Raw genomic sequence first — 72,089 nt, forward strand, 5'->3', positions numbered from 1 at the left:
ACATTTGGTTTACAGTATTTACAGCATAATAATAGCATGAATTTTAAAAGGACTATTTTTTTATTTTAAAGAATCATGTCAAATGGTCAAATAGGGATTTGGAAAACGTGTTTTGCAAATCTTAGCTGCTTTCCTATCATTTTGCGAATATAAAGAATCATCAAGCTTGTGAGACAAGGCTCAGTTGAATAGGGTAGAATAATCCAACCCAAATGACTTCGAGTCTGAAAACATGTTTATGTCAAGGAATACATTTCATCATTAAACATAACAAGTGACAAATATTAAAACACATGTGTAAGAAAAGACACTTTTACAGTACTAGAGGAAGTAGCTAACAACCAGAGCTTAACAATTCAAAAATAAATTAAATATATTTGCAAATTCTGGTTAAAGGCAAAAACAAACAGACATGCACAAAATACTTCAAAGTAGTAAAACAACAAACATATATAATCAAAGTACCCATAGATGATGTTAACTGCAACACAAATACATACAGTAGTAATATGAAGTAAGGCAAACATGACTCAGTGGGGCAGATGTATGAAACTGCTGATAAAGTTTAGCACATAACAGGTCCCGCTTCTAAAATCATAACATCGAGAAGCGGGCACCCATTATATGCAGATATATTAACCCCAGCCGATAAGGAAAACCCGCTAGATCTCCAGCGCAGCCCAAGCCAAAAGCAGGGCTAGCGTTGTCCCCACAGTCGGGGATAGGGGATAGCCCTGAGCTGGTGAAGCGACCGGGGCGAATTAACGCCTGAGCGGCTGTTAATACATCGCCCCGGCCGCTAAACACTGGGGGGGGGGGGGATTGCAGGGGACAGCCCCGCCGAGCCTACTTCAGCGAGCTGTCACTAGCACATGTTAGGTGCGCTAGTAATACATTGGGGAAAATGTAATTCCCCCCCAGTTAACCAGTGTTAAGTGCATTTCTGCACTTAACGCTGGTTCATACATCTGCCCCATTATTTTAAGGTCCAATGTGGAGCAAGTTATGACATAATCCAAAACTAATGGCCTCTGATCTCTCTGCAAAGTCATTGAAACTTATATTCACATGAAATCATTCAAAAGTTATAGTTGTTTAGGAGGTCCAATGTTAAAATGTCATTAGCACATCTCGCTCTTGTACACTGGTGTGAAAAGGTTTGCCAAAAATAAAAGAGTGAAGTCCTGGTTTGATCTTTTCAGCCAAAGACATAATTATGTTGAGATCGCCCTCTGCTGTCAGATCCAGATCTGTTTTCAGACTACGCAGAGATTTAAACATTTTCTTGCCCTTTTGTCTGAAAAGCAAAATTGAGAATGTTATGTATTGAACACAACATTGCAAGAACAAACAATGCTCCTGTCCACAGGTATTTTTGTCTTACATATGAGGTAATGGAATGGTACTTGTGTATTATCATGGTGCCCAATTTGACTATGTACGCCGGCGTAGAGATCGCATCGCATGCAATCACATGCAATGGTACTTGTTGAATTTCACAGCACCCCTGGCCGTGGATCGCATCGCATGCATTTTTATCGCATGCAATGCCATGCAATTTAACACCCCCTCCAATATCCACGTCACCCCGAAGAATGGTGAGCGCAGCGAGGCCCGCGAGGGGATGCGTCCTCCCAACCTTTTCATACTCCACTATCCACGTCGGCGTGGAGTTGATTTTATAAAGTGTGGGGAGCGCAGCGAGCCTGAAGCGTGCTGAGCGCAGCGAGCCCTGCGAGGTGCCATGGAAAACGAGCCCAAAGCGTGGGGAGCCCCGCGAGGGGACACAGAATACAGGTAAAGTAATCAGCGTCTGCTTGCCAAGCTTCGGGCTCGTTTTTCGCTGCCGCTCGACATACTTTATAAAATCAACTCTACGCCGACGTGGATAGTGGGGGTATGAAAAGGTCAGGAGGACGCGTTCCGCTGCGCTCGCCATGCTTCGGGGTGACTTAGATAGTGGGGGTGTGCTAAAATCGCATCGATGTGGATAGTGGGGGTGTGCTAAATCGCATCGCATGCGATATGCATGTGATGTGATCTGTGGCCAGGGGTGCAGTGAAAATGAACTAGTAGCATCACATCACATGCAAACTGCATGCAATGTGATCTCACTACGCTGAATAGGGCACTAAGCTTTTTTCTTAGTGGGCACCCTGATTATGCACAAGTACCAATGGAATAAATGCCAGCTTGTGGTCACAGCCCTTCTATGTAGCAGATAAGTACAGATTGTAAACAATTTACAATTCCTTTTAAAATATCCTATAAATAAAAATGTTTAAGTTTAATACAAACGACCAACATTTATAAAGTATCTATTTTGGAGATACGAGATATAATTTTGTTTCTCATGGTCTGAGGGTTCTTCAGGTGCATTTTGGCAAACTCCAGGCCTGCTGCCATGTGCTTTGTCTAAGAAGTGGCTTCCATCTGGGCACTTTCCCATACAGGCCTGATTGGTGGATTGCTGCAGAGACGATTGTCCTTATGGAAGGTTCTCTTCTCTGTAAAAAAGAATGCTGTAGCTCTGACAGAATGATCATCAGGTTCTTGGTCCCCTCCTTGACTAGGGCGCTTTTCCCCAGATTGCTCAGTTTAGACGGCAGACCAACTCTAGGTAGAAACCTGATCCAAACTTCTTCAGTTTAAAGATGATGGAGGCCACTGTGCTCAATGGGATCTTCAAAGCAGCAGATATTTTTTTGTACCTCGAGAGAATCCTGTCTTGACAGTCTACAGACAATTCTTTTGACTTCATACTTGGTTTGTGCTCTGACATGCATTGTCAAGTAGGGGCCCTTATATAACGGTGTGTGCTTTTCCAAATCATGTGCAATCAACTGAATTTACCGGTACCACAGATGGACTCCAATTAAACTGTAGGAACATCTCAATGATAATCAGTGGAAACAGAATGCATTGGAGCTCAATTTTGAGCTTCATGGCAAAGGCTTTGAATACTTATGTACTATAAGGATACAAATATAATAAAATGTAAAGTATGTCATTTCTTCGTTTTTTTTTTTATAAAATTTGCAAACATCTCGCAAAAAATGGTTTTCACGTTATCATTTTGGGATATTGTGTGTAGAATTTTAAAGGGAAATAATACATTTATTCAATTTTGAAATAAGGCTGTAACATAACAAAATTTGGAAAAAGTGGATCGCTGTGAAATATATATATAGGTTATCAGAGCTCTCTTAGCCAGCGGAAGTTCTAGGATATCACATCACACAGTGGTGCACCATCCATTTGGGTGACTGTTTTGTGAACAGAGAATGGTTTTACCCCATAGAAATTTCAGAAGTGGGTGGAGCCTACTGATATTATAAATACGGCCAGTCAAGGACTCCATTCTTATCAGGATTTATCAAATAAAGATCCATTTTTTTCAAATGACCAGTGATTGATTTTTATATAAACATTTTAAGAACACTCTTCGCTTTACAGACCTTGTTGTGGGGTCTAATCTCACCACGCCCCTGATGAAGTCATTCTGACGAAATGCATTGGGTTGGTTTTAAATAAAGAATTACTGGTCTGAACGAAGCCTACGTCTCATTTCATAAACGGACAAAATAACTTTTATACAAAATCAGATAGTTATATCATGTTGATGGACTAACTGTATTGGTCAGGCATGTTCAAACTGTGGCCCTCCAGCTGTTGTGAAACTACACATCCCAGCATGCTTTGCCATAATTTAAGTATTCTTTAATAGCAAAACTGTGGCAAGGCATGATGGACTTGTAGTTTCACAACAGCTGTAGGGCCATAGTTTGGACATACCTGGTCTAGGTGGTACTAGTTATAGCGCACTCCGATAACCCCATCTTTTTTCTTGTGTACCTAGGCTCTCACTAACAGGAGAGTCTTATCGGAGGGGCAGCTGAACTCTAAATCAGGATTAGCGCAACAGAGGCTACCCCACTTGTTCTATATCTATCTTTCTATCTCCAAACGGTCCGGCACTTCCACTGTATTGATTGAGGTCACACACACACACACACACACACACACACACACACACACACACACACACACACACACACTATAAAGGAAAAAAACTATTCAGGTGACTGACCATTATAGATAACAAACATTGTGATCAATACAGAGTTAGTCCTGCTTCTGCAGCTATGAAAGCTTCCACTCGTATTGAAACGCTCAAAGAAAAGCAGCACATCACTGCATCACTGACAGAAAATTTTCCCAAAATCTTAAATATCACATCACTCACAACACGGATCATGTTATTTAAGATACATATACCACTCTGGTGTTCGTTACACTCGGATATATATGATGTGTCCATATACATCTAGCCTCCTTTCGCATTAAACAGCCTTCTAGTTGCGGCACGCAGTGGCAAGTCTTGGTAGTGCATAGTCTTTTTGTGAAACCTTTTCCTGGAAAATGGGTCATATTCCTAAAGTGATGCACAAGCAGCTTCCAATTAATATTCTGTGTGCAACTGTGGCTATATCAGCATATAAAATGCTAATGTAATGGTGCCCAAACACGGTGCGATAGCACCGTGCGATGCGCACTCCCACGGCATCGCACAGTACCAAAAGTAGGTGCTGCACATACTTTTTGTACTGCCCTCGGATAGCATTGCATCACACACAGCCCATAACGGGTGCAATCATCGCACCGTGTATGGGCACCTTAAGTTAAGAGTGCTTTTCAGTAAAACACTTATACAGAAAAAAGGACTTCTTGTGTGCACAATAAATCCTGGGTTCAGCTAAACAATCAATGTCAGAAAATGTTTTATAGCATACTGTATATAGAGGAACACAGGTGTTCAGCGCTTCCAGGGTTCACAAAATCAAAGTTATTTACAACCATGTGTGTGGAACAAATAAAAGTTTTCCCATGCATATGTAGGAATGATGAGAACAGTCGTTTTTTGTTAAAATAGGTGCAAGGGATAACTAATATCAAACGATTTGTAGATCACTCTCCTCCTCCAATATCAGATTTACATGTACAGGGAAAAATACAGGGAGGACATAACGTTTAAAACATACATTTTAATAAAGGTTTGCACTTTACATGCTTTTAAACTACATAAAATTGTAAGTAAGAGCTCCTTTTGCATAAAATGCCAGCCAAGCCTGTCCGGCTCAAAAGCAATAGAAGAGATTGCTTCTGCAGCAGGGGTGACTCGGAGGGTCCGGTGTGATACGCACGGGACCCGCTGTCAGTCACCTGCAATTTGGGCTCTTTCCCTCTGAATGATTGCTGCAACCACAGGGAAAAAAAACCCAAATTGCATGTACATCGTCTAGTGTATGGGGGGGCCTTAACAATGCATAAAGCTACTTGCATATTTTGGGTCTGGATTTACAGAAAACACAACCGACCCACAAAGAAAGCTGAACAGAAATCTACAGCTATAAAATGGTATAGTCCAGGCCAGGTATCAGAGGTAGCCCTACAAGGCAGCAATGTTTTAAGCCGGAAGGACCCAAATCATTTTTCAGCACTGCATGCATTACTTCTCATGAGAAACCATGAATGTGAATGGCGTTGACATGATTACATTTGCACACTTCTAAAAAAAAATTATATACTAACAATTATTATTAAAACAGTAATCTGAGGACTAAATACTAAGTAGCAGAGCCACAGTAGTCAATGTAAACATGCATATAACCAAGAACTTACGTGTCATCTTCAATATATTTTATTAGGGTCAGGGCCTTTCTATGAAGTATCAGCAAAAACTGTGCCAGAAATGTGCTCCTTAGGGACAGGTTTGGCTTCAACTGGAATACCTAAAAAACAATGAAACTACTATGTAGAACATATCATGGCACGTACCCTGCTACAGCATGTACTGCAAGTGCCAGTTTCTCAGTGACACACATTACTGGATGTTTGGCTGCATACCAGTAAGCTCAGAATACAACATGCATCGAGCAAGCTAAGCAGCTGTATAGACAGATTTTTCCTTTGGCAAAACAAAACCAAAACTATTGCTAGCAGTGTAGTAGTTAGGATGCCAATCCAATTTGGATGCAGAAAGTAAATTAAGCCTAAAAATTCTCCCTAGGAGAAACAAGTAAATGCAATAACATACTGTACATAGATTTTATTTACAGAGGTCTTCAAACAAGACTCATGCCAATTTTACAATGCAATATGGCTTAAAAAAATAAATAAAAAAAATGGTAGGAACATTTTATTTTTTAAAGATGGGGGTTAGGGAGGTATCCTATTGCCTATTTCGACATTTTAACTGAATGGTTTTATCTAGCTATCCTTCTTTTTTGCCATGCGGTAAACTACCTGCTATAAGACAATAACACATGGGATCTAGGATAAGTTACAGGACCCATAGATTATTGCCGCATAGATTAAAGCCAGTTTCCTGGGGCTGCTTATTACGGATTCTGTTTCACATGCCAATACGTGACAGCTATGGGGTCAATAGGATGTCCATTAGCTGCGGTAATTCACTGCATCAAATAGGATATCTCCTTTAAGGGGCGCACATGGGGTAATACGACAGCTATTTCGGTACTTGTGTACTTTCACGGCTCCCATCGCATGCCATATGTTGTGGCATGCGATGGGATGCGATTTTTGCAGTTTTAAGCATTTTTAAAATTCGCATGCGATCTTTAACAGAAATGCATCCAAATGCATTGAAATTAGTATCAAACATGTTCAATGGCCCCCAAATGTTATTTTTCAGGCTTTACCACCCCCACTATCAACGCGAACCCGAAGCATGGCGAGCGGAGCGAGCCCGCGAGGGGCGGCGGTATGCGTCCTACGACCTTTTCATACCCCCACTATACACGTCGGCGTGGAGTTGAGAATAGAAAGTGAGCCCCGCGGACACCGGTGAAGCCCGCGAGGGGACGCGTATACCTGTGAAGGTATCCGTGTTCCCTCGCCACGCTTCGGGCGCCGTGGCTCACTGCGCTCGCCACACTTTCTATTCTCAACTCCACGCCGACGTGGATAGTGGGGGTATGAAAAGGTCGTAGGACGCGTACCGCCGCCGCTCGCCACGCTTCGGGTTCGCGTTGATAGCGGGGGTGGTACAGCCTCAAAAATGACATTTGGGGGCCATTGAACATGTTTGATACTAATTTCAATGCATTTGGATGCATTTCTGTTAAAAATCGCATGTGATCGAATCGCTATGGATGGACATCGTGGGAGCCGTGATTGTACACAAGTACCGCTATTTCTAAGCAAATCGGACTAGATCCCTTAGAAAATAAGCACGGATCGCTCCCACAGCGATGTAAGGCCCTTGCATCAGTACCGCCTGACTGGATATATATACTGCATGCAGTCAACATCTAGTCATCTCCAGTGTTCTCTCACCAGAGAACAACTGGCCCGCATGGATCGTTCAGCGCACACTGCAGGTGTGCTGAGCATTCCGTGCTTAAGCATCGCTTAGCTCAGGCTCTCCCATCCATCTCTGTGTACAGGGTTTTAGATATCCTATCTTGGCCAAAAAACTCTCATGAGCGGTATGCCAAACTGTATATAAGACAAAGGATTAATAATTGTAATAGTTTTATAAAATTATTTTACCAGTTTTAAATTCCTTGTTTGAGTCTAATAATGTGCATACCCCTGTATGATGTAGAACAATGGAAAATGTTTCTAGAGAAGTACATTAACTACATTAAAATGGTATTTAAAAAAAAAAAATAACGCTTTCTTTAACACCTCCACCCCCCAACCGGGAAGCAGTCATCTATTAGAATGAACTTAGGTCTACAGTCATTAGGTCGACCCCACTAGGTCGACTGGCAGGAAGGTCGACCTGACTTAAGGTCGACTTGGGCCAAGGTCGACATGACTTAAGGTCGAATTTGCATAAAGGTCGACATGAGGAAGGTCGACTGGTCATAAGGTCGACATGGGGTTTTTCACTGTTTTTTGAGCCGACATGTGCCGACAGGCGGTATTTCATGCCCTACCATCCACTAGGGCGTGGTGGGAGAATAAAATAGTGTGCCGAGCGCAGCGAGGCACCGTGCCCGAAGCATCGCAAGCGAAGCGAGGGTCCGATTCTCATTGCCAACTGTGTCCATGTCGACATTCGGATAAAAAAAACAGTGAAAAACCCATGTCGACCTTATGACCAGTTGACCTTCCTCATGTCGACCTTTATGCAAATTCGACCTTAAGTCATGTCGACCTTAAATCAGGTCGACCTTCCAGCCAGTCGACCTAATGACTGTAGACCTAAGTTCATTCTGACAGATGTACCGATTCCCCCCAACCACATCATTGTCAGCGTTAAATTATATACAATACCTGTTCTAAAAAGTTTTGGACAAATGTGTCTCTGTGAAGGATATCTTGAAAAATATTCCTAGAACAAAAAATGTGTGTGTCATTAAAACATGAAAGACGATAACACAATATAATAAAACAGCATTTTGATTATGTCATACTTTAAGTCCTATAGAAGCCACGCTGCCTACAGGAAAGCACTTGGCGGTTATATACCGTACGTCATTTTATTTGTTAAACACAAAATCCCTGAACAGTTATTTTACATTTACCTAGTGAGAAATAAAAATGTGTTTAACTCATCCAAGCCTATCGTTGTGTCTAGCCAAGTTAGTGGAGGTGGCTCCTTTAGTGCAAAAGAATTGGAGGTTCTAAGGCGATAATGAAATTACCATTTCACTGGGCCTTTGCTTACTGCCAGCAACTCTGCTGCACTCATCTCTTCATCTGCTCTACTAAGCAGCTAACTGCAGTTTTCAGCTATCTATTAATACTATTTTCCAGAACTGTCTGTGAAGACGTTCAAATTAGCTTTCATACACTTAAGATGTCACTCAGTGTGTGTATTTTAGACAAGCAGAAAAATGTGGTTTGACAAGTATTCACAGCAGGAGCTCGATTTATTAAAGAAAATGCTAGAAGAAGAAACTTCTTAATAAGACAATTGACATGTAACACAGGCTTTGCTTACAAGTTAGGGGTGAAACTTTCATCTGTGTGTATGACTGAATCTCCTGCCATTTCTTCGTCTGAAGTGGCCTTCCACAAAGCTGCCAGCTCTGCCCGCATGTACCGTCGCTGATTGTATGCGTGTTCATGGCATGGGGGCATCTGCTTAACAGTGTTTACGTCCACATCAATATGAGTGGCAGGGTAGGGAGCGTACATAACCTGACGAAACGGCAGCACAAAGCTCCCAGTAGCATCCTGAAAGGGACAACAGACTCCGTTGAAGTTTTTTCACGATTATTTAATAATACATTGACTTCTGCTTATATTAAATCCTTTTATTCTTTGACATAATCTATTTACGCTTAAGCCCCCATTTTACATTGAAAATATATTGCAAGTTTGATGGAAACACACTGGTTGTATGAGGTCATTTTATGATCTGTAACTACCCAATTTGCTTAATACCCATTTCCAATTGTGCGGTGCAACGGAACTTGCTGCACTATATAAAAAATGGTTAATAATAAAAGAATACATGATTTTGAAATGTTGCAAAACACAATATTTGGTAGAGAAAGTAAGAATAAGTGGGTGGCCAGTAAAAGGACCTGAGACTTTAATTCTACAGACAAAACTCAGCAGGTAATGGGCAAGCAGATAAAAGTGACTACTGACTTAAATGGGTGCCGGACGGGGTCCCGACAGTCATTTACCTGACGTCGGGATCCCGACAGTCAAAACTCTGACGGCCACTGGCTATTCTCCCTCGTGGGGGTCCACGACCCCCATAGAGGGAGAATAGAATAGGTGGCACGCGTAGCCCACAAGGGGCTTTGTTGCGCTCACCATGCTGTCTGGGTCGGGCCAATGGGATCCCAACGTCGGGATAATGACTTGCGGGATCCCGACTGTCGGAACCCTATACCACACCCGACTTAAATGATCCTCGCTCAGTTTTGGAGCTTATCAACCTTTGATTATTTAAGCTCTCTGTCCATACACTGACCTTCAGCAGGCCTTGCACAAAGAGTCCAGATTCGTACTTGAATGAGGTCTCAGATCTACACATCCTGGAGCACTTCCGCTCTGCAGGAGAAAGGAACAAGCACAGGGTCCTCACCATCTTTACCATAGGAAAAAAAAAAAAAAGACAACAGTTTGGATTAATTCCGTTTTAATAGCATATTTTACTTTACATATTTAAAATTATAAAATAGGATTACAAAAATAAATATTTAAAAAGCTATGAAAACGCAATGATAACGCCGTGGTTTGTTTTTTTCAATCTAATGGTTTCAGAATGGATATAGCTTTCTGGGAGTGTAGTGGAATACACAATTTTAAAATGCAATATACAACCAAATATGGACCTTCTTGAATCATGGTTTCCAAGAGTATCAAACTACATTTTTTTTTTGATAAATAAAAACAAAAAAACAGTTACATTGGGAATATTGTACTTATTAATCATACTTAGGGACAGGGAAGCTTCATTCAGGTTAGCAGGTGCCATCTTTAGGGGCTTTTATAGACAGCCATTAGGACGTATGGGCTCCCTTGTTTGTAAACGGCAATAGAGTATGAATGGCGAATGCAGGTGGTGAATATATTTAATACAGCTCTATTCTGCCCTTTGTACATGTTGTACTATGTATAGCACCTTAGTAGAGGTTAGTTAGTATAATATTTCACAAGCATAAATACAGATTCATGCGTTGAGACATAGGGGTGTATTCAATGCGGCCGGCAAGGGGGTTAAATGGCAGGGAACGCCGAAAACAAGCAGTCCTCGCCGTTCCAGTCGCTCACCCTGTTCAACGCGCTGGGGAAATTCTTGCTGTCAGAGGATAGTGAGGATTCCCCCAAACAGCTAAGCTCACAGTTTATGCAGGGAGCCCACTGCATTTAGCCACGAGCCTTGCTGTTTTAGCGGCCGCATATGCCGTTTCCCCCTCACTCCAAAGACCTAGCGAGGGGGAAACGGCGGGGTTGAATACTGACCCTGTGAGCTGTGACAGCGATCAGGCAGCTCTGCTCATTGTCACAGCTCGTAAAAAGCATTTAATACACCCCACAAAGTAGGCTGATAGAAAATAAACTATGGGGTATATTCAATTCCAGTCGGAAAAAAAGATGTCAGTTTCCGCCTAGAATAGGTTGTTGGAAACCAGGTGGATTGGTGAAATAGCTGCCAATCCACCTGCTCTTGTCGGAAACCTGTCGGGTATGGCCCGGTTTCCGTCAATCTCAATCCGACTTGAAAAGATGCTCACCCGGTGCCGTCCTCCCGTCCGCTGGCCTCCCGCCATGTCACTGGCCTAGTGTTCCCGTTAGGCTTCTTTCACGGGTCGCTGCGCTCCGCCCCTTTCAATCCTGCTAAATTCCGCCCTGCCCTTTTTGGCCCACCCTGCATAGTAATACGCTCTGCAACTTATTGTCTCCCCGGCCATGACGCTCCGCTCAGCTCCTGTCCTGTGTCCAGCTCTTCTGGGCAGCATGCACCCTCCCCCCTGTCGCGCTGACACACCGCTCACCTAGCAAGAGGTGAGCGGTGTGTCAGCACGACAGGGGGGAGGGTGCATGCTGCCCAGAAGAGCTTGACACAGGACAGGAGCTGAGCGGCCGGTTAGACAGCTATTACAACCATCATGCCTCCTCCTTCTGCCTAGCTGACACGCCGCTCACTGCCTTATGTGAGCGGCTGTCAGCGCTATTACAAGCAGTCTGGCCTGCCTCCTCCTCCTGCCTAGGTGACACGCCGCTCACTGCCTTATGTGAGCAGCTTTTACAAGCAGCCTGGCCTGCCTCCTTCCCCTGCCGAGCTGACACACCGCTCACCTCTTGCTACAGTATGTGAGCAGTTGTCAGCTATTACAACCATCATGCCTCCTCCCCCCTGCCTAGCTGACACCACGCTGTTCACCTCTTGCTATGTGAACGTCTGTCAGCTATTACAAGCAGGAGACCCAGTGCCAGGAAGGAGAAGCCCTGCACTTGCAAAGAGAAGCAGAGTCGGCGCCGGTTGCTGAGACAGGGAGACCCTGCACCAGGAAGAGAAACCCTGCACTGCTGGCGGTGGGAGAGGGAGATCCAACGAGAAGAGGAAGGTACACAAGACATTCAAAGTGTCACTATGTTTTCAAACCCCTGCTCAACCTTCTGCCCCCCCTCCTCTCGCCATGTGTGCCCCTACCCACGTGTTCCGCTGTCCCTGCCATGTGTGCCTCTGCCCCTGCCCATGTGTGCCCCTACCAATGTGTGCATCTGTCCCTGCCAATGTGTACCTCTGTCCCTGGCTGTGTGTTCCTCTGTCCCTGCCCATAAATTCCTCTGTCCCTGCCCATCTGAGCCCATATCCATCTGTGCCTCTGTCCCTGCCGTGTGTGCCCCTACCCATATGTACCTCTGTCTCTCCCCATGTCTGCCTCTCTCCCTGCCCATTTGTGCCCCTGTCCCTGTGTGCCCATGCATGCCTCTCTTCGTGTCCCCAAATTTTGGCTCAATCTGTGTGAGTGTATGTAAAGTTTGGCTCAACCGTGTGGCAAAACGTGAATTTTTTCCTTAATCTGGATAGCATGACGTGAATTTTGGCTCATTCCTGGTGGCTTGACGTGAATTTTAGTTCATTACGGGTGGCATGATGTGAATTTTGACTCAATATATGTTGCATAACGTGAATTTTTGCTCTCAGTGTGGCATGATGTGAATTTTTGCTCAGTCCGGGTACCTGGATGTGAATTTTGGCTCAGTCCGGGTACCTGGATGTGAATTTTGGCTCAGTCCGGGTACCAGGATGTAAATTTTGGCTCAGTCTGGGTACCAAGGTGTGAATTTTGGCTTAGTCCGGGTACCAAGAAGGGGATTTTTGCCTCAGTTTGGGTACCAGGATGTGAATTTTGACTCAATCCAGGTGGCAGGACGTGAATTTTGGCACTCTAATTTTAGCATAAAGGTGCCCATACACAGAGCGATCCTTTTTTGCGAGGCGATGGGCGGTCCTTCGCATCACACAGCACAAAAAGTATGTGCTGCATGTACTTTTTGAACTAGATTGCATCTAGTTCAAAATGCACGCTGCTTAAGCACATCGCATACATTTTTAACTAGACGCAATGTGATCTAGTTCCAAATGCATGGAGCACATAGCTCCATGTATGGGCACCTTAAACTGAATTTTGGCTGATTCAGTGTGGCATAATGTTTATGGGGCAAGTATAAGGGGGTCTACTATTGTGTTGCATAATGTACATAAGAGTACATGGCATGGCACACTACACTCAAGGACACGTCCCATTTTAGGTGGCCACGCCCCCTTTTCCTTCGGCGCGCACATTGCCCCAACCTTCACTTTTAGATACCACCACTTTAAAATTTCCACTTCGAGCCCTGTCTTTATAGATATATATCTATATCGATATATATCTATATAGATATCTATCGCATCGTTTTGCCCTTTAAAATTAAAATGTGCCCTCCTGACTTAAAAATGTGCCCTCACGATTGAAAAATGTGCCCTCCCCGTGGTCAGCACCCTGCCCTATAAATTTCTAGAGTGAACACTACTGGCCTGTGCCGGTGCTGTCCCGATTTCCGCCGCCTTTCAGCCATATACCACTGCCTAGTGTTCCCGCTAGGCTGTTTTAGCGGGGCGCTGCGCCCTGCCCGATTTTTAAAGGGCAAAATGCTCCCTGCCCATCTCGCAGCGCCCCGCCAAAACAGCCTCACGGGGAAGCCCAGCGTCTCCGTTGACGGCGATGCCTGGCGCTTCCCCGGCAGCACAGTGGCTTCGGAGGGGCCGGGCCCGCCCCCTTTGATGACTGTCGCAGCCGGGCCAGCCCCCTTTGATGACAATGGTGGCCCAAGCACGCCTCGTTCATTACGGTGGCGGCCCGGGCACGCCCCCTTCATGACGTCGGTGACCCGGGCACGCCACTTTCATGATGTCGGCGGCCCGGGCACGCCCCCAGCTGTGACGTCTGCGTGCCCGGTCCGCCCCCCAGCGCCCTGCCCGGTGTCACTCCTAGAGTGAACACTAACTGCCTCCTTCCTCACCCGGGTGAGCATCAATCAACAGTCACATACGCCGCTGCATTTAATAGGTAGTGTTGGATCCACTACGACAAAAGAATGTCAGAATGAATCGGACACCAATTGAATATACCCTTACGTGTGTGGCTAAAGATAAAATTGATGAAAACTCCCCCAATCACCTGTGTCAGAGTGGAATCCTAACTAAAAGAATGTACATGAAACGAAGTCTATCATGCCGCTATTCTTTAAAAGCTACAGCTACCAACTGCTGCCATCTATTACAAGAAATTGCAAAAAAAATTGTCGATACTATGTACTCATCTATATGCCCTCAACTTGGGAATCTGATTACTATGACAAATATATCATGTTTTGTGAGAGTGTGTGTAAAGCGCTTTTATAAACTGAGCACGTCAGAAAGATCAAGCACTGCTGGTAGAACGCTATACAAGCAATGTGATCACAAGACAGTGTGATATTTACACAAGCTAACTCACTGCAAACAGAGGGGCTCTACTCAGCGTAGTTTTATTGATTTGTCTTTCTGAAAAGCAGGACACAAGCAGCAGCAAAAACAATACAGCATTTTTTTTTTATATGGATGGGGACTTGCATAGGGATCACTGGACCGTACTAACCGCAGACCTCACACAAGATTTTTTAACCGGATGATGATCATGGGTATGAAAAATAGATCAGGTTCTTCTTTATACTGTCCATATTTAATTATCTGCTATGTCATGATGTTGGACAGAGCACAGACAAAAGGAAGCAACGGGAGAGGCATAGCCGCTAGATATCACTGGTGCTGCTGACACAGATCAAGGTTTCCTCACCATTCCTAGTACTTTAGTCTGAATCATGGCCACATTCCTTACAGCAAATAATAACATACAAGTTATATTGTCAAAGCCAGAAACAGATTCCCTAGTTGTATTCCCTTATGACTACAATGGTGACCATAAGAACAGATAATCAATTCTAAAGGCCCCCAATACACTGGTCCGATTTCTTTCATATCCTATAAAGTCCGATGCGCGGCCCCCTGTTCGTCAGACCTCAAACTTCTCACACTCCCGGTGGCAGGGAACGAGTCGCATGCAATACATTACACGTCAAAGGAGAACATGCAATTTATTGCATGCGATCCTGAACACCTGGGAAGGTCGCCGGCAGCTCTAGGGGTATCAGATGGCCATACTCTGCCATCCAATGATTTTTCCAGTGTGTGCAGCCCAGGACTTACTCGGTGGCTGTGATAGAAGCAGTTGGATTAGCGCCATAGCTGATGTCACATGACTTCCCCTCAAACACCTAGTTACACCTGTTCTTTCCCAGCCACTCCCAGAAAACAGCCAGTTACCACCAAGAAATGCCGGCTTTCTGTTACAACATACGTACAGTCAGCAATCCCAAAAAAAAGTAGCAGGATTTTATTTTAAGATGGCCTTGCGCAAGCATGTGCTACCATCTGTACACATGCACAGTCTATTGATAATTGCTCGCAATGCAAATCTGCAGCTATGCGAACAGGTCTGAATAACCCCAGTGTTAGCATTTAAGCAGGAGAAAGGCGGTAAGTGTAATATACAGGTAGTAGAAACTGCAAAATCTCTTAGCATTGCTGCAAATACACAGAAGTTACATTTTAAAGACTTTACTGCAGAACAAGTTCTTTTACCACAAACAAACACTTAATCAATTCACCATCACCTTTATACTTCTATTCACATAATACAAATTCACATTTCAAAATTAGAAATGACTATATAGTGAGGAATGCCAGTCTAGTGAAAGACTAAGGGGGATATTCAATCACCCGCAGCCATCTCCCGACGGGGGAGATGGCTGCAGGGCCCTATTCAATGCTGTCTTCCCCGACAGCATTGAACAGGGTATCTTGGCAGAACAAGCCCGACTTCACAAGCAGCTCGGGGCCACGCCGCCTTCTCATCCCACTGCAGGTGGGACATTGAATCCCACCTGCTTGTTCTCGGTCAAGCAGACAGAGAACCGGACAGGGTCACAGCTGTCGGGCCAGCTCGACAGCTGTGACCCCAGATTGAATACCCCCCAAAGTCTCTTATCAATTGCCTCTAAAATACATGGTAGTGCCTTTACATGGCCAAGTCTACTTGTATAAACTAATATTGTTCGGATCGAAATATTTCCATTACCTTATTGACTTTCTCTGCACTGCTGCCTACCACCACCGAGCAGCCACATGTCTGCAAATGTGAGCTGATGGCACTGTTGAAGAAATAGAACATATACTTAACCAAGTGTAGCAAATATTATTACATTTTATTTATAAGGCGCCACAAGTGTTTCGCAGAACGACACCAAAACAGCATGGCGAGACAGAACTTGTACACAGTACAGCAAGGGAGTAGTCAGCATACTGCTATGGGCTGGTGGCCAGAGGCAGGAGAGGAGCATTTACCAGTAGGAAAATATGCAGGCATAAATGGTCGATAAGTAGGAGAGAGCAGTAAGTGATTTGTGAGGAGAGGAGGGCTATAATGACAAGAGGAAGGAAGGCCCTGATCTGAAGATCTTACAATCTACAGGGAAAGGGGGACAGACAGATAACATGAGGTGTAAGAGAGTGGGAGGTGGACTGATGGCAGTATGTTAGCAAAGCAGAGATGATCAAGGCATGAAGCACAGGATTGGAGGACCAGCCTCAGGACTTTGATGAATAGGTGGGATTTCAGTGCCTGTTTGGAGCTTTACAATGCCATAGAAGAAGGTGAAATGTATACATATGAGTGTCTACAAAAACAGACCAAAGAACAAAACACCCAACAATTATGCACACAATTATGGAGCACTGTACATTTTATAACAATATGGCCTTTAGGAGCACAGCCTTATCCAAGAAAATGAAAGCAACTGAAATACAAAAAAACCTTTATAAAATATATTTGTAACATTACTTGCTGAGAAAACCTTCATGGCAGCTGTCACCAATGTCATCATCATTAAGGACAGTAGTAGCAATCTGAAAAATAAATGTGAGGAATACAAAAGAGGATAACTATCATAAAGTGCTAGGGTGCTAGTGCTGGCTTTTAATAATCGCTATTGAAACGCTATGAGGGGAAAGATGGGAGTTCTATTTTACATGGGATGTTGCTATGGTCAACCAATCAGAATCTACTTCTTATTTATTTAGCACGTTGTAGAAGATATTCGATAGTATCTGATTGGTTGCCCATAGCAACATCCCATGTGAAATAGAACTCCCATCTTCGTAAATTTCCCACTATGTTTGTGGAAATAGCATTTAATTGGCCAGAAACATATGCAAGATTCATATATTCAGTCAAACGTTGAGCATATCAGCATTACATCATCATAGTATAGTCAGGTCTCGCAAAAAGCTGCAGAATGACTACCTAAGGCTGGAGCCACACATTGCGGTACAGCGGGTCCCATTCGGCGGAAAGAGCCTGAACAAATGCCCCTATACAGCCGTCCACAAATAGACATTGGGTCCGCAGCCACCGGCTCCATGCTTCACTTGGTCGGGATCGTGTTTTGTATGCTGTTCTGCAGGATTCTGCAAAAATGCTGTGACTCCGCACAGCCTCCTTCCGGCTAAGCGGGTCCTGTCGCTGTACCACAAAGTGTAACAGATATTGCAGTAAAATCAGTTTGCCAAACTGTTCACTGATACTGCTAGAATCTGTAAGAAGCTAATTCTAATACAAATATGTATATATATATTCACAGCATGCAAGAGAGATTTATTGCATCTACTATGCAGCACAGCAGACAAAGCAGAGGGCAGCAGAGAGCTTCACATCCCAGCACTTCCTAAGAAATGAGAGCTGTGAGAGGTGACACCGGAATACATTAAATACTATGCTGGCAGACAGATTTGGGGTAAAAGGCTGATTTAAAGACTTACATCTATTTCTTCAGGAACACCATGTGACTTCATAGATGACAGCAGCTCCATTATAGGGATAACTTCTCCAGTCAACATGGAAATGATGCTCTGGCCCTGTTCAAAAATAGAGGGGAGGGATCAGAAAGGGCAATTTAACAGCAGGTTACAAACAGGCAATGGAATATAAATGAGGTGCAACATCTGGAGCGTAAGGGAAAAAAAGATTTTATGCTGAAACACTCAGAATATTCTCAGGAATAATATCATATTAGATGGGATGTTTGAAGGAAGTATATATAGAATCATCTAGTTCCTACACAACAATTCAGGACCATACACATCCATCTGGTGGCTGTTTTACATTTGATTTTACGGGAAAAATAATTGTAAAATAACTCTTAGACACATTTTTGCTTAAACATACTCAGGCACTGCTTGTAAAAAAAAAAAAAAAAACCTGAAAGGAAAGAAAAAAAACATTTGCCAAGGCCAAATATTCAGAGCCAGCCAAACATTGTGGCCTGCATACATAATGGGGCACATGTTGCTACCAAACTGCATAAGCAATGAAATTGTTGCTCTGTTCATGCTCCTATAGCTGCTGGGGGGAATATTTCTTCTCGCAGCCTCCTCAGGTGTTAGAAGAAATGTGTGCATAGTCCATTGTGTGGCGCCCTATCCACTTCTTAATACTCCTTTCACATTACAGCTAAAACTCGGGTAAATTGCAGATTTTTAAAGGGTATAAAACTGTTCCAGCTGTAATGTGAAAGATCCACTCTGAATTCTCCGGTTTTAGAAAACCGGTATTTCAACACGGTTTAAAAGAAGGATCCTACACAGTTCTGAGCAGTTTACTTTGCAGTGTGAATGGCTCAGAATCAGTATTTGCTATCCTTGTAGCATTGAGCAGGTCCAGCTCCGTGCATATCTATTGAGTGGGACTCAGTGCATATTAATGAGCGGATCCGCGCCCCCCCAGCATATTTAATGAGCAGGTCAGTGGCGCACGTCGTCGTCGTCCCTGACAATACAAGTCTTTTTGTGTACAGTAGACTGTGTGCCGATGTCCTGTTGCTGCTGCTCTGCCGGGGACACAGGCAGTAGGGCGGAGTGAAAAAACTGAAATTGAGAAATTCAAAATCGGCTAGTGTGGAAAAGTTGTGACTTGACCTGAATAAGAAACGTGCAAAAACATTTTGATCTGAGTCAACATCTTCTGTTCTGGCAAGAGGCCTGAAGTTTCACTTTTTTGGTGAAAATGACGAAAACTATGAAGATGCTCCGATCTAGTTAAAATTATGTCAGGATGTCTTAGAGTGGTTCATTAATATACTTTAGCATAGTAAAAGAGAGTACGAGCTTGTCCTAGTGCAAAGTGAATGACATTGGTGGGAGAAAAAATCCCTAATAATTGACCCATTTTCATGGTCACAATTGTGAATATTGTGTGTTTTCTCCTGAACGTGTTTATAATAGAAGAAGCACAAATACTCTAAATGGAATTTCGGTGACACTGTGTGAAATATAACACTGCATAATGGCCCTTAATCAGACAGTACAGTCCCAGTACAAATGTGTTCTCAAAATAGGCAAAACAAATGCTGCATTGCAGGTGGGGCAGATGTAACGTGCTGAGAGAGTTAAATTTGGGTGGGGTGTGTTGAAACTGAAATCTAAATTACAGTGTAAAAATAATGCAGCCGGTATTTACCTTGCACAGAAACAAAATAACTCACACAAATCTAAAGGTGGCCATACATCTACAGATCGATTGTCAGATTGGGCCGGTTGGAACAAACAGCTGGTAATATCTGAATGACAGTTTTTCAGCATTTCAAAGCAAATGGTCAACTGTCATTTGCTCTCATCTTTTACCAAGATTTTGTTTCAACCAGACAGATCGGACAATAAATCTGTAGATGTATGGCCACCTTAAATCTCTCTGCACATGTTACATCTGCCCCACCTGCAGTCCAGCATTTTTTTGCCCATTTTGAGAACAAATTTGTACTGCGATCAGGTCTGATTAAGGGCCATTATGCAGTGTTATATTTCACACAGTGTCACTGAAATACATGAAATTGGATTTATGCTGCTCTCTTTGCAGTGCATATACAAAGATAGACAATCCTGTGTATATAAATAAGAAATAACTGTTGCAGTCTGTTATTGAAAAACAGTAACTGTTACAATAAGTTTTACAAATAACAGTGTAAACTGTCTTATGTATCATTTTACATATCACTTCTGTTTATTGACAGAAAAACAGTGTTGCATCCCCTATACTGGGAACATGATTGGGCTGCATTACAGCATATAATTATGCCAAAGATAAGCCAATATATTAACTGTTAAATACGTTGAAGTGTATTATGATGTAATAAATTGTAAGCTTGCAGCAGGGCCCTCTAACCCCCAAGTCTGTCTGTCATTACCCAGTTTGTTTTATCACTGTCTACTATTGTAAAGCACAACGGAATCTGCTGAGCTATATAAGAAACTGTAAATAAATAAATAAACAAATACATTGATTCAAAAAATAACAGGTTAATCATTCTATAAGTGGTGTCCAGCAGTACATATATGCCAATCACTGTGTTCATTTCTAGGCAGCAGGGCCGTCTTAACAGCAGTGTGGGCACCTGGGCAAAGCAATGCACTGGGGCCCTTACCCATTCTCCCCTCCTAGGGGTGGAGGGTGCTATCAGCAGCAGCTGTGATGTCCCACGGGTGGCAGGGGGTGCTCTATCTTCCATTCAACATGTAGGACCTGGAGCAGTAACTTCTGCTAATTACTCCTTTACTGCACAGGTGGTGGGAGGGTGAACACTAACGTGTGGAAGGGGGCACTGAGCTGTATGAAGGGTCCCTTGTAAATGACTTCCAGGGAGGTAGGGGGTGTTTTATACACAGGGGACAGTTGGATAATGGAGTGGGCTTAATATTCGTCATTTTCCGGTGGAAGGGCAGCTTGTTTGACTGCAGATATCGCCATTATCTGGAAATAGATTTCTTAGCCTAGTATAAAAACCTAGAGTCCCAACTTTCAGGAGGTGCTGGGAACTTGGGTATCAGAGATCAGGAGCCAGAGCAATCCATTGACAAAAATATAAAACTACACCAGACATTTGGAGCTGGAGCAGGGACCGGCTGCTTGAAGGCTGATATCTCTGGTTCTGGGCATGATAGAGACAAGCCGCTAGTGTCAGAGAGAACCTGAGAAATATGACTGGAAATTGTAATTAACAGGTCGGATGTGGACTGCTGCTTTGAAGTTGGATATCTGCAGTTCCCCAGGGCCGATTTTCAAAATTTTGGTATCCCTGGAAAAAGGGGACCCTCAGCTATCAAAATACAGCCCTTATACCCTGGGGGCCCCTGGGCTAGTGCCCATTAAGCTCATACAAAAAGACAGCCCTGCTAGGCAGGATTGATCAGCAATACTTATTACAGCATAATGCACTTTAATGTATTTAACTGTTAATATATTGGCTTATCTTTGGCATAATTATATGCTGTAATGCAGCTGCAGGTGGGGCAGATGTAACATGTGCAGAGGGAGTTAATGTGGCCATACATCTACAGATTTATTGTCCGATCTGTCTGTTTAGAACAAAATACTGGTAATGGATGAGAGCACTTTGCTTTGAAATGCTGGAAAACTGCCAAAAACTGTCATTCAGATATTACCAGGTATTTGTTCCAACCAGCCAGATCTGACAATCGATCTGTAGATGTATGACCACCTTTAGATTTGTGTTGAGTTATTTTGTTTCTGTGCAGGGTAAATAGCTGCTGCAATTTAGATTTCAGTTTCAACACACCCCACCCAAATTTAACTCTCTCAGCACGTTACATCTGCCCCACCTGCAATGCAGCATTTGTTTTGCCCATTTTGAGAACAAATTTGTACTGCGATCAGGTCTGATTAAGGGCTATTATGCAGTGTTATATTTCACACAGTGTCAATGAAATTCCATTTAGAGTATTTGTACTTCTTCTATTATAAACACGTTCAGGAGAAAACACACAATATTCACAATTGTGACCATGAAAATGGGTCAATTATTAGGGATTTTTTTCTCCCGCCAGTCAGTCACTTTGCACTAGGACAAGCTCATACTGTTTTTTACTATGCTAAAGTATATTAATGAACCACTCTAAGACATCCTGACATAATTATAAATAGATTGGAGCATCTTCATAGGTTTCGTCATTTTCACCTAAAAAGTGAAACTTTAGGCTTCTTGCCAGAACAGAAGATGTTGACTCAGATCAAAATGCTTTTGCACGTTTCTTATTCAGGTCAAGTCACAACTTTCCCACACTAGCCGATTTTGAATTTCTCAATTTCAGTTTTTTCACTCCGCCCTAACAGGCAGCTCTTTAAAAGCCTCTGTGCTAGACTGGCAGGCTCACTGAGCAGCAGCGGACACTTGAAAGAAGCAGTGGCGATAGGACTTTAACTTCAGAGGCGGATCCTCCAAAGTTGCGGGATCTCCTGCAGCGGCTGTCAGCCTGTCAGTCACTCGGCAGCGGTGGGGGAGGGGGCGGCAGGGACTGCAGGACGTCAGCAGCTCTGCAGCAGCAGGTGGGAGCGTGTCTAAGCACATTTTGTATGTGTTTAAGGAATCTATGTTTGTGTGTGTGTGCAGATGCACAGTATGTGGGAGAGGAGGAGGGGGTGCCCCGCAGCAGATACAGGGGGTAGAGGGGCAGTCACACACATGTATGGGAAGATGCCACTACACTAACACGTGTCCCATGTAAGAGCAGAGACTGGCACTGGCGGCATGGAGTGAAACTGGGGTTACAACATGCAACTTGAAAGGGGTTGAACAGGCTTTAGACCTGTTTTTGAAATGTTTACAAAAACAGGTTGAAAGCAGGTTTGTAATGAGAAAGCAGGATTAGATTTTGCTTTTCAGAGCCTGATCAACTGAATGCTCCACCAGGAACTTATTCTTATAGATGCCCAGCAGTGTTGCCCAATACAGCTGAATCACCACCAGTGAGTCTGCCCTGGACTTTGGGCCTGATTCAGAACTGCTTGCAAGGCTGCGAGTGTTCATAGCTCAGTGAGCAGGTAAACGCTGCCGCGCTCTTTGCACGGCTGCAAGCCCCTACTCCAGACATGTCCAAACTGTGGCCCTCCAGCTGTTGTGAAACTACACATCCCAGCATGCCTTGCAATAGTTTTAGTATTCCCTATAGCAAAACTGTGGCAAGGCATGATGGGATTAGTTTCACAACAGCTGGAGGGCCATAGTTTGGAATAATCATTCGATGGTTAGTGGTTGTGAATGGATTTGCAACTAATCGCATGGCTGCGGTATTGTCACAGGCTTGCACAGGGCGGGATTTCACTCTGGCGGGGCAGCGATTATCTGATCTCAGGTCTATGAAAATTAGCAGCCCAGCGATCAGGTCTGAATAGCCCCCTTAGTCAAACTTCTTAGTCAATTTAAGGAAGCAGAAGGCAGACTAGCTATCAGGTAACAGAAGCCTTGAGTATAGGATTTTGGGTGAGGAGCTTGGAGTAGACAGTGGACTACACAAAAAAGGAGACAGTTTTTTTGTGTCAGGGTTCAACCTTATCAGAGTTTTTCCCACCAAAAGACTGAACTATTGCATTATACAAAAATCTAATTAATGGAAGCATATCTTATTAAAGACTGGAGAGGATGAATTTTCATATGACTAACACTTATTACTTAAACTCATCCCATGTGAAGCTTTTGTACTGCAATGTCTGGAAGGTAGAAACCTCTCAAAATGACAGCCATGTACAAAACACAAAACAGGAAATAACCTACTGTAAGCTGTACTTCCACACGGCCTGCCCACCAGTGCACGAATACTGTAAGAACAGACAAGTAGGAGGACAAGCAGCATACATCACTGCAACTCGTCAACAAAATGATAGGATAGCCAACTATTTCCAGAATAGGGCTTGTGTGAATACTTCTATATGCAGCCAGCACTGCAATTAAAAGGTACATGTTTGTCTAAGCACCGGAGAATATTTTCTGCCCATTCATGACTATGATGCACAAATGACATACAAAATGGACTAATTAGCTAAAAGGGAGTATAATTGTCAGTGTCATTGACTCCTTCAGCAACCAGATGCAATATAAAATATAGCTGTGACATCAGTCTACTGTACTTCTTACACCAGATCTGACAAACTAAATATACTATTTGACAGAAGAGTTATATGGGTTATAATCACCTCCTGTAATCTTTCTGAAATCTCCCTTGTAATGCTAAGTTTTTGGATTGTATGGTAAACTACAGAATTCAAACCCTCCAAAAAGTACAAAACATCTTTAAATATATTTCAATATAGATTAGAACTGCCTCATACTTTGTGCATCCATATCCGTCCTTTCCTGATGATATGTGCGAGACGAGCCACGCAGACCCGGTGTAGAGGCAAGTAGAAGCATAGCTCGCTTTGTGGTAAAATTATAGAGAGGCCATAAGTGCTCCGATCACCATTCCAATTCCCATCAAAGATAAGAGACACAATTATCACTCCTTTCTCTGCAAGCACGAAGAATTTGACATCAATGGCACCGCTTTCTGCATTTCTCAAGATCTCGCCATTCAGAGTGTGATTTGCCAAGAACGTAACCTCTCCATCACTGAGAACCACTTCATCAGTCTTGGGGGCCCAAATATGCCTCACTCGGGGTCCTAGGATGTTGTCCCAATAAGCAAATGTAGCAGCAAGAAGTGGCGAGTAGCCATCAATACTGATCAGTGTTTTGGCCACAGCTGGAGAAGGTGGAGGGCAAAGAGCTGCCATCTTTTCATTTCAGTGGTGGAACTCTGAAAACTACCTGTAGTCAAAACAAAGCAAAAAAAAGTCTTACTTCATTTTTATGCTATTTGAATTCCCAATATAATAATCATTCAAAAATAGAAATAAAATGTAATTGTTTGCATGAGACACATTATGTAGTGTCATACAATGAATGGTATTATTGAGGTTTGGGACTGATTGGAACATTAATGTTAGTGGCAACATTCCCAAATATATGTGCAATTTCTTGGAACGCAAGATATCAGAGGTAAAGCAATTTTATGGAGTGTGTGTGTATACTTGATATCTTGAGTTCCAAGAAATTGCACATATAATTGGGAATGTGGTCTAGCAAGCTGCCTCTTTTAAGACCTGTGCAGTTCCTCCTTCCTGCCTGGGGTGTCACTCTCTGCTGTGAGGTTAGTAACACACTGCGATCTGTATCTCAATTCTGAGATACAGACCAGAGTGAGCTAGAGGCACTAATGCAGAAAGTAACACCCCAGTCAAAAAAGTTTTGAAAGGTGCAGCGTGCTAGAATTAACACCAGGGGCCAAATGTAATAGGGTGAGAGCCTATTACATTTGGCTCCAGGTGTTATTCACAATGAAGGCAGTTTTCTATAAGGAATGTGCAACAAAAAGTCAATCAGGCTCTGATTGGCCACCTCATACAGTAGCACACCTGCCACGTTGGGGATAAAAAATGTACTCCCTTAGTACCAGAACACCACTACATACAGTATTTATGAATCAGTAGTTATATACTACTAGTAGTACAGGTTGAGTATCCCGTATCCGAGTATCCGAATTATTCCGAAAACCATACATTCCAGAAAGTGAATAAAAAATATTTTTTTTGCTAAAAACTCACTGGGGACATCTGTAACAGCACTACTGGTGACATGATATGTAACTGGCACTATATATGTGCAAGAAAATGATTGCTTGGCATTCAAATTCAATAGTACACATTTTGTTTCATGTTTTGAAACCTTGTTTTTTAAACAAATAAAATATATTTGAGTGTATTTTATGTGGTAATAAAATATATTTGTGTGTATTTTATGTGTTTATACAGCATACATGCAAGATACTTCAAAATACATAATTGAAATATTAAAATATTCCGAAATACGGAATAATCCGTTATCCAAAATTCTCCTGGTCCCGAGCATTTTGGAAACGGGATACTCAACCTGTAGTAGTAGTAGTAGTAGTAGTATAACCCCTTCCTGACAGAGCCAGTTTTTGCGTTCCTGACAGAGCCCTTTTTTTCAAATCTGACATGTCTCACTTAAGTGGGGATAACTTTTTTTTGCTTTTACTTATCCCAGTGATTTTGAGATTGTTTTTTCGTGACACATTGTACTTCAAGTTAGTGGTAAATTTGGGTCGATGCAGTTTGTGTTTTTTTGTGAAAAATACCAAAATGTCGTAAAAAAATGGAAAATTTAGCAATTTGCAAAATGTTAAATTTTCTGCTTGTGAGACAAATAATCATACCACTCAAAATAGTTAATAACTAACAAAGACCATATGTCTACTTTATGTTGACATCATTATTTCAACTTCCTTTTAATTTTTTGGGACACTAGGAGGCTTACAATATGAATAGCAAATTCTCAAATTTTCAAGAAAATTTCAAACACTGATTTTTTTAGGGACCAGTTCAGTTCTGATGTGACTTTGAGGGACTTGTATGTGAGACACCCCCATAAATGATGCCATTTCAAAAACTGCACCCCTCACAGTATTCAAAACAGCATTTTGGAAGTTTGTTAACCCTTTAGGTGTTTCACAGGAATTAAAACAAAGTTTAGGTGAAATTTCAAAATTTCTTTTTTTTTGCAGATTTGCAATTTTAATACATTTTTCTAAGGAACACAGTACATTTTACTAGAGAAATGTGACTGAAAATTGATTCCCCCAATTCTTTTGTTTTCATAAATATCCTATATGTGGCCCTAGTGTGCACGGTGACCAAACCACAGGCTTCATAATAGAAGGAGCACCTACTTGATTTTGGAGCCTCCTTTTTATGAGATTATTTTTTAGGCACCATGTAGGTTTCTAGGCACCATAAGATGCTAAAAGTTAGGAACCCCCCCACAAGTGACCCCATTTTGCAAACTACACCCCTCAGGGAATTCATCTAGGGGTATAGTGTACATTTCAAACCCCCAGGGGTTTCACCAATTTTGATACAAGTGGGCAGTGAAAATGAAAAATTACATTTTTTTACACAAAAATGCAGTTCTGGCTCAAAATTTTTCATTTTCAGAAGGTATGAAGGAGACAAAGCACCCCAAAATCTGTGCCCCAATTTCTCCCGAGTACGGCAATGCCTCACATGTGACCAAAAAATACCAGTTGGGTGCATGGCAGGACTCAGAAGGGAAGGAGTGATTTTTGGATTTTGCAGCACAGATTCTGGTGGAATGAATGGTGGGTGCTATGTTGCACCAATACAGTAGAACCCCCCCACAAGTCACCCCATTTTGCAAAGTACACCCCTCAGGGAATTCATCTAGGGGTATAGTGTACATTTCAAACCCCCAGGGGTTTCACCAATTTTGATACAAGTGGGCAGTGAAAATGAAAAATTACATTTTTTTACACAAAAATGCAGTTCTGGCTCAAAATTTTTCATTTTCAGAAGGTATGAAGGAGAAAAAGCACCCCAAAATATGTGCCCCAATTTCTCCCGAGTACGGCAATGCCTCACATGTGACCAAAAAATACCAGTTGGGTGCATGGCAGGACTCAGAACGGAAGGAGTGATTTTTGGATTTTGCGGCTCAGATTCTGGTGGAATTTTGGTGGGTGCTATGTCGCATTAGCAAGACCCCCCAAGCACCAATACAGTGGAACCCCACCACAAGTGACCCCATTTTGCAAACTACACCCCTCAGGGAATTCATCTAGGGGTATAGTGTACATTTCAAACCCCCAGGGGTTTCACCAATTTTGATACAAGTGGGCAGTGAAAATGAAAAATTACATTTTTTACACAAAAATGCAGTTCTGGCTCAAAATTTTTCATTTTCAGAAGGTATGAAGGAGAAAAAGCACCCCAAAATCTGTGCCCCAATTTCTCCCGAGTACGGCAATGCCTCACATGTGACCAAAAAATACCAGTTGGGTGCATGGCAGGACTCAGAAGGGAAGGAGTGATTTTTGGATTTTGCAGCTCAGATTCTGGTGGAATTTTGGTGGGTGCTATGTCGCATTAGCAAGACCCCCAAAGCACCAATACAGTGGAACCCCCCCACAAGTGACCCCATTTTGCAAACTACACCCCTCAGGGAATTCATCTAGGGGTATAGTGTACATTTTAAACCCCCAGGGGTTTCACCAATTTTGATACAAGTGGGCAGTGAAAATGAAAAATTACATTTTTTTACACAAAAATGCAGTTCTGGCTCCAAATTTGTCATTTTCAGAAGGTATGAAGGAGACAAAGCACCCCAAAATCTGTGCCCCAATTTCTCCCGAGTACGGCAATGCCTCACATGTGACCAAAAAATACCAGTTGGGTGCATGGCAGGACTCAGAAGGGAAGGAGTGATTTTTGGATTTTGCGGCTCAGATTCTGGTGGAATGAATGGTGGGTGCTATGTTGCACCAATACAGTGGAACCCCCCCACAAGTCACCCCATTTTGCAAAGTACACCCCTCAGGGAATTCATCTAGGGGTATAGTGTACATTTCAAACCCACAGGGGTTTCACCAATTTTGATACAAGTGGGCAGTGAAAATGAAAAATTACATTTTTTTACACAAAAATGCAGTTCTGGCTCAAAATTTTTCATTTTCAGAAGGTATGAAGGAGAAAAAGCACCCCAAAATATGTGCCCCAATTTCTCCCGAGTACGGCAATGCCTCACATGTGACCAAAAAATACCAGTTGGGTGCATGGCAGGACTCAGAACGGAAGGAGTGATTTTTGGATTTTGCGGCTCAGATTCTGGTGGAATTTTGGTGGGTGCTATGTCGCATTAGCAAGACCCCCCAAGCACCAATACAGTGGAACCCCCCCACAAGTGACCCCATTTTGCAAACTACACCCCTCAGGGAATTCATCTAGGGGTATAGTGTACATTTCAAACCCCCAGGGGTTTCACCAATTTTGATACAAGTGGGCAGTGAAAATGAAAAATTACATTTTTTACACAAAAATGCAGTTCTGGCTCAAAATTTTTCATTTTCAGAAGGTATGAAGGAGAAAAAGCACCCCAAAATCTGTGCCCCAATTTCTCCCGAGTACGGCAATGCCTCACATGTGACCAAAAAATACCAGTTGGGTGCATGGCAGGACTCAGAAGGGAAGGAGTGATTTTTGGATTTTGCAGCTCAGATTCTGGTGGAATTTTGGTGGGTGCTATGTCGCATTAGCAAGACCCCCCAAGCACCAATACAGTGGAACCCCCCCACAAGTGACCCCATTTTGCAAACTACACCCCTCAGGGAATTCATCTAGGGGTATAGTGTACATTTCAAACCCACAGGGGTTTCACCAATTTTGATACAAGTGGGCAGTGAAAATGAAAAATTACATTTTTTTACACAAAAATGCAGTTCTGGCTCCAAATTTGTCATTTTCAGAAGGTATGAAGGAGAAAAAGCACCCCAAAATCTGTGCCCCAATTTCTCCCGAGTACGGCAATGCCTCACATGTGACCAAAAAATACCAGTTGGGTGCATGGCAGGACTCAGAAGGGAAGGAGTGATTTTTGGATTTTGCAGCTCAGATTCTGGTGGAATTTTGGTGGGTGCTATGTCGCATTAGCAAGACCCCCCAAGCACCAATACAGTGGAACCCCCCCACAAGTGACCCCATTTTGCAAACTACACCCCTCAGGGAATTCATCTAGGGGTATAGTGTACATTTCAAACCCCCAGGGGTTTCACCAATTTTGATACAAGTGGGCAGTGAAAATGAAAAATTGCATTTTTGTGTAAAAAAATGTAGTTCTGGCTCCAAATTTGTCATTTTCAGAAGGTATGAAGGAAACAAAGCACCCCAAAATCTGTGCCCCAATTTCTCCCGAGTACGGCAATGCCTCACATGTGACCAAAAAATACCAGTTGGGTGCATGGCAGGACTCAGAAGGGAAGGAGTGATTTTTGGATTTTGCAGCACAGATTCTGGTGGAATGAATGGTGGGTGCTATGTTGCACCAATACAGTGGAACCCCCCCACAAGTGACCCCATTTTGCAAACTACACCCCTCAGGGAATTCATCTAGGGGTATAGTGTACATTTCAAACCCCCAGGGGTTTCACCAATTTTGATACAAGTGGGCAGTGAAAATGAAAAATTACATTTTTTTACACAAAAATGCAGTTCTGGCTCAAAATTTTTCATTTTCAGAAGGTATGAAGGAGAAAAAGCACCCCAAAATCTGTGCCCCAATTTCTCCCGAGTACGGCAATGCCTCGTGTGACCAAAAAGTTGCAGGACTCAGAAGGGAAGGAGTGATATTTGGATTTTGCAGCACAAATTCTGGTGGAATGATGGTGGGTGCTATGTCGCATTAGCAAGACCCCCAAAGCACCAATACAGTGGAACCCCCCCACAAGTGACCCCATTTTGCAAACTACACCCCTCAGGGAATTCATCTAGGGGTATAGTGTACATTTCAAACCCCCAGGGGTTTCACCAATTTTGATACAAGTGGGCAGTGAAAATGAAAAATTACATTTTTTTACACAAAAATGCAGTTCTGGCTCAAAATTTTTCATTTTCAGAAGGTATGAAGGAGAAAAAGCACCCCAAAATCTGTGCCCCAATTTCTCCCGAGTACGGCAATGCCTCACATGTGACCAAAAAATACCAGTTGGGTGCATGGCAGGACTCAGAAGGGAAGGAGTGATTTTTGGATTTTGCGGCTCAGATTATGGTGGAATGAATGGTGGGTGGTATGTGGCATTAGCAAGACCCCCGAAGCACGGTGAAATTATGAACCTAATAATCCATAGATGTGTGGTATATTTTAAAACACTCCTTTATACATAGGCCGGGTTTGTCGGGGCAAGTGTCACACTGGAAAATAGTTTGCTTTCTTATTCCCTTTTTATAGCAAACTTTGCACCTTTTTTGTGTCCTGCCCTTTTTTCCAGTGGAGGGGATTTCATCAGGAAAATGCTGCCCTGGTACAATACGGGGGCCAGTACTAGAAGTACTGGGGCCCTCAGCCTGCTGGTTCCCAAATATTAGGCCCTTTATGACTTCCTCTTGAAAGTGCATAAATGTCCCCCTCTGGCCGGTAGAACGGAATAGCACGTAAGCGTTATACAGTGCCATCTGGATGATATACACGGCCAGCTTCTTGTACCAGATTTTTGTTTTCCGCAGGGCACTGTACGGCTTCAGTACCTGATCTGAAAGATCCACTCCGCCCATGTACCTATTGTAATCCAGGATACAATTAGGTTTTGAGGTGTGGGTACTGGTACCTCGTACAGGGACGGAGGTGGTACTGTCTCCGTGAATTGTTGTCAGTATAAGGACATCCCTCTTGTCCTTATATTTGACCAACAACATATTTTCGGTGCATATTCCCCTGCTTTCACCCCTTCTCATTACTTGGGCAATGTGCGTTTTTGGGAGGCCTCTTTGGTTCTTGCGCACAGTACCGCAAGCTGCTGTACCTCTTGAACCAAGGGCCTTAAACAGGGGGATGCTGGTGTAAAAGTTATCCACATAGAGGTGATAACCTTTATCCAGGAAGGGGTGCACTAAATCCCAGACAATTTTTCCACTAACACCTACGAGGGAGGGGGGGCATTCTGGCGGTTCAATTCTTGAATCCTTCCCTTCATATACCCTAAACCTGTGGGTGTACCCTGAGGTGCTTTCACACAACTTATACATTTTTATGCCATACCTTGCCCTCTTACTGGGAAGGTACTGGCGGAATTTAACCCTTCCTTTAAAATGTATAAGGGACTCGTCTATGCAAATGAATTTATCTGGGATGTACATGTCTTCAAATTTGGCACTGAAATGATCAATGACCGGCCTGACTTTGAATAGCCGGTCAAAGGTGGGATCATCTCTGGGTGGGCACTGTGCATTATCGTTGTAATGCAAAAATTTAAGGATCGTCTCAAATCGAGCCCGGGGCATGGCCATACGGTAAAATGGGGTGCTGTACAGAACATCTGTACTCCAATATTGCCTAATTTCTGGCTTTTTTACTATGCCCATATGAAACACCAGACCCCAAAACGTCATCATCTCTACTGCATCTACAGGGGTCCACCTAGCAAATGATGACGTGGGGTTTTGAGCAATAAACTGCTGGGCATATAAATTAGTTTGGTCCACCATTAAATTTATAAAATCATCAGAGAAAAATAATTTGAAAAAGTCAATTTCTCTGAGACCTGTGGAATCAAATTGGATTCCTGGCATGGCCAAAAACTCAGGAACCTGGGGCTCAAAATTGTCTGGTGGTGGGGTCCATACGAGATCAATTATTGGGGGGGGGGGTCTCAGCTGCTCTACGGGGGCGTCTTTGAGGGGGTCCCTCATCACCAGAGGAGGAAGAGGAGCTTAAGGCGAATCCTTCAAATTCCCCGCTTGCATCACTGGCTGTGTCAGAGTCAGAAGCAAGCAGGGCATATGCCTCCTCCGCTGAATACATTCTTCTGGATGACTGGGATGACATTTGGGATGACATTTGGGATGCCATTTTTATTTTTGTGTTACTGGTAGTGAAATGTTTCAACACGTGTATAGTGTAGGGGGGGGGGGGTACAAACTTTATTTCAACCCGGGGGGTATGTAGTGTGTAGTGTGTATGTAGTGTGCAGAAAAAAAAATACTTTATACAAAAAAAAAAAATGGAGGGGTTAAAAAAAAAAAAAAATTGAAGGGGTTAAAAAAAAAAATTGAAGGGGTTAAAAAAAAAAAAAAAAAAGGTCCTGCGCCAAAAATTGAGCACAGATGTTGGTCAGTAACGTCCGTCACTGAACAGCGCTGAAAGGCAACAGGAATTTGATCAAAAAAAAAAAAAAAAAAAATAGATCAACCCTGTGCCGAAACAGATGATCAGTGATGTACGTCACTGATCCGCGCACAGCGGCCACAGGACACCCACAAAATCACAGTGTGTGTAAAAAAAAAAATTAAAAAAAGACCCCACAGCACACACAAAAAAAAAAAAAAAGGTGATCAGTGATGAGACACTGATTACCAGTGAGGGGCAGCAGGTGCAACTGACAGTGCAACTGGCAGGTATATATAAAAAAAAAAAAAAAACCTCTGCACCCCTAAAAAGTTGCTGATCACCTCAGATATAGTGATCAGCACAAAAGGCGGGGGCAGCAGACACAAAATTTAGCACTCTCTATCACTCTCTGTCGCTATCTCTCTCTATCTCTCTATCTCTCACTATCTAACACTATATGACACTGCAGCAGCAGCAGTGACAGGTATATATATATATAAAAATACCCTGCGCCCCCAAAAAGTTGCTGATCAGTTAATTTATACTGATCAGCACAAAAGGGGGGGCAGCAGTCAGTTATATAAAAAATATATAGCACAATCTGTCACTATCTCTATCTCTCTCTCTCTATCTCTCTCTATCTATCTATAACTATCACACTGCAGCAGCACAAAATATAGCACTCTCTGTCACTAGGCCTCTCTATCTCTCTCTCTCTCTCTCTCTCTCTCTCTCTCTCTCTCTCTCTCTATCTCTCTCTATCTCTCTCTATCTCTCTCTATCTCTCTCTATAACTATATCACACTGCAGCAGCACAAAATACAGCACTCTCTGACACTATCTCTCTCTATCTCTCTCTATCTAACTAACTAACGCTATTACACTGCAGCAGCACAAGTTCACAGGAAGTCACAAGTCACAAGTAACAGGATCCAGGAAGCATCCAGCACACTACAAGCACAGATGAAGCAGCCAAGATATTTGCAAGGATCAGGTAAGTATTTTGCAAGGTTCTGGTCAGTATATCGCGGCAGCTAGGCACGGTGACCGCACTGCACGCAATTCCAGACCGGAATGGCGTCTGCAGTGCAGTCACCGTTAGTTTAAACCCCCCTCCATGGCTGTGATTGGTCCGTCGGACCGACGGACCAATCACGGCCTTTGGGGGCGGGCGGGGTGAGGTGGGGTGACACCAGTGTCACCCTTACACCCCGCGGTGATTGGTGCTGTACTTTACAGCACCAATCACCTCCGATCGCGTGTCACCGGCGAACGTTATTCGCCGGTGACACAGAAAACGCTGTAATTGGCTGTTCACACTGAACAGCCAATCACAGCGATCGCCGACGGGGGGGCGGCATCGCAGCCCCCCCTGGGCATGCATGGACATGTCTGCTGTCAGGGACAGTTAAATGCCATGACGTACATTTACGCCATGTGTCGGGAAGTACTTCCCGACCATGACGTAAATGTACGTCAATTGTCGGGAAGGGGATAATTAAGCAAAGGGATCATGAGAATGCTTGTCTACCAGAATTTTTTTTTTTTGGGGTGAAAAATAAAATAAAAAAATATTAGGTACTTGTGTATGATCACGGCGCCCATCGCATCGCATACGAGTACTTAACATAACATGTTCAGTACCCATCAGGGTGGGTGTACACTCTAAAATCGGGTCTGGGGGGGCATTTTACATAGGAATCAGGCATCTGGGTGCCTGTACAATAAAAAATTGGGTATAGACGCGTCGCATTGCATGCGACACGATTTTGTGGTTGTACAATGCCCTGCGATGGAAATCGGGGGCGCACCGATGAACAGCTACCAAGCTATAAGATCAACCTGGTGTCCTCTTGCCTTTTAAAATCCCCACTTCTCTTATTCGAAAACTAACCACATGATTCTCGAGGAACATACAGAGTTATTTCTTTTAGAAAACATTTGGCAACATATTGCTCCATTTTGTGGCTATATAAAAACTCCTATATTTCATAAGTATACACCCTTTACAGCATCGACCCCTTGCTGAATGAGTATGCTTATATAAGTTTATAAGAGCAGGGAACTGCAGATTTAAAAAAAATTGTTTTAAGCAAAGACATTAAAAAAAAAAAAAAAAAAAAACATTATGCTTTGTCTTATGTCAGTATCATGCTGGGAGGAAGCTAGGGTGTAAATCATTAGAATACATATTTTTATTAACTAAAAAAATGTAGGCCAAACATTCACTGTGATTGCATGCTTCATGTATGATATATCAAGCAGTTTCTATATACAGGCTATTAGGGTCATAAAAGAATGGATTGCTAATGGAGAAAAAGCTGTTGCCTTCGATCAAAGGGTCACCACCTGAAACAGAGAATAACGAACCCTTGCAAAACACATCCCAAATAGCTATATATTCTCAGATCCATTGAACAGTTTTTTGTCTATGTGCACCAATCTAGGGCTTTCACTAATCTGCTCATGAATCAGGCTGGAGGTGTTCATCGCTGTCATCAGAAACCCAACCAGAAAATGCCTGGGCACGCCTGCATTTTCACAAACACACCCAGAAAATGGCATGTTTCTGCACCTAAACGCTGGCTTCCTGTCTTCAAACTGCGACTACTCAGCAACTTCTATGCGAATGGATATTTATTTGCTAAATGCTGCTGTACATGCATACTCTGCACACTCAAAGTTCGATAATCGAACCGATTGTGAATACCAGCATTTGTGGGTGGTAACTGCTCAATTTTTGGAAGGGTTACAGAAAATGCAGACGTGTCCAGGTGTTTTCAGGAAAGGCATGTGAAGTCAGCTATAGCCTCAATCAGCCTGTTCCTATCGCACAGGCAGAGTAGGTTCTGGGTAGCGCATGGACTGCACACATGGGGAAAATCATTTGACGGTGAGTGCTATACGCTGCTCTGCAATATTTTTGCAAGCAGCTATCTGATGGCAGGTCTCTGATAAATACCCTCGCTCCGATCAGGTCTGAATAACCCCCTATATCATTTGTCTGGAGTTCAAGGGAAGACATTGTATAATTTGCAGTGTCATCTAATTTGTAGGTGGCATTAATGAGATTCTACATTTATTCCCAAGAAAATACAAACATAATGGGCACACCATGACACCCCCATGGTGCAGTGACAGTACAACAGTGCACTTTAGTACATTTTAGGAAACGAGAACAGACAAGATACTGTTGAACACACAGATATCTTTCTACATATATCTATACAGGGCAGTCCAGGGGCACACACACAGCAAGTCATTACCAGCTTATTATATATTGTGCTCATACCGGGACGCCATAACACCAATAAGCAGAGACTGAGCACACACGTACTTCAGGTAGAATACGTGTCACTACTATGCCCTGCTGGGCCCATACCTCTACGTACGGTGATGATGATGATACCGGGTGACAGGAGCTCTGTACCGGAAGCCGCCGCTGCCTAGTAACCAGCTCTTATTTTCCGCATTCCCCGATAATCGCTGCTCTGTCGCAGCAGTCACGCTCAGCCAATAGCCAATAGCGATTCTCACTCCTAGCAACGGCGCTGGCCAATAGAGAACAACTATAATTGGCTGGTGCTCCACAGTTTCGAGTGACGTTTATAAGGTCTCCACTCTGGGAAGGCTGTGGTGGGCTGGGTGGAGAAAGATGGCGGATTTTGGTTGACAGCTTTGCACTTGCAGCGTCTATATCTCAGGGAAACTATGAATTGTATTGCCATTGTTTTCCCTTGGGGACTGAGGCGCATCATCGTTTCCCTTTATAAGAAGGCAGGGGACTTGTTAGACTACATGCAGCAGCACAGGGTGAGAACCAGTGTATTTAGCTATGCTGGGAGCAACATTACCGCAATAACACAGATATTGACGGTTAAGGGTGTGTTATGTAGATGTACAGTAATATCACAGAATATTGATAAAAGGGGTCAGGTTTTTGAAGTATGTTGTGTCAAAGTCGTTATTTGTTCCCCCCCCATTAGAAAAATCATTGCGTGGGGGGTGCAGACATTTGTCCTTTGGGTTGCAAATTACAGTGAATACATTGACACATTTTCAGCCACAAATCCTGTTGATATAGTGAACACATTCAGCATACAGTAACTAGCGGGATACAGTTAACTTTAGATGAATGCATTATCACACACAATCATAGTTGCCGACTTTTATGCTGCCCTCTCCGAGAGAGGGCAGCCAGCCAGCTCACTGAAGTAGGGGGGCGGGGCCATCACCGGGAGGGGAAAGGGCGGTTTGGGGGCGGAGCCACGGTCGGGCTGCTCTATCTGGGACGTAGCTATAGCAAACGCGTAATTTTAGCCCCGCCCACCGCAGTGCAATGTCAGTATTTCAGTCATTGCACTGTGGGGGTGGGGCTAAAATGATGCGATCGCGTCATTTGACCCGCAGACCCCCTGCCGTGTGTGGGTTCGCGGGTGATGGATGGATATGCGGGAGGGTTGCCCCCCTTTCCGGGGGTCCGGGAGGGGACCCGATTTCCGGGACCCTCCCGGCCATTCCGGGAGGGTTGGCAACCCTGCACAGAATGGAACAACCAAAACACACAGTTTGATATTGGGCGCTGATTTGTTATTCGGTACTGCTGCTGGACCTTAAGGGGGATTACCAGACCCCTTTATATAGAACAATAGTGCAAAAGAAAAAGAATGGACCAGCGCTGTACTGAATAAATAGTTTAGATTTATTAAAATATAAAAAAATATTTTATTTTACACATTCAATTTAAATATAGCAATTGGCCAATTTCAGACATACAAGACTTACACACATATAGGACATAACACCCCTTGGCGATGAACTGGTTAGACTTTTGCATGCAGTTAAGGTTTTTTCCTTTTTTCCAGATACAACCAATTAGTTGGGTTAGTTCTTACAAATAAACACAGTCCCCACTATATGTGCACATTTAATTAGTGGTATATTAATTTGTAATCCGAAGAGGACTAGGTGGCTTACTCTCACTTGTAAATTCTCCGACCTGTGTTTTGCGGTTTTATCCGAGAGATTCAAGGAAATCCAAGTTTCTTAGCCTCCAGTGTCCCCCTGGTGTCACCTCAACGCGTTTCTCCGCCTGGACAGTCTATCAGCGGCTTCCTCAGGAGGTATATGTGGTTGGTAGAACACTTCCGCCTTTTATGACGGGATTTCCCGCTTTGCGCATGCGTCCTGCGCCTTGCGGGTCACGCCTCGTTCTCATCGGGCTTCCGGGTGTTGCACAGCGTAATCGCGTCATGCCGGTCAAGCCGCGTTCTCATTGGGCTTCCGGATATTAGTGCAGCGTCTCTGTGTCACGCGGTACAAGCCTCGTTGTCGGACGCGATTTTGCCAGATTATGTGATGCGTCTGGGCTTACTTTGTGCGTGTCACACCTCGTTATTAATACTTTACTCCTATCATGGAATGTCCATCATCTGACTCCAGGCCTCGTTTTCAGAGGCTTGGTTTTATTAGACTTATACTGATATGCTAATTAGACCGAACTCTTTAGCATATTGCTCACTACCACATATAACATACAACAATTAACATATAACATATACTAAATATATAATAAATTATATTTAATTCATTTATATAGCAAGATTCAATATTCTTAAAAAAATGTATTAATATTTTGATGTGGATATTTTTATCCAATAGCGATATATACTAGTTATAGAACGAGATTCTGTCTATATATAACCATATTTGAGCAAAATTAGGCCCCAAAGAAGTTATTACATATAGAATAAAATAAAAATAAATATAAATATAAAAATATACATAAAGATCATAAAATATATATATATATATATATATATAAAAAATATTCTAAGTGTGTAGAGACATGAAAACGATGCCTGGAGTCAGATGATGGACATTCCATGATAGGAGTAAAGTATTAATAACGAGGTGTGACACGCACAAAGTAAACCCAGACGCATCACATAATCTGGCAAACTCGCGTCCACTTTCAGGGGTGCCCTGTGTTGGTGGTCCAGGACCAATTAAAATCATTTATGGTCAATGTAATAGGCAAAACCGGGGTTTGCGACTTTCAATCATAAAATATGTGGCCAAACAGAAGCAAATTCTGTCCGTCACCACATAACTGATTATAAGGATGACATATAAACACAATTTATTTCATTTTAGATTTTTCTTCTAAAGTACTCACCTTTTGGACGAGGGGTGCCACGAAAAACTTTCAATTTGGTGCCATGATTTGAAAAAGTTTGGGAACCACTGCTTCAATGGGCAAAACCATGTGCACTGCAGGTGGGGCAGATGTAACATGTGCAGAGAGAGTCAACGCCCCCATTGACTACTACAATTTGGCCAATTTCACCCATTCCCAACCGATCGGGGCAGAGAAATTGGCCCAAATTGGATGTGTTTGATGCCCCATTGGGTCTGATGCGCAATCCATTGTGCATCGGATCGGAGTCAGAGGTCGGACCTGCATTCAACTACCTTGCGTGCTGAGTTCGGTACTATGTATGTGGTACTATGCATGCTGAGTTCAGTACCAGATTAGATGGCCATACCAGCTCTATAACATACTGTTTTTTTTCTACTCTATTATGACATTCCATTTATGAAACCTGTTTTTTAAGGACAGTTTTCATCTTAGGTATTGACGTTAGACTCATCTGTTCATTGAACAGCGTAATGTTTTGCCCCCAGTCCTGTACAGTTCTTTGCCATAAGAGAACTGTGGGGCAGATTTATTAAGCTCGGTGAAGTGATAAAGTGGCTGGTTTAAAAAAATGACAGTTAGGAGCTGCAGTGTTGTTTTCTAGGACCTGGCCACGCCAGTGCTGTACGGGGACAGCATGAAGGGGACGGACCGGGCTCTCCGGCGTTACCGCTGTGGGTGGGCCCGGGCCAGCCACATCACCATTGTAGCCGGGCCAAGACTACTGACATCACCAAACGGGGAGGGCCCAGCAGGCAACATCACCAAAGGGGACGGGCCTAGCTTGGCTCCACCAAAGTCACTGCTGGGGAAGCGCCGGGCATTTACGGTGACCATGGGTTTTCACGTGCGCATCTGTAGGGCACAGGCAGCATGCTGTTCTAGCCGGGTACTACTAGAGGGATAGGGCGCATTTTGCCCTTCAAAAAGGCATGGTATGATCACTGTTAAGACCTCAACGATAAATTCTACCCCGCAATATCGCTGCCTAGATATTGTTATATTCATATGTTTGTAATTCCAATCATTAGGACAGAGCGAATCACTGCTGAACTCTTTTATTACGTTGCTATCTCTCCACACTACACCCACTTCCCAGCATTCCCCTGATCCTAGGGACCGTCACTGAAGATTCAGGCTTACACATACAAGTAAAGGAGTGTCTGCAAACATAAATCATTCTAATGCAGTAACATCACATTTTCTTTTATTTCAAGATGCAGTAAGCCCTATATCCTCAGTAATTCATCAACAGCTTAATATAAAGCAACAACCATCTCTCAGGTTTGCGTATTTCTCTTTTGGGTCTTTCATACACAGTCTATGTTTCGTCAACCATGTTGGACCTTTCCAGAATTGTGGTTTGTTCACCATCAAGACCATCATACATGTCAGATGAAGAGTATACTTCAATCACGTTGTCTTCATTATGGTTAGGTTGAAATCTTAAATCCACCCAATTTCTTCTTCCTTCTGCTCCATGCTCTGTACATATAAGATATTGGTACTACTTGTGCTTGTGCTATACCTTTCTGCCTCCAAATGCCTCATGATCTCTGAGACAGATAAGCTGTTTGCTTGCCTATCATAGAACAGTTTCTGTTTCACCTGTTGGTGTTCCTTACTCAGTCTGACCAACATTGAGTCATGCGTATTAAGCAGTTCATAATGTATTGGGAGATTTTCTCTAATCCTCATTCCAATAGCTTTTGTGCAGGAGAAAGTCCATTCTGTAAAGGTGTACTGCGGTAGAATAAAAAACTTTTGAAAACATCTTCTTTACCTTCCTGAGCTTTTTTCATGAGACTCTTTTCAGTTTTCACTGAACTCTCCACCAACCCATTGGACTTTGGATAGTAGGGGCTTGTAAAATGGCCAAATTCCTGAATTGTCTAAATTCAGTACTGAAAAACTGAGGACCATTGTCATTGAACACTTTCATAGGTACACCATGCCTTGAAAAAAAATGACTTCCTGCAATTGACTAAGGCTTTACTAGTAGTTGTATGTAGTGTCTCTACCTCAGGGTAGAGTAATAATCAATCACTAAAATGTATGTTTTCCCATTACAATCAAACAAATCTGCGCCAATTTTTTGGTCTGGTCTCTCTGGCACTTCATGAGGACTCAGCGGTTTGGCTTGTTGCTTTGGTCTGTCTATAAGACATAATTCACATGAATAGTGTATGCCACACTGTAACCTAAATTGTATGCCACACTGTAACCTAAATCGTATGTCATAAGCATGTTCTGTTTACACAAGTAAAGGAATTATTTTGCACAATTCACAATTTGTCAGTCATTACTAGCATACACAAAAAGGATTGGAGCGCAGAACTTCAACCACAATGTAAATCGTTTAACTTTGCAGGATTGGTCTTATGGCAAGTGCAACCGCTAACACCAAAAAAACCAAACGCAGTGCGCAGGTAACCATCGAGAATCCCAGAACTACTACTTGACCAAGCACCTGCAGCAAGTGTTTGACCATGGGATTCAGCAATATCAGAACCAATAGAGACCAAAGGGCATATGAAGCTTTCGTGGCACTAATGAGTAAATACCCACCAAAGAGCAACAAAGACATATTCTGCGACACCTTCCTACACCTCAAGCAACTAATAAACAAAGAAACGCATCTATGGTGGAACACACAAAGCCTAAAATGGTATATCGACAACTCCATCATGTGTATCCTTTTGTGATATAGTTCTGGAGCAGTCAATATCCCATTTGGTAATCAAAGTAATCTGTATCGACCCTCTGGTGTATTAAATGCACAAAGCATTGAGCTGACCTCCATCTAGCTTCAGTTGGCGGAATCGTGACGATGCGTACAATTTACTGAACCATTTTGCTCCCGCAAATTGTGACATGATTTCACCCCTGGTTAGTAGTTTTGAAATTTTCGCCCTAACCCTAATTAAATGTACAGAGCAAATGGATTAACAAGTAACTAGCGCTGTGTGAAATAACTAATGAAAATTATCTTCATTTGGGATCTTGGTTCTTTACATAAGATCCTTCCTCTGGTCACAAAGGAATGAACTTACAATATAGTTCTAAAACACAATTTGTGGACGCCAGTGACAGGTAAGAAGGATTTATTCACAACGATCCAAGGATCCAAGTGATAGATAAAAAACACAATTTAAAAACAAAGTGTCCAAAAAGAAGCCGATTCAAGACGTCAATACCAGAGCGGCTGTTTCCTCAGTCTGCAGACAGCGCCAGGTGGGGGAGATCCGTGTGGTGTCGCTTCAGAGGTGGATGCATCCTGATGCTTCTGTGAGATGCGGCCTGATCATCTATGATGATCGGGCCACATCTCACAGAAGCATCAGGACGCAGGAAACAGCCGCTCTGGAATTGACTGGTATTGACGTCTTGAATCGGCTTCTTTTTGTACACTGTTTTTAAATTGTGTTTTTTATTTATCACTTGGATCCTTGGATCGTTGTGAATAAATCCTTCTTACCTGTCACTGGCGTCCACAAGTCATCTGTCGTTTAAAGAAACCTCTGATTTGAACGCGAGATAGAACTCACATGTAAGTTGATTTCATGCTGTCTTGTCTGCGATCTGAAGGTCACTAAAGAAACTGCTACGGGCACACCTGAATAGAACTATATTGTAAGTTCATTCCTTTGTGACCACAGGAAGGATCTTATGTAAAGAACCAAGATCCCAAATGAAGATAACTTTCATTAGTTATTTCACACAGCGCTAGTTACTTGTTAATCCATTTGCTCTGTACAAAATGAGGAGAACACAGAGTTCATGAACAAGTAGGAAGCCTTACTTAAAAGCTGCTCAACACAACTCATACAACTACTGATAGTGGATAACACAAAGAAACTCACCAACTTAGACAAAGAAGTAACAGAACTGGACAAAGAGCTAGACCAATACAAAGAGCAGGCTGAATTCACCACACTATCCAATCTCACCACCAGCTGCTTGCAAATGAACAAGACGAAAATAATCAACACCAAGAGATGAAAAATCATACGTGACAAATAAGGCATCAACAAACCTAAGAAGCAGCCACGCATAACAAAATCCAAGAGGAATGACATAAAGACAGCGACACCTAGAACAGAACATCACGAACCTCAACAGCTTAAACGAAGCTCAGTGTACAAATGACTAAATCTAACGTACCAGCAATACATGTCAAGACTGCACAGAAACAACAACTGCCAAGAAGAACATAAACAACAGTCAGAAGACACAGAGAGAAACCTTGTTCAGTAGCACATCAACAGAGGTATCTTTCTCCATGCATGAAATAGACGACGATCCACACTACGCACACTTAGCTAGTCCCTTGGACTAGGGTGGAACAATAGCAACATAACCAACATACACAACATGGAAGAGCAAGACATCACAAGGGAAGAACTCCAAACATTGAGCTGAACAACCGACACAATCAGAAGTACCACATACAGATTCTCAGAAGCAGAAGACCTACCTTTGATCAATCTGACACAAATATAAGAGCCAATTTCCTATAATTTGATTCCCAACAACATCCCCAGCCTCTGCACAAGAGAACCACATTAACACATCGGAACAAATACCAGCAAACCTCTGGTTAGTAACCTCAGATGTAGAGTGTGGTCCTGTTCAATATAGTAGCGGATGCTGGCTGCCCCTTGTTCATGGTCTATTACTGTACTCAGTAATAGACCATGAACCAAGGGGCAGCCAGCATCCGCTACTATTTTGAACAGGACCACACCCAAAGCACGGAGTACTGTGACTTCATCATATTCAGCATTATGTTCATACTACAACACAACTACGTATGGTTTGAAAACCAATTCTACAGACAGACCACTGGGACCGCAATGAGTACGAAATTTGCTCCTAGTTCCGCAAACCTATTCATAAGCTGATGGGAAGACCAATACATATGGAAAGGACATAACTTCAAAGAAAACCTCACCCTCCAGACAAGATATATAGATGACGTCCTGTTCATCTGGAAAGGCACAGAGACGTCACTATATTCCTTTCCGGGGCACATCAACAATAACAACAACCTGCAGTTTACTACCAACTACAGCAAACTACAAGTAAACTTCTTAGACCAGGCATGTCCAGCTGTTGTGAAACTACATGCCTTGCCACAGTTTTGCTGTTAGGGAATGTTAAAACATTGGCAGGGCATGCTGGGATGTGCAGTTCCACAACAGCTGCAGGGCAACAGTTTGGACATGCCTGTCTTAGACCTACAAATCTTCATTGAAGATGCAAGGATACAGACCAGAACACAGAAAAACAGTCATGGTAAACAGCTTCAACTTATCAACGAGTGGACACCATCCGAAGTGGCTGCAAGCTATACCAAAGAGCCAATACCTCAGACTAAGCCGCAACTGTTCCAAACTGGAAGACCTCAAACGACAGAGTACCCAACTCACCTTGCAATTCAGAGAAAAGGACTACACCCATGAACACTTAGACACAGCAAACGAAGAGATAGAGGCCGTAGAAAGAAGGAACCTCCTGGAATACAAGGACAAGACAGCAAACAGGAAAGCATATGACACACTGTTCATCACAAACTACTCGAAGCAAGCCACCTCCATACAAAGAATGATAACACCGCTGAAAACATGCATAAATGAACACATAAGGAACATCAGAAAATGCTTCGAAGAACGCAACCTCTCCAAACATTAAAAAATGTACCATGACAGCGACCCAAAATCACTTTTATTCATGGGAATCGAAAATGTATAGCCAAACTGGAGAGGAGGTAACTACAGATGGAGCCCCTGCCATCCTTGGCCGGGGGCGTGCCAGAACCTCCCCGCTTACGAGCGCCGGTGGCAGAGGCTTCACTGAACTGAGACGCGCCTGCGTCTCACACGTATGCACGTCCCAGTCTCTCGGCAGGGATGCTGCGTGTCCTTGCAAGTCTCCGCTTCAGGGAGATGGGCAGGGTTAGGGGGGGGCGCTCAGGGTGGCGGCGGGGACCAGAGGAAGGCTCCGTTGCCCAGGGGGCACGTGAGCATTGCGTGCACGTGTGCCCCCTGGCAACGCCAGCCCTGCAAAGATGAAGCCAGCCCCAACTGTACACCTAATTAATAAACACAGTAGAACTCAGATGGATGTACGAACTCAAGACATTGAACCCACGAGGGCTTAACCTGGACAACAAAGTCAAATCACTGGTCAGAACAAGATGACCCACACCTAAACCTCCTATGTAACATTAAGCACATAGACCACAAACCCTATCATTAGTGCGGGCACATAAAAGAATCACAATGTAGACCATATGTACACCCTACCACAGAGCCAGACTTAAAAACACACAAAAGCTTCACAACCAGGGAAAACGAATTATTTGTATAAAAAAGCAATAGAGACACGAAAACAAGCATTGACATTTATCTATATTCACTCTACTTGTTGTATATTTAGACACCTGTATTGTATTGTGTGCATTATCTACCTACATCGTATCGACTTGATATTGTATGAGATTGCATGAGATTCCGCTCTGCATTTCTGAACCCAATATCCCTGCTATGGGATTACTACCCACACCAAAACCACACATTGGCAATTACACACCATATTTGTTGTAATTACTTACAACCCCCTGAACAATGACTGCATGTCCAAATCATCACATGTTTACAAATATTATTGCAATGGTGCAAGAGACAGACACCAATCACAGGAGGAAACAACGCAGGAGAAGAGAAAACACAGACCATGCCCTCAATATCTGCCCCCAGCCCATAAATAACATCCCAAAAATCATACCCTGTAACTCCCTAGAAGAAGGCCCGCAGCAAGGCCAAAACACGTTGGAGAAAATGACAGCACTGAACATACCCACCCACCACAGAAGCAAGGATAACACAGAGGTACGGCACCAGACCCTGCCCACCACACCCAGAATTCATCCGGCCAGAGATGCAAATGGGAAGGAAGACGGAGAGCTCTGTGACAAAGGAGAAGAAAGCAGCACCATCAGGAACAGAGCGGAACTAGGTGAGTAGACGGATCCATCGGCAAGGTGAACAGTTTGCTGCGGTAAAAAGCATCAACCACTTTGCGCCCTCTGCTTGAGGAACCACATTCAACACCCCCAGTGGTGGCAGTCAGTGCAGGAGCCCACCCCGGCAACTTGCGCAGACAGGCTCACCAACTGACCTGTCACCACCAATGCCCAATCTGGCAGCACCCCCTCCTGCACAAAAAAACCTGACCACCCCTTAGGAGCAGATCCCATACCCAACACACACACAACATTGGGCCCTACGTTAACATCAGTACCGACACGGACAACTGCCGACTAAGTGGGAAGCAGCAACTGGGATACCTAATGGTGGACCAATCTGTACCACCAACCAGCAACAAACACCAGACGTCCGCGTGTTTGCAAAAGCCCCCGCAAACACCTACCCCACTTATCCTTGTCTTCCCTGGGTGCAATACCCACTGCAGCAAAGCGAGGCTATGACCACAAGCACCCCCATTTGGTCAACCCCACGCCCCGAAACCCACCACCCTCCTATATGCATTGTGTGTATGCGTGTGTGTATACATATATATATATATATATATAATGTCGGTAAATGATAGGCGTCACTCCGGGGCTTAGTATCAACCAAATTTTATAAGAAAAAGCGGTGTCACGGTCAACGCCGTTTCGGATAAACCGTCATCAGGACCATACCTGATGACGGTTTATCCGAAACGGCGTTGACCGTGACACCGCTTTTTCTTATAAAATTTGGTTGATACTAAGCCCCGGAGTGACGCCTATCATTTACCGACATTGTGTGTATGGGCTAGTCCCAGAGGAGGAAGGCACCCGGGCACCGTTACTTGCTATACAGGAGTGCCGGACATTGCATCGCATTATTATATATATATATATATATATATATATTTTTTTTTTTAAACAACTTCTAAATGAAGTAGACAGACACAGCAGTATCAGCGTATCAACGTTTCATTTCTCTACCAGGAATTTCGTACGGATAACATAAATATGTAATTTTTATTTTTGTGTTACTGCAATTGATCGTGTTATTGTCACCTATTTAGTGTATGCCACACTGTAACCTGAATTGTATGTCATACGCATGTTCTGTTTACACAAGTAAAGGAATTACACAATACACAGTTCATCAGCCATTACTAGCATACACAAAAAGCACTACAACCACAATCTAAATAATTCACATGTAGCATTTGTCTGTGCTATGTTTTGGTTCATTCTTGGCCAATACATAACTTAACGCGCTCTCCGCTTACATTTTTCTTCTCCTAAGTGGGCTTCATGTATATTGCATAGCATAGTTTTTCTTAGGTATGACAAATCTATTGCCTTTGTAAATAATACCATTGACAACGGTAAGGTCACTGCGGTACATCCAATAATCAAAGGGCACATTTTTTTTTCTGGCCATCCTTTAAGAATGATGTATTTAACTCTTTCATTGTGTCATCTGTCTCAGTTTATTTTCTAATTTGTTCTTGTCTTGCAAGAGACACTGGCAGAGAAGCTACAATAAAATTAATATATGCTTCTAACTCTTCATCCATCAGACTTCTGTAACCTTCACTTGTCAACAGCACAAGAATGTGTGTCAGCAATGTACATGTATTTACGGCGACAGTACAGCAATTGTACATCATATTTCTGTTGTCTGATGAGCATTCTGTGAATTCTCATGGAACAGTCATGTAACAATTTAGTCATGTAATTTAGAACAGTCATGTAACAATAGTTTGTGGTCAGTCTCCACTGTAAATGCTTGACCATACACAGATTGATGAAATCACTCACATTCATATGTGAGTGAAAGAAGTTCTTTTTCAATTTGAGCATTCCTTGTTTCAGCACTTGTCAATGCTCTTAATTACTGGTTGCCATATATCTTTATGTTCTTGTAACAACACTGAGCCTAGGACAAATTATGAAGCATCTGCTGAAATTCTTATACAGATGGAGCCCATGCCATCTTTGGCCGGGGCTCGTCAGACCCTCCCCGCTGGCGAGCGCCGGCGGCAGGGGCTTCACCGAACTGGGACGAGCATGCGCATCCCTGCCCGTCTCCGCTTCAGGGAGACGGGAAGGGTTAGGCGGGCGCTCGGGGCGGGGAGGGAGGCTGAAGGGATCGGAGGAAGGCTCCTTTGCCCAGGGGGCACGCGCGCATGAGACCCATCTGTACTTTTTATAGGATCAAAAAATCTTAGCATTGCTCTGCTATGACCTGTTTCTTCTTGTTCATGTGACCTAATCTACTTGTTATCTTTGTCCAACAACCATCTAAGAGGCGCTGTTCGTTCAGAGAGCTGGGAAATAAATTTTCCTAAGTAAGTAATCATTCCAAGGAATCTTCTGACGTCGTCTTGGTTGTTCGGACACTCCATGTATACTATGGCTGATGTTTTCCTAGGGTCAGGTTTTACACCTTGATCTGAAACCACATCACCCATAAAGTGTATTCACTTCAAATTCATACTGTATTTGTCTTTGTTTAGGTTTAGATTCAATTTCCTGATAAGTGCACCTGCAGTGCACATGGTTTTGTCCATTTGAGAAGGAATATGCCAGAAGGAGTGAACCAGAATAACCCCCATTGTTTCAACACCTGGAATATGTAAAAAATCATGTGTATCCTTTTGTGATATAGTTCTGGAGCAGTCAATATCCCATTTGGTAATCAAAGTAATCTGTATCGACCCTCTGGTGTATTAAATGCACAAAGCATTGAGCTGACCTCCATCTAGCTTCAGTTGGCGGAATCGTGACGATGCGTACAATTTACTGAACCATTTTGCTCCCGCAAATTGTGACATGATTTCACCCCTGGTTAGTAGTTTTGAAATTTTCTCGTTTTATAGCTTTGTTTAAATCTCTTGGATCTAGACATATTCTGAGTTGTCCATTTTTGTTTTCAACAATTACTAAGGAGCTCACCCATTCAGTAGGTTCATCAACTTTCTGTATCACCCCAAGGCTTCCATTCGGTTTAACTCTTGTCGTAGGTTTTCTCTCAGCGCAAATGGCACTTTTTTACACAGGGGTATATCAATGGAGAAACTTGTGTGTCTATATTTATCTTATGCTCTCCAGGCAAACCTGGATCTTCAAAGACATCTTTATATTCTGTAAACACAATCATCTTCTTCTTGTGATGTCACCATAATAACTTTCTTTAGCAACCAAGTTTCTCACAGGAACTTAATCCTAGAATCAATTGTACATTCTTAGCCACAATCAGTAGAGATGTTTTAAACTGTTTTTTTTTTTATATTTTAGTGTCATTAGGCATCTCGTTCACAGTTGGAGTTTTTTTACTCAAGAGAAAGGGAAGGTTCCAATCTCCCAAGAGCCCCGGCGCTAATGGGTAAGAAATAAATTAAATATAAAAAGTTTTATATAGACACAAATAATAAGTTAAAGATCAAGGTGGGTAAAAAACAGAAATTGGAATATAATTAACACATATACATATACACATTATATAACACATATCTGGACCAGTAAAACACTGTATATTAAAAGGGCAGACTTGACACAATTCCTATCTGGAAATTTGCTGGCGTCCCAGCAGAAATAATATATGGTATCATTAAATGATATTGATCCCCTCAGAGAAAAGCCGATAGGTGTACACACGGTTAAGAGCCTTATAGCAGCGGGTGAATTAGTAAACCAAAGTACAGTAGACCTGGGTTAGCGAGTAAGCTGACGTAAGCTGACACGCACTGAGTTCATGCAGGTATTGGCATATATATCAGGTTGCTGGTGCCTGCGTGTTAGTATAGGCAGGTAAACACAGTTAGTAATGAGCCCAAGCTGCAGGAGTCCAGTTTAAACGCTCATAGTTGCGGGTACAATAACACTCACTGAATTGGAGGAGTTGGAGTGGCACCTCTGTGGGCTGTTTGAAGACCGTGTTCCGGAGGTATGAACGCTGACGGCGACTTCCCATGTGATGATGAGTGCCGGAATACACGCTGATGGTAGAGGCGGAAGTCCAGCCGGATGTAGGAACGACAAAGGTCTCTGGGGGTATGGGCGGAAGTCTGTATCAAGTCTGCGGTTAGCACTGGCGGAAGTGGGGCAACGCGTTTCGTCTCCCGAGCAACTGGAGACTTTTCAAGCTGTGATCAGCCATTGCTAGTGCTTTGTATTTATGAGCCAAAGTTAATTGGATAATGGGTCAATAATGCAATTAATAGTATTCATTTTCAAAATTATGTAATTTGGAGGTTAAAAAACTAAACACTTTCATATACATTACAGCGCATCCTCTGAACTCACAAGTAAACAGAGAAGAAAAAAAGATATTAATGTTTAAATACATCGATTTGTGGTCAAAAACAATCACAATCATCTGATTAAATCAATAACATTAATTAGGGCATGATCGTTGCAAAAGTGGTCAGTATATTTGCATACATTCAAAAGAGCAGAAAGAGAGAAAGAGAGAGTGCAAATAACATTCCTAATCTATCCATATGAGAAACAAGGGATCATTCTGAATACGATTATTCTAAATATTAAATCATATTAAAATCATATTCAATTAAAATCTATAATTACACATCGGTGATGTAAATAAATCGATCTATATCTATTAAGACATTATTACATCTGATGTGAGGGCAGTGAAGATGGAACATAAATGGACAGGTATAAATCTCAGTATTCACAGGAACTCAGACAATTCTTGTTAGATGTAGATCTCGTAAAGCCGTAGGGGGATAAATATATTTATAATTCGCCAATCTAAATACATATATAAATTATGTTCTCCATATAGAGTTGTCTGTAAGGAGCAGAAGGAGAGTAAACTGCAAGCCCTGTAACAGGGTAGTTCGCTGTCCCTCTGATCCCCACAGCAATCTAAGATGGCAATAGACAAAGATGTTGAATATTATATTAATATTGATACTAACGTAGAGACATAGGGTATTGAACCAGTAAAATTACGGAATGTCAAATTTCAGGGGTAATGTACTGAATACATCATTCACAGTTAACGTTCACAGTTAAAGAAACAATCCATTCTTTTTTTTTTTATCTGCACTGCCAAGTTCAATGCAATCCACAAAGAATTTGTCTACTTGTTGAACAGTGTGCACTTTGATGTTTTCACTTTTCATTTTACAGCATTTGGCAAAGTCATTAAACCAAATCCTTCATACAGGATTTACAATAAGAAGGGCACATTTTAGGATTGTGAGAATTTCCGGTACTTATGTAGTATCTGGGCGTCTGATTTAGAAATCGGATCCGATCGCATCGCATCGCATGCGACCAAATCGTATGCAATGCGATGGTCAAGATTGTTCCATAGGATTCAATGTTAAAATGGTCTGAGTCCATTTTAACAGAGAATTCAATGGGAAAAAGGGGTCCTTTTCCTTTCCCCACTATCCAAGTGGGCATGGAGTTGGATATAAACCTGTGGCGAGAGTAGCGAGCCACCGAGCCCAAAGCGTGGCGAGCGGACACAGAATACTTTTAAAGAAATATGCGTTCGCTCGCCACGCTTCGGGCTCGGTGGCTTGCTGCGCTCGCAACGCTATATAAAATCAACTCTATGCCCACTTGGATAGTGGGGAAATGAACAGGACCTTCTTAACATTGAATCCTATGCAAAATCGCATCGCATCGCATCTGATTGTATGCCTTAAGGTAAGGCATACAATCACAAAATCGGCAGCCCAGATACTACATAAGTACCGAATTTCCATATCAACTACAAACTGTCTTGTTAGAGTGTATCTTAAGGGGCCCATACACGGTCCGTTAAACGGATCCGTTTGGGTCTTAATTAGCACGCTTCGCATCGGATCGCATGCCTAGTGCATGCGGTGTGCATGCAATGCGATCCGATGCGAAGTTTAGCTAGTACAAAAAATGTGCAGCACATACTTTTTGTACCGTACTATGTGATGCGCGGGAGCGCGCATCGCATAGTACAAAACGGACGGTCCGGGAACGGACCGTCTATGGGCACCTTTAGACTGCTTCATTTTGGAGAATGGTGGTTTGCTTGGCTCTGCTTTTCCGCACTTCATGTACCGCACCAAATGCTTGTATAATGTTTTTGCTTGCAACTTGGTATTCTCTGCCGATCTACACATAGTCGCTGCCTTGTCTAGTGTTAAGTCTTGATCTCTCAGCAATCTCTCTCTCTGAGTGCATTATCGGGTGTTCCACAAACAATACCATCTCTAATCAGTGATACCTTTAAATCACCAAACTTACAGGATTTACTGAGTGACTGAAGCTCGGTAACCTACTGATCAAACCCATCTCCAGACTTCTAAACACAAGTGAAAAACATAGATCTTTCATAGGTCACATTTTTTCTTGGCACAAAGTAATCTTCAAATGTTTGCATAATAGCAGATAGCACCATGTGCTGCCCCTCCTCATGCTGAAAACTATTATAAATTGCCAGCACATCCTCTCCTATAACATGGAGGAAAATGTATGCCTTTGTTTTGTCTGCATCTGTATCAGCTTCACAAGCTAAATCTTTTCCAATTGTCCTAAACGCTCATAGACCTACAGTAAGCATGCCTTTTTGAGGAGACAGTTGATCCATGGTTACTCACTGTTTGATAAGACAAGGGCATAGTGCAGAGTTTACAGGCAGCTGCAGGATCCCTCACACTCTGAGCACTAGCAATCCAGGTAACACATCTTCTAACACCATGTTATGTTCATATGTTTGTAATTCCAATCATTAGGACAGAGAGAATCACTGCTGAACTTCTTTATAACGTTGTTAGCTCTCCACACACACAAACTCAGTACACTGAACTACACCCACTTCCCAGCATTCCCCTAGGGCGGTGGTTCCCAAACTGTGTGCCGTGGTTCCCTGAGGTGCCTCGGGACACTTGCAGGGGTGGCCCGAGTTGGCGGTCCAGGACCAACTCAAATTGTTTATGATCAATTATTTATGGACAAAACCGGTGCTGGGAGCTGCCAATCATAAAATATGTGTACAATCAGAAGCAAATCATGCCCTTTACCACATAACTGAACCTAAGAAGCACATATAAACACAATCTACTTAATTTTATATAATTTTGGGGGGGCCTAGGGTTGTCGTGGAAAAATTCTGATACTCTAGGGTGCTGTGACTCGAAAAAGATTGGGAACCCCGGCCCTAGGGACTGTCACTAAAGATTCAGGCTTACACATACAAATAAGGGAGTGTCTGCAAACATAAAGCATTCTAATGCAATAACATCACAGACGTCACCTCTGACTCTGAACTGTAATTTGTTCCCCCACATTCAATCTGTCTCAAAATCAGGTTACATGCATATAAAAAAAACATCCAAACATAACTATACCTTACACTGCAAATACTCCAATCCATTCTTTCATTATCTTTGCATTGATTATTGCAATAGTCTTTTTTACTGGTCTCACTAAAAACAGACTCTCATCACTACAATCCAAGCTAAATGTAGCTGCATGCTAATCCTCCTTGCTAGACGTTAATTGTCTGCATTCCTTCTATATGTTACCTGTATTCTACTATATTCAGTCTTCTATATAAAATTCTATTTGGTTATGTATTCAGACACCCCTGCACCGACTGGGGTTAAGGTCTTGGTTGGACCTCCCATTGGTGTACACTGGCCTCAAGCCCCGTACACATGGGGGGAGATATATTGCTCAGCCATATATTGCTGAGCTTATGGCTGAGCAATATATTGCTCAGTTTCTCCTTTTCATCAGCGACCAGAGAAGGTCGCTGATGAAAAAGAAATTCCGGGGGGAGGCCGGCAGTGGAAATCAGCTGGTCGCAGGAGCATGTTCCTGCGACCAGCGATCACTACAGGGGTAAAAACAGGAGCGCGCACACGGCAATATATCGCCGGTGCACACTCCCATTGCAGGCAATATGGTCGCTTAGCGACCATATTTCCCGTGATATTACACAAAATCCCCCCCGTGTGTACGCACCTTTATGGGTATGTTGGAAGAACTGCTAAGCTGCTAATTATGTTTAAATGTTGACCATTAGATCCAGCTCATTATTAACTTATTAATTGAAGATTTAAACTTGGGCAAAGTCAGATACAGTACTTTAGCTAGTATAAAATACTTCATTCAGAAGGCCATTAACCAAACTACTCCAAAGTACATCTATTCACTTATATCAAAATATTTCCCCACCCAGCTCTAACCCACGTTTATTCAATCCTCATGATTACATAACTTTGGTCAGGCTGCACCTACTCTATGGAATGCCTTCCCACACACAATTAGACTCTTCTCTAGTCTCCAAACCTTCAAGTGTTCTCTGAAAACTCACCTCTTCAGGCAAGATGATCACATTCTGGGCCAGATGTACTAAGCTTCAAAAGTGATAAAATTGAGAGTGATAAACAACCAGCCAATCAGCTCCTACCTGCCATGTCACAGACTGTGTTTGAAAAATGTCAGACAGGAGCTGATTGGCTGGTTGCTTATCACTCTCCATTTTATCACTTTTGAAGCTTAGTACATCTGGCCCTCTGAAACTGTCGGTATAATCTTGTATAAACATTCCTATCCAATTACAACCCCACAGTCCACACATATCCTCACATATTTTCATTTTCTGCACTTTCTCAGCCTCCTGACTGCAGTTCAACATTGCTGCGTGACCATATCATACAGCCCACCAAGAACCTTTGCAATATGTTGGACCATTATGCAATAGATAACACCTGTCCTTGTGTATTAATACCTGTTTCCCTATAGATTGTAAGCTTGAGAGCAGGGCATTCCTAGCTATATGATTGTCCATTATTACCCAGTTTTGATGATTTATCACTTTCCAATTTTAAAACACAACGGAATTTGCTGTACTATATAAGAAACTGTTAATAATAATAATTATATATATATATATATATATATATATATATATATATATATATACAGTCGGGCAAAAAAGTATTTAGTCAGCCACCAATTGTGCAAGTTCTCCCACTTAAAAAGATGAGAGAGGCCTGTAATTTTCATCATAGGTATACCTCAACTATGAGAGACAAAATGAGGAAAAAAAATCCAGAAAATGACATTGTCTGATTTTTAAAGAATTTATTTGCAAATTATGGTGGAAAATAAGTATTTGGTCAATAACAAAAGTTCATCTCAGTACTTTGTTATATACCCTTTGTTGGCAATGACAGAGGTCAAACGTTTTCTGTAAGTCTTCACAAGGTTTTCACAAACTGTTGCTGGTATTTTGGCCCATTCCTCCATGCAGATCTCCTCTAGAGCAGTGATGTTTTGGGGCTGTCGCTGGGCAACACGGACTTTCAACTCCCTCCAAAGATTTTCTATGGGGTTGAGATCTGGAGACTGGCTCGGCCACTCCAGGACCTTGAAATGCTTCTTACGAAGCCACTCCTTTGTTACCCGGGCAGTGTGTTTGGGATCGTTGTCATGCTGAAAGACCCAGCCACGTTTCATCTTCAATGCCCTTGCTGATGGAAGGAGGTTTTCACTCAAAATCTGACGATACATGGCCCCATTCATTCTTTCCTTTACACGGAGCAGTCGTCCTGTTCCCTTTGCAGAAAAACAGCCCCAAAGCATGATGTTTCCACCCCCATGCTTTACAGTAGGTATGGTGTTCTTTGGATGCAACTCAGCATTCTTTCTCCTCCAAACACGACGAGTAGAGTTGTTACCAAAAAGTTCTATTTTGGTTTCATCTGACCATATGACATTCTCCCAATCCTCTTCTGGATCATCCAAATGCTCTCTAGCAAACTTCAGACGGGCCTGCACATGTACTGCCTTTAGCAGGGGGACACGTCTGGCACTGCAGGATTTGAGTCCCTGGCGGCGTAGTGTGTTACTGATGGTAGCCTTTGTTACTTTGGTCCCAGCTCTCAGCAGGTCATTCACTAGGTCCCCCCGTGTGGTTCTGGGATTTTTGATCACCGTTCTTGTGATCATTTTGACCCCACGGGGTGAGATCTTGCGGGGAGCCCCAGATCGAGGGAGACTATCAGTGGTCTTGTATGCCTTCCATTTCCTAATAATTGCTCCCACAGTTGATTTCTTCACACCAAGCTGCTTACCTATTGCAGATTCAGTCTTCCCAGCCTGGTGCAGGTCTACAATTTTGTTTCTGGTGTCCTTTGACAGCTCTTTGCCATAGTGGAGTTTGGAGTGTGACTGTTTGAAGTGTTGGACAGGTGTCTTTTATATAGATAAAGAGTTCAAACAGGTGTCATTAATACAGGTAACGAGTGGAGGACAGAGGAGCCTCTTACAGAAGAAGTTACAGGTCTGTGAGAGCAAGAAATCTTGCTTGTTTGTTTTTGACCAAATACTTATTTTCCACCATAATTTGCAAATAAATTCTTTAAAAATCAGACAATGTCATTTTCTGGATTTTTTTTCCTCATTTTGTCTCTCATAGTTGAGGTATACCTATGATGAAAATTACAGGCCTCTCTCATCTTTTTAAGTGGGAGAACTTGCACAATTGGTGGCTGACTAAATACTTTTTTGCCCGACTGTATATATACTAAAGCATATACTAGTAGAATGACACAATATGTCCCTATTCCCAGTACTATATTTCATGCAGTCTGAGCTGCAGTTCTGGAGAATGCCAAAGGTGCTGCTCACTAATCAGGTGTCAGGAATTGCCTAATCATCACCAGCATGGATTACACTTGACACCTGGCTAGTTAAATCTGTCTGATCCACTGCTTATTGTTGAATAATACAGTATATTGTTTCTGGGTACTTGTGTTCCTGTGAACTTTTGTGTTTTTGTGCCTGCCAGCAGAGGAAAGACTGTACTGACTGTTCCTCAGGTCACCTTCCTATCATTCGTATTTGTTTCTCTGCAAATGTATTTGCTACTGCCTTTGTACTCTGTATTATTCCCTGAATTACTGCCAGTAGTACTGAGGAATCAAGGTAATAGTTCTTTGAACTCTGGCATAACCTGATAAGAATGCCTCATCTCGTGTAAATTTTCTGTTTTAGAACAAACAGTTGGAAAAAATAAAGAACAACAGGACCAGGATGTCTTTGAATTCCAGGATAATGAAGGAGACTGAAAAGAACATTATGAAATCAATTGACTGGATAGGCGTGCGCACATTGAGTGTTAGGGGTGCACAGGCACCCCCTATTGCTATGCCCACCCTTATGAACACATCCCTGCCACTAGCAATATCAGCAATACCTTTTACCAAAGACTTTTGTGTTTTAGAACTATATTCCATTAAAAGAAGCGGTGTCCATCAATCAATTAAGTGTATTTTGTATTGTTACTTATTTATTTTCAGTTTCGGTACTCTTTACCTAGCACGGCGCCCACGATTTTGATCGTGGGCATCGCAGGTAAAAAAAATCGCGGCCATCGCGGGCATTGAATGCACTAAAAATCGGGTGCGACGCGACCGACGCGATGCCCGCGATTTCCCATAGGGAACAATGTTAAATGTCTCAATTGACCCGATTTTCCTGTTCAATGCCTTAATTGACCCGATTTTTCCATAGGAAACAATGTTAAATGGCCCACAGAGGCCAAATAGCCACCCTGAAGTGTGAAATGGCCCCCACAATTGTTAACGCCACCCCACGATCAACGTCAACCCGAAGCGTGGCGAGCGCAGCGAGCCACCGAGCCCGAAGCGTGGCGAGGGGACGCGGATACCTTCACAGGTAAACGCGTCCCTTCGCAGGCTTCACAGGTATCCGCGTCCGCTCGCCACGCTTTGGGCTCGCTGCGCTCGCCACACTATTCTATTCTCAACTCCACGCCGACGTGGATAGTGGGGGTATGAAAAGGTTGTAGGACGCGTACCGCCGCCCCTCGCTGGCTCGCTGCGCTCGCCACGCTTCGGGTTCACGTTGATTGTGGGGTGGCGTTAACAATTGTGGGGGCCATTTCACACTTCAGGGTGCCTATTTGGCCTCTGTGGGCCATTTAACATTGTTTCCTATGGAAAAATCGGGTCAATTGAGGCATTGAACAGGAAAATCGGGTCAATTGAGACATTTAACATTGTTCCCTATGGGAAATCGCGGGCATCGCGTCGGTCGCGTCGCACCCGATTTTTTAGTGCATTCAATGCCGGCGATGGCCGCGATGGGCGCCGTGCTAAGTAAAGAGTACCACAGTTTCTTATATAGCGCAGCAGATTCCGTTGCGCTTTACAATTGTAGACAGTGATAAAACAAACTGGGTAGCAACAGACAGACTTGGAGGTAGGAGGGCCCTGCTGCAAGCTTACAATCTATAGGGATATAGGAGGGAAACACAAGGACATGCACCAGTAATAGCATAGCAGTCCCACCAAGTTACAGGTCCAGAAGGGAAGCTATGTAATGCATAAGTGCCTCAGAGGGTTATGCGTGTAGAACTTAAATATGATAGGCTTGCCTGAAGAGATGTGTTTTCAGGGAACGCTTGAAAGTTTGGAGGCTAGTGGAGAGTCTTATTGTGCGTGGAAGGGCATTCCATAGGGTGAGAGCAGCCCAATGAAAGTCCTGTAATAGTGAATGGGAGCTAGTGATCCGTGCAGAAGAGAGAAGAGTTACTTGTACTAGACCATTGTCCTGTCAACTACATACCTGTACCTGTGTCATCCATATATGTTTTTGACTTTATTTGCCTTTACTATTAAGATAAATAGATAGACAATGACCAGCGCACTAGCTCTATAAATGTGTAGATAAATAGATAGATAATGACCAGCGCACTAGCTTTATAAATGTGCCTTTACTGTTAAACAGAGTCATTAGAAGACTAAAACTGAAATAGACATTAGATTATGGTGTGGCTGATAGATGTTTTATATTGTAGCAAGTGCCAATAGATGATGGTGGACACGCCTGATTGGCGGTATTAGACACACCCAATGGGTGGTGCTAGACATGCCAAATAGGTGGTGCTAGGCACACCCTTTGACGGTGCATCCCCTAATAAAATGCGCTGCGCGTGCCTATGGTTAACTGATGATTACAAGGAGCGCTTTTAGCACTCAGAGCTCTCCGCAGTCACCTCTTCATAGTGGTAAGTACTGTTAATATTGTTTGTGACCTAAGTTAGGCATGCCTTACAAGCATGGACCTTTATGCATTCACCTAGGTTAAGCCAAGAATAGTTTTTGAGTGTTAGACTTAATGTCCAGTGCAATACATTTCAATAAATTTGGAATACAGCATAAGTACAGTAGTATGCTGAATTCGATGCTGTATCTCAGATTGACACCCAGATACCTTAAAGCACAGTAAGCAAACCTTGATCCCTTCACATTGCCATTCCAGATGATCATTGGTGAGATTTTCTTCCAGGCTCAAGTTAACTTTCTTCTAAATTAGTAAATGTATTTAAAAAAAGGTGATACACCAGCATCAAACTGTTTTGTGTACTATAGATCAAATTATGCCCATGATATGGTCAAGGATTGCAGTACAGCACTGCCTCCAATCTGTTATAGCAAATCACTGGCTACCTAGTGGTTTATTTATTAACAGTTTCTTATATAGCGCAGCATATTCCGTTGCGCTTTACAATAGCAGACAGTGATACAACAAAACAGGGTATTTACAGACAGTCAAAATGTAGGAGGGCCCTGCTCGCAAGCTTACAATCTATAGCGTGGCGTCAAGCATGGACCATCTGTCACTGCTGGCAGACGGCGGCAGTGCTTACCTGTCCGAGTCCGGTGGCAGGATCTGCTCCCTGTCCATCCTGGTACTGTCCAGGTGAGTGCCGCTGCCCTGTCCTCCTGGCTGTGTCCGTCCTCTCCTGCTGCTGTACTTTGGCAGGCGCTTCCGACGGGAGGACAGGGGTAGTTTCCTAATCCTCGCTGGGCGCTGCCATATTGTTGTAGCCAGCCTATAGTGCTGGGTCTCTCCAGCGGGACACCAATCAGGGATGGCCCAGGGGGATAAAGCCGGTCCTCCTGGTGCAGTCTGGTTCCAGTGCTTCGTTTGCTAGCCCCTAGGGAACAAGATTTGTCTTGTGCTCCAAATACCTGTACCTGTTACCTGTCCCGCAAGTCCATAACTTGCACCTGTTACCTGTACCAGTTACCTGTCCTGCAATTCTGTTACCTGCAACCTGTACTTGTGACCTGAATCAGTTACCTGCACCTGCAAGTCTGTTATATGCTACCTGCCCCAGTTACCTGCACCTGTGACTACCAGTTATCTGCACCTGTGACTACCGGTTACCTGCACATGTGACCACCAATTACCTGCACCTGTGACCACCAGTTGCCTGCACCTGTGACTACCGGTCACCTGTACCAGCTCCGTGCTTCCGGCACCTGTGCCTTATCTGTATCTGCTTCGTGCTTCTGGCACCTGTGCTCCACCTGCATCAGCTTCGTGCTTCTGGCACCAATGCTCCACCTGCAGCAGCATCGTGCTTCTGGCACCAGTGCTCCACCTGCATCAGCTTCGTGCTTCTGGCACCAGTGCTCCACCTGCATCAGCTTCGTGCTTCTGGCACCTGTGCTCCACCTGCAGTGGCTCCGTGCTTCCGGCACCAGTGCTCCACCTGCATCAGCTTTGTGCTTCCGACACCTGTGCTCCACCTGCATTGGCTCCATGCTTCCAGCACCTGTGCTCCACATGCATCGGCTCTGTGCTTCCGGCACCTGTGCTTCACCTGCATTGGCTCCGTGCTTCCGGCACCTGTGCTCCACCTACGCCCACCAGCCGAACTGTCTTCGTCATTTACCTCAGTAGTCGCTCACCCTTGTCAGTCCTGGGGTAGGCTGGGATCCTGAGCTGATCTCGGCTCTCCTGTCTTCGTCTTCTTCAAGTGGCCTAGATGCCTCCTGCATACTTCTGTTTATATTAGTTTCAGAGTATAGATATACCTAGCAGCGCAACGTGCCTTACTGTGTTTTTTTATATGTAAAAGTTATGTCTAGTTTAACTAGTGTATTAGGTGAACAGTTAAATAAGCTAATAATAGCATTAAGAGTAATCTCACCCACAACTGGTATTTACAGTGGTCCAATTATCGATGTTTCATTATTGGTATGATTTTCTGAGCAAGCCCCCAGCTGCTCAAGTGAAGTGGCTCAGATGACATCAGGTAAGAACATATGGGTTGTGCGCTAAGAGAATTGTTCTCCAAAGCTCCGGCTGCCACCATGAACACACCCATAACACACCTAAATTTCTCAAGCCTGTCTTCTAGTCCATGTAATAGCTTAAGACATGCACTTAGAACATCACACTGCGAGTAGGACATCACAGGGCTGGATAGGATAGGGTATACAGACAAGGACTAAGTACAGGAAATAAGCATATGGGTTGGTCAGGAAAGCATGCATTTACCCTGCTGCAATGGCATGAAACAAGCAGTATAACCAGCACAGAGCTAAGGGCAGGCTGGGTAATATAGAGGCCCCCATACACTATGCGATATGGGAACGATTTCACCCGATTCGGATGAATCGGGCAGTAAAATCGGCCCAAATTGCACTTGTAGACATCCGATCCGATGCGCGGTCCTGCCAAATCTTATGTGCAGCCCAGCCAGGGAGCCGTGCAGGGGGACAGCAGCGGGCGGGGGATGCCGGCTATAGAGAGCCAAGCAGGGGGAGGCTGCATATGGCGCCGGGCTGGAGAAAGCTGTGTTGCGGTGGGGTGACAGCGGGAGGCGAGCAGGGAGAACTTGATGGCATGACGCTGGCTGCCGGGCAGTGCCACAGCGGCGGGAGCCGGGAGAAACAGATAACTTAAAAAAAAAAAAAAAAACGCCCATAGAGATGACTAGTAAGACATTGATTGGCTGAGAGAGCTCTCAGCCAATCAATGGCTTGCTAGTCATCTCTATGGGCGTTTTTTTTTACAAAGTTATCTGTTCCTCCCGGCTCCCGCCGCTGCGGCGCTGCCCGGCAGCCAGCGTCATGTCATCAAGTTCTCAACTTCTCCCTGCTCGCCTCCCGCTGTCACCCCACCGCAACACAGCTTCCTCCTGCCCGGGTCCCTATGTATCCTCTCCCTGCTCGGCTCTCAATTAGCCGGCATCCCGCTGCCATCCCTTGCACGGCTCCTTCTTCCTGCAGCTCCCCGGGGACTGCATATGATAAATCCATGCGATTTATCATATGCAAACCTTGGCACATCAAGTGCCTAGACGTGCTTCCCCTTCCCTGGGAGCTGCAGTGGAAATCAGGTCCGACTTGTCCCTAGGACAAGTCGGACTAATGTATGGGGGCCTTAGGGAGCAATGTCCAATCAGACCAACTAGAATGGACAAGCCCCCTTAATGAGGAAAGTAACTGCCTGAGTGCTAATTACCTAATTATATGACAGGTAAAACTGAACGCAGAACAAATACAAGAGTCAGGCTGCATTTACACAGACCCACAAGAGGCGGCTCGTAACACATGTTGACCTGTTTGTATGTTGACATATTGGTACTCCATTTTGAGATTCTGATTTTCTACTTTCCGGGCTCGACCTCCTGAATGTCAACAAGCTGACTGGATACCTAAAGCAGACATTTTAGGCATTTTTCTGCTTTTTACTTATACTAATACCTCATTTTTGTCTTATACCCGCTGACAATAAACACTGATCATACACACACACACACACACACACACATATATATATATATATACTGTATATATAATTGCATATATGATTTTTTTCCAGTTTATTTAAACATAAATGAAAATATAGTATGCTGGCTATTGCTGTAGATCTGCGTAAATGTTCCACAATGTTAATTTCATCTTTGAAGCCCCTGCCAGCTATGTTCAGGTTGGTGCTAGGGTAATCACTCTGACCTCTATGTCTTCTGATCCCACACTTGTAACACAATTATTAAATACCAGCAATTAAAAATGGAAACCTCGTACTGGATCGTTATCCAAATACTGACCCTTGATGATATCATTATGCTCCTGGGAGGTAGGGTTGCGTATTAAACTTGGACAGACGGCTTAAACATCAATCTGAAACACTTTCGGCTTTAAATGGATGATCTCTCAGGATCAAAGTGTGCTAACTGTTCCAGCATGCTTATTAGGTTAAGTGCAGGTGACTGACTAAACTGCAAATCAGATCAGACAAGCATCAATGGTTTAGAACTTTTTTTTTATACATTTAGTGTCTCTATAACAACTAAGTGTTTTACCTTATCTTTTTGTGAGGCGTCTGATAAATTGACACATTAGTCCTTGAGGACTGTACATATGTAAAATTTTCTTTAATTGGGTCTGAGGTAGCATTTCTGGCATCACCTACATAAGTGCTTTATAGAATGCTGAAAGCTGAAAGAGGTCAAGGACCAATTTCAGGACATGAATGTTCTGACTGATTGAAGCATAATGTTTGCTGAGTCTGATGAAGTCAATGAATCTTACTGATTATATGCAACACTGGGGAAATATAATGGAATCCATTTTCTGTAAATACTATAACTTGGGTGGTGGTGATCTTACAACCTATGATCTGGAAAACCTCTGTTTGGAATTCAGAAGATAGAGAAGAACCAACAATTTTTTATTGATAAATGGGAGCTAACATTGATGTCTTTATTTTTATCATTAGCTAATTCTGAAATGTTGAAAGTGTTAATATTATTGTAATAATTCCATTTACTTTACCAACAGTATCCCCCCAATCCATGTGAGTACCCGAAATGGGGATGTGGACTTGTGGGAAAGGGGCCTGGCCTCACTGTACATTCTTCTTTTCATTATGCGCCCAGAATTTCTGAAGACTCTTGGCTGACCCCTCCGTGAGCTGACACCAAAATGTTGGTTCCTAATAGCAGTGTAGCACCCAGCTCTTGATTGCTGAGGAGGAAATTTCCACCCCCTAGTTAACCCCTGTGCTTACCAAAAAGAAGTAAGAAGTAGCTTTTATAGACTCATAAGGCTTTAGATCAGGGCTGGGCAACACCGGCCCTCCAGATGTTGATGAATTACACATCCCAGCATGCCTTGCATCAGTTTCAGCATGGCCACATAGCAAAACTAATTAACATCTGGAGGGCCGGTGTTGCCCAGCCCTGCTTTAGATTATAGCAGGGCCTCTATTGTAAAAGCAGAGTGCATCTTGGTTAGGCTGCAGAGAAGGTGTTTATGGTTAGTGCAGAAATACCGGAATGCCGGAGGATCAGTGTTTTGACACAGAAGACACTGCTGGAGCCACCAGGAGAAGGTAAGTCACCACTAGGTCACTAGGGAGAATATGCTGGCATTGCTGAGAGGCAGTAAAGCTAACCATTACACCATCTATAGTGTACTTCCCATCTAAAACTATGGGAAATCACAGGGGGTTATTCAATTTATGCTGCTGATCACGCTCAATGTGTTAAGTTTTTTTTTAGTGCTCCTTACTTTACTACTGTGTTCCAGATAATTACCATACACAGGGAAAATGTAGCACCACCTTGAAAAAGATCATTTATGTGAAATGTGTTGGTGAGGTGCTTTTTTTGAAAACTTTCTACCTGACACCATTGGTGAGCATACCTGTTTTTTTCATCTACTCCATTTTTTTAATAGAGTTTGAATGAACACTTTTGTAGATTTTATACTGGTGTTAACAGTGTCAGTGGGAAGATAAAAGAAACTGCTATGTAAGTATCCTGTGCTCTATATATGTAAGAATAGGTTATAGTAAGCATGGAGTAATTCCTCATTTGAAGGATCTGCACCACACAATGAAACCTTTATGTGCATATAATCCCTTTCCAGATGTAACCATTTGTTTCTACCTATAGTATTAGAGTTCACAGGAGGTAATTTTCCAATACATTTTGAACACCATTTTAAAAGGTTGGGAACCCTTGACTCCTCTATACAGACATTTCAGGGTAAATTTACTGATCTCCTGACTAGTTACGAACGTGACATCGAGTCTGTTTTATAAAAAAAACTGTGCTTCTGTGTTCTCTGGATTTGTGTTTTCCGATGGTGGAGTGATTTGTGTTTGGATGCCGGGTTTTTCTGCAGCCAAACACTGCTAAACGTGAAGTATGCATGGATTTACCGCTTCATTATTAGAAAACTTGTGTTATTTTAAAATATACTACACTAGATTTTTTTTTAATTTACCTTACACACACATATTCATATTAATATATTTAGATTATGTTGCTATCTGGTTATATTATAGGTGTCACTAAAAGTGAGACAACTGTGTATTTATAATCTGTCTGCATTCACTGCTGACAGAACCTATACATTTATTTTACAGGGGTAATTTAAATATGTTGGGTTCCTTAGAACTATTACTATAACAAGTAAAACACTTCTGTTAGTAGACCTTTGTGTATTCTCAGAGAGAGGAGGCCTGGTGTATTGAGGATCTGACAGAGGTCCTTGAGATCCTAAGAGGTTACTTTAGGAGGTGGGGGTAATGCGGGTCTTATATATTGCTTGTGCATGAACAGTAGAAAGCCAAGACTAGCAATAGACATTGAATTGACCCAAAACAGGGGCACAGAGTTCACCAGGAACCCCTGCAAGGAGGAATGGGCTTCTGCTGCACCTGACATGCAGGTCTGATTCTAGGAGACTTAGTTGGCAGGAATGCTGGACCAGATCCCATAGATTGAAGAACACTCTGAAGCAGAGAATACCAGGCAAAGTGGATTTAATATCAGGAGAACTGAAGAGTACTTGGACTGAAATAATTACCAGACTGGACGGATGACTGAAGAATATTTGGGACCAGAGAACTACCAGATGGATTGGACCGGATGACTAAAGAACTGCTAAATATTTGAAACTGGAGAATTACCAGATGGACTGCCGAAGAATATTTGGAACCAAAGAATAACCAGATGGTCTGGACCAGATGACTGGAGAACTAAAAAAACTGAAGATCATTCAGAACATGAGAATTACCAGACAAATGTACTGGATGACTGGAGAACTGAAAATAATTTGGACCGAAACCCCCCAAAAGCAGGAATCACAGGAAAAGGGGCTCAGAACACCTGCAAGCAGACTATCTATTGAAAGTGTTGCTCTGGCAACTGAGCATTCTGAGAAGAACCCTTATAACAGTTAATGAATGCTCTGATTGGCCTGAATGAGATCAATGATTGGGCAATGTGCGATCACCTGGGCTGACTGTTATGGCCTCACACGTGGAATGTGGCAAGCTGGAGCTGCTGCTGATGCTGATTTATGTAGATGCCGTGGGTCACTGACCGGAGGAGAAAAGGGGCCCACCGGATGGAAAGCACTCCAATCCCTAGGAGTGCCGTATTACACATACTGGTAAGTGTTGTGGGCAGCGGCCCATGACAGAGAGTATATTTTCCTTTCCTTTCCTTTGACAAACCTTCACTTAGATGCAGGGAAACGCGTCAGGAGCATACCCTGGACACTTCACCCAGCACTTTTATCATACCATCTTTTGGATCCGGACCAGCTGCCCTCAGTGATTTTCTTGCCACCCTTCCAGCCTCCTTACCATCTCTGGACCACATCACCCATGTTTGGAGAATCTCATGCTGCAATGCAATCCAATTAGGAACATAATCTCCAGGTGACAATCACTGTGGTAACTATAAAATTCTACCACCCTCATATGGGGACTGTGTTACTTCATCTATCCAGAGTTTGATTTGGAACATTGGAGTTTATGTGGACATCATTGGCGGTGTACATAGGAATGGATCCTCCTCACTTTAATTGAAGTGTTTTAAATTGTTTTATATGTTATTAAATGGTATATTTCACATGTTCATTGGTGTAGTAGCGCTACTTTTATTTTTCCTTTTCCTATCTTCCTGTTGAGGGGTCACTCACCCCTCTTAAGTAGCTGCTTCGCAACACACCCCTAGCTAGCGCCCGTTTTTTTTGTTGCTCTGCAACTTATCCCCCAGTATATTTCTTCAGCTGGTAAACAAGTAATGACACTTACTTACCTCCGACAATACCAACACACCCTTACTGCGTCCATGGATAATAGTACACCTCCCCAAACAACACCAACACACCTTTTCCAGATTACACCAAATTACCAACCTCACAATTAAGTACTTATACAAGAAAAATGTTACAAAAAGAAATTCATTCTTCCAAAACTGTTATTTTACATCCTTTGACTCATTGCAAAAAAGTACCTACCAAATATACATGGTTAACATTTAAGGCCAAAAATGGAAGAAATGGCTCAACCCATCTATGCATATTGAATTCAAGCCACAAAAAAACCCCCAAACATTTCATGTATATGTTCTCTCTCTTCCTCCCTTCCATCTTGTCTCCCATCCTGTCCTAATATTGGTTTTCACCATGCATTATAAGTTATTTTATCAGGTTACAGTGTTCCTTCTAGTGTTTTAATGTTTTATTATGTACTTAAGTAGTTCAACATGTTTATTTTTCTTGCACAATTTTTAGTAATCCATTTCTCAAATGCTTGCCTCTTTTAATATTCTTAAGTATGATAAACATGCAATTTATGTATGTGTTATTATTAGTGTTAAGTGCAAGTCTTGTGATTTTATGTATAAAAAGTCATTTCTGTACACATTGCAATTGTCGCTAGCATCTATAAAAAGCAAATCTGTAATAATTGAATAATAAGGAGCTTAAGATGAAATTTCCCTTGCCCTATTTTTATTGTTTATATAATTTTACAATGCTTCATACAAAATTACATTTTTCTTTTCAGCAGTTTTCTTGCAAATATGAGTGTATTTATGGAAGGGTTGTGAGCCTAGTAATGTGTCAGACAGATCTAATAAACTAAATGCACCCTACAGTGATTTATTGCAGGCAAGGAATATGGGAAGGGACATGGCAATGAAAAACTTTCATTATGTATTATTTTTTGTGTCAGTCTACGTTAACTTGTTTCCCATAATACTGTTGAATTAAAGTACAAAATAAATTGGGAAATAGTTATTTTGGTAAGATTTATTCTACTGCTTTTCCAAATCTTGTCATTCTTATAAAAATGATATACATATCTGCATATGTATTTCGTTTCATTTTATGGCTTCTGACAACATTTGGCTGATTTGGTTTTAATACATGGAAGATGGGTACAGATTGAATTGGTATATTGGCAGATCCTATGATGTAAGCAGGTGTCAGCGGAGAACAATGAAGGTTAGTCCACATGGCAAATAAGGTAAGGGGTGTACACATGGTGCCATTCCTTTTCTATTCAAACCCGATTTGATTAGGATCGAATTGGGATCGATTTGCACGGCATGGTGTACACATTTGATTTAGATTATATAGTACAGATCTGCACAGTCTATATTTGTGTTCAATTACGATAGCGTGGGGCCACGCATCAAGATCGAATGTGTTCAATTTAGATTTGATTTTATATTAGCAGAACTAAAATAGAATGTAAGCTCTCACGAGCAGGGCCCTCTCTCCTCATGTGCCTTTCTTAGACTATATAAACCTCTGTCATCCTGATGATTGCTTCAGTGTCCTGTCCCCTGATGTAACTATCCATATTTACCAAGTACTTGTCTTAAATTGTCTTGTACTGTTATTCGTTATCTGCTTTTGTTCATTTGTGTATTGTTAGACTCTGCGGAACCTTTGTGGCGCTATATAAATAAATAAATAATAATAGATAGAAAATGGATGAAATCTAACCGTGTATAAATCAGGGATTGGTTCATTAACTGGTAGAAAGCAGGTGCAGAGTAAAACACAACTAAACCGTATTCAGTAGGTACATGATGCGGTATCTCCAAGTGCAGCCAGGTGCATATGGATGCTGTAGGACCCTTGTAGGCAGAGCCGAATTTCCCATTAGGCACGTGAGGCACCGGCCTAGGGGCGGCACATGTTTGGGGGCGGCACTTGGATGCCTGTGATAGTACTGTCAGCCCAAAATGTACCAATAACTGCAAAATATCCACTGTACTGTACTATATTCCATCTTAAATAGAGTGTAAATGTATAGGACATGCAGATACTGCCCCTATAAACTGTCCTACTTGGTAAACATTATTGTTGTGCCTAGGGGCGCCCTCATCCCTTAATCCGCCCCTGCTTGTAGGTATACACTCCGTGATGGCAATGTATTACATATTATATATAAGTAGTAGTGGTGACACGGTGGGTTTTGGCTGCAGTATACACATTTTTTGTGTGTAGTAGGAGGCACTCAGTGGTACTGCACAGGATGGAGGAGAGAAGAAGTCATTTTATCATTTATCACACCCCTCAGGTTGGAAGTTGCACCATGGTTCTAGTGCCTGGACAGAATCAACACCCCCCACCCCTCAAAACTGTCTCTGGCTCCATAATTATATCAACATTCCCAATTTTATATGTCTCACCTGTAACCAAAATCTAAGGTTATAAAGTATGAAAAACATAACATCAACAATTTAATTTTTTCTAGGAAAAAAAAGGTACTTGTTTCCTAGAACGGCGCCCAGATTTCCTATGTACGGCACCGTAGGGAAATTGCATCGCATCACATGGGCCATTATAATGGCATGTGATGCGATTTTTCATTGTACCCCAGTATATCGCATTGCATGTCCTGCAAAATCGCATGCGTTTTATAGGGTGTGCGATGCCATGACATTAGGTATACAATATTATGATTGTATGTCCCCAAAATAGGTTTAACGCATCCCCCCACTATCCACACCAGCCCGAAGCGTGGCGAGCAGTGGCGGAACGGGTCCTTCGACCTTTTCATTCCCCCACTATCCACGTTGGCGTGGAGTTGACTTTATATAGTGTGGCGAGCGCAGTGAGCCACCGAGCCCGAAGCATGGCGAGCGGACGCGGATTACTTTACATGTATTCCGCGTCCCCTCGCGGGGCTCGCTGCACTCGCGATGATTCAGGCTTGGTGGCTCGCTATATATTATATATTATGTGTATATTGTAAAGACACATAAAAACACATACACAACAAACTTTAGCTTGTCTCCAGGCGACTAAGATAAAACTTGTGCCCCTGTCCCAGTGATAAAGTGGTGTTTCCGCTTACCAATGCCAGCCAGAACTGTTGAATTTATATTGGTAAATTTTTACATTGGATAAATTATACAGTATATATACCCATTATTTTGCCTAATGGCAAAGGTACTATCAAACCTTTTGCGGAATGCTCAATATAACAGTATAAGGCTATTAAGAAAGCAAGAAAAGAAAAAGGAGTCTTCTTTTCTATCTATTTACTATACAACTAGTAGGACGTCACCTTCAATTGTTAATGATGTTGTTGCTGTCTAAGAAAACATGAATTAGATAGAAAATGCTATATCATACAGGCGTTTGGCACGTCTGGACAGTAAGATCAATACTAACGTGTTGTGTGATTGATTTCTGCTTCCCTTGTAAAAGAGCACATGGAGATTAGTTAGATGAATAAAGAGTCTGTTGAGGCTAAACACGCTGTTGGGCCGGACAATCCACTAAACTGATGGCGGAATAAAACTCAGTCATTATAACTGGTTAAAAGCATCATTTATACTCTGCTGAGGTTTAAACTTTAAATTGATCAAAAAGAAACATACTGTACAAGTACATTTTAGACATTTAAGGGGAAATTTAATAGGATGAGATATTGGAAAGTGAGAGATTTGGTAAGAAATCTCCAGTTTTTTTTAAACGGCAATCATTTTCACTGCAAAACCAGTTTCATAGTGTAAATGATTGCTTCTTTAAAAAAACTGGAGATTTCTTACCAAATCTCTTAAGGTGGCCGTACACAAGCAGATTTATCTTCAGATCTGGCTGGTTGGAACAAAAACATGGTTATGGATGAGAGTAAATTACAGTTGACCATTTGCTTGGAAATGTTGGAAAACTGACAAAATGTCATTCATCCATAACCATGTTTTTGTTCCAACCAGCCAGATCTGAAGATAAATCTTACTAGTGTATGGGCACCTTCACTTTCTGAATCTCTCATCCTATTAAATGTCACCATTAGGGTGACATTTAATAGGATGCGATTTTTAGTAAGGTTCTGATATCGCACCATATCGGATGTTTTAAAATTCCTATATTTTTTTAAGAAATCGTAATTTTAATGCATAAAAAAATGTGTTGTGATGCGTTAAAGTGTGAGTTTTAGTCATGAAAATGTGCGAATTAATGAACATGTGCAATTTGTTAGACATGGTAATTAGAAAAAAAAATACGGCATAGGATCCCCCCTCCTCAGCATAACCAGCTCCGGGCTCAAAGAACCGGTCCTGGTTTTGGAGATTCAGGGGGAAAAAACATAGGGGATCCCCAGGATTTCTAAAACCAGCACCAGGCTCAAGAGCCAGTCCTGCTTCCCAAAATACGGAGGACAAAATGAGTAGGGGTCCCCCATATTTTGACAACCAGCACCAGGCCCAAACAGCCAACTTGGTAATGCCACAGCCTGGGGAAACTTTTTATGCAAGTTCCCTCGGCCAAAGCATTCATGCCAGCAGTCAGCCCGGGCAGGAACCCAGGAGGAGTGAGACCCCAACAATAAAGGGTTCCCCTCCTTCAGAGTTAACCCTGCCCAGGCTGAAGCCTGGGGCTGTCCCCTCTTTCCCTGGGCTGTGGGCATCTGGCTGATCGTTGTGTAAAAATAGACAAAACTGTTTTACATTATTGTGCAGCTACAAGTCCCAGCAAGAATGCACCGCATGCAGGGACTTGGTGAACCAAAAGCCCCAGCATGCAGGGCTTCAAAGGGCCCACTGGGTCTTGTAACTCTAAAGCAATGGAAATAGTGGGGGAAAAAAAACATAAGAAAAATAAAGTTTTATTACATGCTACAATCACACACACACACATAATACGTAACTATTGGGTTCACCGCTGGTCAGTCCACTTCTTCAGTGGTATCCATGGGTATCTGTTGAGAGAAATTATACTCACATGCCCTCCGCTGCTGAAAGCTCTGCTCCTCCGGCTGCACATACCCCCGGCTGCGCACAAGCTGAGATTGTTCACAATCTCGGCTCCTCCCACATACCAGGGGTTAGGCCCGCCCCCCAAACAGGAGAGGCCATTGTTATTAAGTGGTGTCCTTTTTATTAGGGATCATTTCTTTTGGTGGTATCTTCTTCCAAATGTACATTCCCTGTGTGACAGCTGGCAGCTGATAATTCTCCTGGAGAGACGTGTGTTGAATTGTCTAATAAATGAAATTGCTAAAAAAGAGTGAGAAGCAGTGCTCTCTAGTGTAATAATCCTGTATCACCATGAAAGCAATGAGTATTGTGCGTACTGTGTATAAATTATTTTG

General features: G+C 42.9%; 1 protein-coding gene and 1 long non-coding RNA gene across 5 annotated transcripts; one reads left to right on the forward strand and one right to left on the reverse strand.

The window, feature by feature from the left end:
* Nucleotides 1–217: 217 nt before the first annotated feature.
* C9orf72 (C9orf72-SMCR8 complex subunit) lies at nucleotides 218–36,234 on the reverse strand. Of its 3 annotated transcripts, none has more exons than XM_083185525.1 (10): nucleotides 36,054–36,234; nucleotides 24,261–24,738; nucleotides 17,906–18,001; nucleotides 16,929–16,993; nucleotides 16,167–16,239; nucleotides 9,965–10,081; nucleotides 8,978–9,213; nucleotides 8,308–8,365; nucleotides 5,683–5,792; nucleotides 218–1,297 (listed from the first exon to the last, which is right to left on the reverse strand). In XM_083185525.1, exons 2-10 carry the CDS (start codon nucleotides 24,702–24,704, stop codon nucleotides 1,111–1,113), a joined length of 1,386 nt encoding a protein of 461 aa, XP_083041651.1. In that variant the 5' UTR covers nucleotides 24,705–24,738; nucleotides 36,054–36,234; the 3' UTR covers nucleotides 218–1,110. The 3 variants fall into 3 exon arrangements, with proteins under 3 accessions (XP_083041651.1, XP_083041658.1, XP_083041643.1); XM_083185532.1 differs by having other exon boundaries at nucleotides 35,954–36,234; XM_083185517.1 differs by having other exon boundaries at nucleotides 36,044–36,233.
* Nucleotides 36,235–36,240: 6 nt separating this feature from the next.
* Nucleotides 36,241–57,159, forward strand: LOC146075871 (uncharacterized). Of its 2 annotated transcripts, XR_014473647.1 has the most exons (4): nucleotides 36,241–36,474; nucleotides 49,167–49,254; nucleotides 52,432–52,562; nucleotides 56,892–57,159. It is a non-coding gene; the product is annotated as an uncharacterized LOC146075871 (long non-coding RNA). The 2 variants fall into 2 exon arrangements; XR_014473645.1 differs by lacking the exon at nucleotides 52,432–52,562.
* The last annotated feature ends 14,930 nt before the right edge of the window (nucleotides 57,160–72,089 follow it).

The sequence above is a fragment of the Crinia signifera genome, chromosome 1 (genome assembly GCF_055691185.1).
Source record: "Crinia signifera chromosome 1, ASM5569118v1, whole genome shotgun sequence".
In the NCBI taxonomy this organism is placed as follows: Eukaryota; Metazoa; Chordata; class Amphibia; order Anura; family Myobatrachidae; genus Crinia; species Crinia signifera.

Excerpts from the sequence above, each read along its gene's own strand:
- C9orf72 (XM_083185525.1), bottom strand. The coding sequence starts at position 24,704 with ATGGCAGCTCTTTGCCCTCCACCTTCTCCAGCTGTGGCCAAAACACTG. Across the intron at positions 18,002-24,260 it reads GACGGATATGGATGCACAAA|GGCCAGAGCATCATTTCCAT; the intron begins GTATGAGGCAGT and ends ATTTTTGAACAG. Across the intron at positions 9,214-9,964 it reads TTGTGCAAGGCCTGCTGAAG|GATGCTACTGGGAGCTTTGT; the intron begins GTCAGTGTATGG and ends TGTCCCTTTCAG.